General features: G+C 40.2%; 2 protein-coding genes across 4 annotated transcripts; both read right to left on the bottom strand.

Moving 5' to 3' along the window:
• Positions 1 to 45,986: 45,986 nt before the first annotated feature.
• Positions 45,987 to 59,275, bottom strand: LOC105005862 (lactase-phlorizin hydrolase). 2 transcript variants are annotated; one of them, XM_020055046.3, is made up of 18 exons: positions 59,032 to 59,274; positions 58,311 to 58,851; positions 57,628 to 57,698; positions 57,399 to 57,482; positions 56,928 to 57,021; positions 55,471 to 55,555; positions 54,623 to 55,292; positions 53,856 to 54,507; positions 52,179 to 53,732; positions 51,775 to 52,043; positions 51,395 to 51,685; positions 50,926 to 51,124; positions 50,327 to 50,529; positions 50,002 to 50,108; positions 48,177 to 48,308; positions 47,752 to 47,975; positions 47,332 to 47,568; positions 45,987 to 46,377 (listed from the first exon to the last, which is right to left on the bottom strand). In XM_020055046.3, the coding sequence occupies exons 2-18, from the start codon at positions 58,831 to 58,833 to the stop codon at positions 46,166 to 46,168; spliced, it is 5,607 nt and encodes a 1,868-aa protein (XP_019910605.2). In that variant the 5' UTR covers positions 58,834 to 58,851; positions 59,032 to 59,274; the 3' UTR covers positions 45,987 to 46,165. The 2 variants fall into 2 exon arrangements, with proteins under 2 accessions (XP_019910605.2, XP_010862373.4); XM_010864071.5 differs by having other exon boundaries at positions 58,311 to 59,275.
• Positions 59,276 to 62,433: 3,158 nt separating this feature from the next.
• LOC105005863 (gap junction gamma-1 protein) lies at positions 62,434 to 69,441 on the bottom strand. Of its 2 annotated transcripts, none has more exons than XM_020055045.3 (3): positions 69,422 to 69,441; positions 65,020 to 66,186; positions 62,434 to 64,657 (listed from the first exon to the last, which is right to left on the bottom strand). In XM_020055045.3, exons 2-3 carry the CDS (start codon positions 66,155 to 66,157, stop codon positions 64,644 to 64,646), a joined length of 1,152 nt encoding a protein of 383 aa, XP_019910604.1. In that variant the 5' UTR covers positions 66,158 to 66,186; positions 69,422 to 69,441; the 3' UTR covers positions 62,434 to 64,643. The 2 variants fall into 2 exon arrangements, with proteins under 2 accessions (XP_019910604.1, XP_010862376.1); XM_010864074.5 differs by lacking the exon at positions 69,422 to 69,441 and adding an exon at positions 69,265 to 69,413.
• Positions 69,442 to 72,089: the final 2,648 nt, after the last annotated feature.

Genomic DNA, 72,089 nt, shown 5'->3' with positions numbered 1-72,089 from the left:
AAACATGATCTTTGCTAGGTAGATGCCCTTCAATGTATATATCAGCTTGTGACCAGCTTTATAGTGAGAACATTTTGGAACATTCTTAGGACAACTCTGCTTTATTATCCCAATTAATACTGAATGTATTTTCTCCCTTGATTTGTGTGGTTTCTCTATTATTTAACCACTATATTTAACCGCTAAATTCTAACAATATCCAGTTTCCATCAGCCTGGTAATTCCTTTTCATACATCAGGTAATTAATCTGCATTAATTGGTTGGATAAAAATGTGGTTGGTGAAACACATGAATACATGAATACATATGAATATTAAAAGGGCTACAACCAAAAATTTCTCTACAGCAATCCTCCCTTGCCAATTTCACAGAGGAGTTAAGATAATGGCTTGGAGGGCTTCTGTTTTATTATTTGGTTTGTGCCACTTGTGAATCCACTGGCTCTGCATTTGTGCATTTGAAATGGGGATGTATTATGGGCATTTCTTCCCCTCTAGCCTGTCCAAGTCTCAATGGAAAGTGTTACCGCACAAACATCAGATTTTTCTGCACTATCATCCCAGCCACGTAAAAGTTAGCCCTGCCTGGAAATTCTTCGACAACCGACTTCTCCTGCCTGACGGTGCCAAACCAGCCATAAATGAGGTGGGATTAAGATGCAGGATTGTGATAGATTTCTGTTTTAGGTAACAGCTAACCTATTTTGATTGAAAACTGAGGATCCTTCTCACAAACACATTCATTGGGAAAGCCAAGGTTAATGACTGAAGAAGATTCAGTATAACATGTTCACTGAAGTTGTATCTCTCCACCTAAGGAACTGTCAAAGTCAAATTGGAAACAAACCCACAGAACCCAATAGAAACTGTCCCTCTGAGTGCTGTCATGCTCCAAGGTCACATAGTCCTCTCTCCACAGAACAGGTCAATAGCAAACAGCAATAGCCAAAGGATCAGCCAACAGCACCAAATCCCAACCACACCAGATAACAGACAAAAACATAGGACCACTCTCTTCAGTCCTCAGGTAAAAAGTAGTAAAAGGATCCCAAAAAGAGGCAACATCGGGAAATTATTCTTGGGTCACAACCCCAAATGTGTTTTTAATTGAACATTTGAAAGACTTCATTTTCAGAAATTTACTGCCATAAATTCCAGACATACAACAGCAAAAACAAAATCAAGACACAACAACAACAGCAAAAACAAAACCAAATGCAACTGCAACAACAGGCAGGACTAACCCTCTTGGCAGTGTGACAGCCCTCGCCCTGCAGTGTGATCAAAGCAGAACACAACAAATGCTGCTTGTCTGTAAAATGGGGAGTAGCTGTCTCATCTTGACAGTCGGGGCACCAGTATGAGTATTAGAACCACTACAGTGCATACTGAAGGCTAGGAAGCATCAATCTCTCCGTCAAGGCTATGGGCAAGGAAATCTGTCCGTCTTGTTCTCTTGTTGCAGATATGCAAAAATGTATATACTATTAGTATATTTCAACAATTGAAGAAGACTTTTCTCAAGTTACAGTCAAGGATTTTGTAACATGTGAATGGAAATGGTGCATTGCAGGTGTATAAGACATTTTGATTGTTGTGCAATCGTTTCCAAAACAGCTGTCACCTCCCACCGTTGCAGAGAAGACTCATTTGGGTTAAGGGTCAGGTGTATAACATCACAGATAAGCAGAGGTCACGCATGGTTGAAATCAGTGTCAGGTTTTTTACTGCTTCTCACAAGTTGGATGAGTCAACCACAAATAATCATCACCACAGGAAATCATTAGCATTTAATCTGTCATTGCATTCTTATATTTATTAACTGGGAACATCACCCAAAGGTATATCTATGTATGGACATTACATTATTAGCGTTTCAGAAACAACTTCCATCACTAATGCATCAAGTGGCAAAATTAAACATTGCAATAGCTAGCACTGGACGGTTGTGCATGACCCCACTTACATATTATATTTCCATTCAAATTAGTTACATTATTTCTGTGAAATATTTTTTTAACAGATTGACATCTAGACAGCCGTTTGATCTAGTTGGAGGTGGAATTGTATTAGAGCTGTGAAATCCACAAATGGCTAATTCCAAAACATTATCATTAGAAGAGATGGTGGACTGCAATGTGAAGTGGTGAATGTTGTTGCTATAAGCAGTTTTATAAGCGATGCAATATACTGTAGTATTCAGTTGCACTTGTATAATATGTCACCCTTCATAATGTAGCCAACACAGCACCATCTTGTGCTAAAAGGCAGATCAATCATCATTAGGGCCTTCATCTCCCTGTCATTGACAGGTCCTGTCAACCTTGCTTTGTGCAGGTGACGGCTGTTGTTGGGCAGGCATATGTATAGAAGACACGCAGAGTGAATCCCAAATTGCACCCTCTTCCCTCTGTGCCCTGGTTAAAGGAAGTGCACTGTACAGGGAATAGGATACTATTTGGGACCGAGCCCCAGGGAACCGTACAGTAAAGTTTAGGTTTGCTTGAGTTGCTGTTGTCCTTCAAAAATACATGACAGAGCACTTTATAAGGGAATGATGATTAGTGGATGATGCCAGATTGGCACTGGGCAAGATGGATGTGGTACATTGAGGCACCTCTCGTTACCCAGGCAAAGCAGGGCACAATAATGCTGCAGCAGCAAACAATACAACATGAATGAGCAACAACACACAAATACACACATGGTAAGTCAAGTGGTGTCTCTGTCTGCGTAAGGTCAGCTGGATCAAACTTTATGAATGCCACTGATTGCATTCTCTATCTATAATTTTAATACACATTACAAAGTTAACAAATACTCTTAATTTTCTTTTAAATAAACATGCTTGAAAAGAGAATGTGATGTAAGAATAATAGCAGGAGCCAGTGACAAGTTAATGTTGGCCATTCATCTTGTTATAGAGCTAAGCATTCATTTCCCTCCCATTTGTCAGCAGTGGAACAATATGGGGACAGTTAGAGGGGATATAATAGATGACATGTATCAATAGCAGTCTGCTGATCCGCGTGTCTAATTCATCTTGCTGTTCCTTCTGTGTGGACAAATGATCTTTCCTGGTGCCAAAAGCAGGATGGCATGATGCCCTGTTAAAGCTAAATCCAAAGTCAGACTGCCATTTTAAATCCCTGTGTTTGTTTTGTGATGTAGCATATCCAGCACTGAGACAACATGGACTCATTAGGATAGGTCAAACATAATGACATTCAGCAAATACATTTACACATACACACAATTTTACTGTGTGAAATGGGGCTGCTTGTGGTCATCTTTTTAAATGTAAGTTTAAGTTTTAAGTTTAAGTTACAGTTAATATGGGAATTAGAATATATTGGGAATGCCAAAGGATTCGGGCAGTAAATTTTTTTTTGGCTCTGACTTCCCAGAGTGATCAGTATATAGTCTTGATTCTAGGTGTTTTTCTGTCATCGTAAGGACCAAATAAGTGTATATGCAAGTCAACTAGCCATCATGGAGCAGCTAAAATGAGAATAAATTGATCACAAGACCCTGCAAAAACTTTTGCCATGTCAAGATCGTCTGTTTTGTAAATTTAGAAAAACTTACTGGTGCGCAAAACAATGGCAAATTAATATGTAGACCAAGGAAGATATTTACATGGGATTAACAAAAATTATAAATTAAAAAAAAAAATGAATCAGACAGATCAGGAACAGTCCGCAAAAAAGTACACCAGCCGAACTACAGAAGCTAGACTGCAAGGTGCAAAAACACTAGTAAGCTTCAAAAACAGGATGGCTTGAAAAGTACTCAAAAGAGCCTGGAGAGTTCTGGAAAAGATACTGTGGACAGATGAGACAAGGATGTACCAGAGGTATGGCAAGAAGAAAGTGTTTAGAGAACAGGCATACCAACTCCTGTGTAAAATTTACTGTAGTGGAGGGGGTGTCATTGTACATCTTCAAATTGAATGTGCTGAATTACAGAGCCAAAAAGAAAATGTGTCAGTCCAAATAGTTTTTTATTATTCTTATTCTTATTTCTGTCACTTCAGTGACATGGTCCAATATTTGAGTACAACAGACATGCTAGCAATCGTTGTGAAATAGAAATGGATTATACACCTAAATATACTAGCTTTGATCAAATTAAATATTGAGATTATGACTGGCTCAAAGTTCCTAGCCTGTATCAAACTGATTGAAATCAAACATTGTTTTATTTTGGAGGTGTGCAAAAAACCTTTCGGCGTACAAAACTACACCAATGTTGGCCAAAGGAAACAATCTGATTCACAAATTCTAACACAGGACAAAAGTTGTCTGAATGAACCTTCAACAACTGGTTGGTCACATAAATCAGTGTTAAACAAATCCCTTTCTTCTTTTTGTGGCTTTGATTGTCTTTATCTTTGAATTTGTTAAAGTGTTTTCGTGGAGTTAGCATTTGTTCGGTCTGTGATGGACCACCACCAGGTGGTGCCAGACTATACTCCTGCTGGCCAATAGCACAGTTTGCCTGAGACACTGGCCCTCGACTGTCCAAAGATAACGTCCTTTATAACTAAATCATAAGACATGTACGCACAGACACAGGAATGCATTAACACAGACGTTAACAGATAGATATGCTCAGAAAAATCTATACACAGACACACACTGTCTGTGCTGATCCAGCTGATGTAATGATGAGCCCCACTGGTGTACATTTAGGTCTAATTCAAAGAGATTTGAGTAATAACCAAGAGACGGATGGTCGGCGTCAGTGGAGAATTGAGATGTGCCTGATACAATGAGGAGGCTGTACATGACCCTCTCCAATCCCTGCTACAGTATATTGGAAAGGAGATGGATCATTAGACAGAGCTTTAGCTGGTTGCTGGTCGGATTGTCGAATTGAATTTCATTATATTTTCTCTTCGCTTAATTAGATTGTAGTCTCTATGAGACTAATGCCATTGAAATAATGAAGTGATGATGACAGGAAATTCGTTTTGGTTAATGCGCTTGTTTCAGAGATGGTAGGATGTTACCCACATCAAGGCTACATTCCAAATGGCATCTTATATAGCAGAGCTCAGATTAGCACTATAGGGAGGTGTTGTATTGTTTGTGTACTTCCATAGAGATTAGTGCTCTATGCATTGTGTATCAGGGAGAATGTCTCCATTAGCTCTATACTTTCATATCAATTTACCTGACCATGCTAGGCAAATATCAATTGAGAAATATACGTATATGATAATAATAGTGTAACAAATTTTTTTTTAAATTGTTTTATGCCAAAGAGGCACATTCTAGAATGAACAATGGTCAGAAAATAGCAGAAGAGATAGTTGGTTTATTTCACACAATGGCATAAACGACGGTTATGCAAGTTGTACTTTTTTGAAAAACATTCCCTATTCATCAAAACAAACTCAGAGTAGAGAGCCGTTGAGCGTATTTGAAAACTAGTTTCCTAGGAGCCCGTAATACATGTATGATTCACTATGTACAGTAATCATGCATTCATTTACTTTATCTGATTCCATTTCTTGCAGAGCCTACTGAACACCACTTTTGTAATGCAGAGTGTGTTACTATCCAACCTGCCAGACTGAGAATAATAGAGAGAGAAAGAAAGGAGGGAGGGTAAAGGCAATCTAAACCGGCAGTGTTAGAAATTGTTTCATGGACAATGAAGCAGCTTTAAATGATGGAGAGATTTAAGAAGTAACACAATCCTGGCACTGAAAAAACTCTGTGTACAAGTGGAATAAATCTAACCCTGGCTTGGGGCTTACTGGGCATGGTTAGTAAGGGTATGCATTTTTAGGGGGGATTGAATCCATAAAAGTAAATGTCAAAACATATATTCAGTTGCATGGTCATCACATGTACAATCTGGAATGCATAAAGAAGATATTTTAATGTGCACTACCCATAAACAAGTGATATTATAATTGGGGGGGCAACTTACTCACTTCTAATATTGGGGGAACATGTGCATGTAATCCTTTCATATAAAGCTTTATTTAAAAGCTTTATATCAGTATTTCTCTACCCTGCTCTTGGATGACCCCCTGTCCTGTTGATAATGAGCTGATCATTTGAATCAAGTGTGATAGAGCAGGGAAAGATCTAAAACATGCAGGGCAAGGGGGCGCCCTGTTGACTATTTTACTTCTTACTGTCCCATGGACTGCTGCAAAATTATTAATACTGTTATGATGCAAAGGTGAAATAGTCAATTGGAATGTCAATAGTCATTATTGGACACAGGTTTTGTCATTACACAGACTGAAAACAGCCCTACAAACCATTGCATCAAACAATTCATAGGCAATAGACCCACTGGCTGTTGGTGCCATTTCAAACACAGCCATGTTTTTTTGTGCTTTATTTAGTTCAGAAAATCAAATTGAGATATTTTATTTTGCACATTTTCCCTTTATACATAGTACATGTTTTCCAAAATAATATCACACACACCAACACAAAAACATTTCCACAAGTAGGCACACAGCCAAATTTGTCCTCAAGCAAAACCTCCAGCAATGCTTCATACTTGCAAGACACAAGGCATGCAAGCCTAAGCTAATTTTGCAGCTATTTTTTATTCATGATCAAGGTATGTGTGCTCTGATGCACATCTCAACCAAAGCCGTTTCGCTTGTTATCACACAGCTTGCTCAAGCAGGAAGTATTCACAGTTCATGCTCTATGCTCATGGAGGAGAGCGCAATCACCGTTGATCAATCACGGTTGAGCTTGCAGGCAACATACCACAAGGATTGCCTGTGTGACCCATCCACCACACAATGTTCACAACCCTTTTCAGGACATCAGGACACTGTTGGTATTATGGTATGCTGCGTTGCCACAGCTGCACTACGTGGTCGTAACTTAGACCTCTGGGTCACTTAAGGATTTATTTTTATCCGATTTACAGTGTTAAAAGTGATTATGTCTGCTTGAACATTGGGAGCATTAGCACTCGTATATGTTACAGTGACTTTTGTATTCAAACATACTGATTTTGATCATTTGGTTTCCAAATGAGAGATGAGAGAGTGAGAGAGGTTTCCAATTTAACAACAAAAAAAGTTAATACAAAGTCAAGTTCTCAGTTTTGTTAGAAGCCAAACTTGAAGATCTCTACACCACCAGGGGTTGGGGATAAAGAAACAAGGAGGCCTGATGTCTGTACTACGTCATCCTTCCCTGCAGGCTGGGACACCCGACAGTATAACAGGGATGTCTGCAGTCGGTGGAGCTAGTAGAATCCTACTGGATTTCTGATGGATGGATTAGAAAATAAATCATTGTCGTCATGATGATACATTTTCAACCTTGCCATTACAAACACAAAAAAAGGTTTTACATATTCATATGATGTACACGTTTAAATAATCAAAATATATGACAACAGTATGTATTTGCACAGTGTTATGTTTTACTTGTTGTAATGTGATGTTACTGGAGTGGAGGGTGGATGTGCCTTATAACATGTTATAGCACTAACAATTATTAATGGTACGGAATCAAGGCTGAAGGTTTAGCGTCTCGCTCTTTACTCAGACCCAGAACTCCCACCAGGCATAAAAAGTCCATCCATAAGCATCAAGAAATGTCTAATAATAAAAACAACAAAACACAGAGTGCTTATTCAAACACACCACACACGGTTTGATCGGTCACTTTTTCAATGTTGTCCGTTACAGTTTCCTGTCTAAAATTGTAATCAGTAACGTAACTTTTGGGTTACTCAAACCCAGTAATGGCATTTCTTTCAGTTACTTTGGGATTATTTTCGAATTAAGAGACATTAGAAGACAAATAGGAATACAACCATTTCAACAACACCTATTGCTGAATTAGTCAACTTTAGAGTTTACATACCTGGGAGTGTATTGATTTTTCATTTTACCTTGTAAGTTATGTACTGCATCTGTGAAAATTATTCAGACCTCTTGACTTTCTCTCCATTTCGTTGCATTTTGGACTTGGGTAATTAATTTCAAAGAAATAGAAACATTGTAAATAAAAAATTGCCTTGTATCTACACGCAATATCCCGAAATGCCAAATAAATTTGTGCGAATTTATATGAAAATAAAAAACTGTAAATAAGTGTTCAGACCCTTTGTTGTGTCACTTTAAACTGAGCTCAGATGAATCTTGTGTCCTTTTATTGTCTTTGAGATTTCTCTAGAACTTGATGTTATGTGTCTTTGCTGTTCTACCTGTGTGCCTGTGTCTGTGTTAATTGCCTACAGGTGCAGGAGGCTGATAGAACACCAGTTTTCTTGCCTGTTGTCCGGTCTGAGCCAATCAGATGTCATCTGCTTATTCTTAAGAGCTGTCCTTTCATTTCTCTGAAGTGTGTCTTTCTGTTTACTTTGCTCTCTGTGAAGCATTTGCATGTTGTTCACACTGTTTTATGCGTCCACAGAGTTGGTTGCAGCAGAGGAAATGGTGTTATGTGAGATGCCCATAGGTATACATACCTGCACGTAGTATATACCTTTGTACAGTCACACAAGACTAATAGCTTAGGGGCGGTTGTTACACTCCCTTGTATTAGTCAGGTTTTAGATGTGTAGTTAGGTAGGGTGACTAATCTAATTTAGGGAACAGTATTTTGGTTTAAAAGGTAGACTAGGTTGATGGTGCTACTTTTTTTTACAGTGGTAGGTGGCATCACCCAAGTTTTACCCCTGCTGTATGTTTTTATTGTATACAGTGCATTCTTCCTTCTGGATTAAAATCATTGATTGCACTGCAGTTCCAAGGTTGTGATTTTGTGGTTTCTATATATCTTGGGGTGTGGTGTATTTATAGTGTTGGGGTGTTGGTGTTATGTCCTTGCATTCCCTATGCTTATCGGTTGGGGAGCGTAACATATTTGGGGGCTCGTCTGAGATTTAAATTACGTTGATGTGGTGGACTGTGGTGTTGTGTCTTATGGTTGCCTTGGATATGGTAGGGATGCCTGGTTCTGTGTTGCACCAGTTTGTTGAGGCTCTGTCTTTTGACCGGCTCCATGTGTCCTGCAAGGTTGACTTATACGCAATCGCAGATCATTACTGTTTGTCAGTTCCAAAGAATGTGAATAAAGCAACGCTGTAGTCAACTGTTTGGTGAAGGGACAGGTGCTTGTTTTACTGATCCTGTTTCCATTGTGTCTGTTCCGGGTTCTCCTGTAGCGGGTACGCCGCCCACCTCACCCACTTGAAGGGAAAGGATAAGAGGTGACAAGGTTTCACCAGATGTTTAAGGGGGTGTTGTGGAGTTCCCAGTGACCTCAGTCTCCTGAGTTCAGCGTTCAAGCCAATAGCCGACTGAAGGTTCAGCTGGTGTAGCTTCAGTTTGAGTCCCAGGACAGGGAACGTGAGGCGGATCATCGTCTCCATTCGGAGATCAGCAGAATGGAACTAGGGGTTGAGAATAGGTGAGTATACGAAGGTTGGAGCTGGAGGTTCAGTCATCTTCCAGTGGCTCTAGTCTGTTCACCTCCTCTCAGGTGTTTTCTCTCCCAAGTTGTGTGATGTTAATAAACATATAGCCTTGGTTCCCCAGTTCCGGAAGACAGGAGTTGACTTGTATTTCGGAGCATTCAAGCGCTCCTATCTGCGATGGCCAAAAGATGAGTGGCCTCTTCTCCTACAATGCAAATGAACAGGTAAAGCTCAAGAGGTTGTCTGCGCTTTCACTAGAAGACAATTTGTGTTATGATATTGTGAAAACTATTGGGCTTCATGCGTATGAGTTGGTCCCTGAGGCTTACATACAAAAATGTAGGAATAACACTAAGGGTGGGTTCAACCAACATAGATTAACTTTTAAACAGGGTTAAATCAAGGTTTATCTATAAATCTTGTTGCACCAAATGTAAAGGCTCCTAACCGCACAAAGTAGATTTTTCCTGGGAAACAGAAAATGTATTTGATAGATGGTGTGCTGCAAGTCAAGCTACTAATGTGGCCTCGCTACGTGAGTTAGTCTTATTGGAAGATTTTATCTGAGATTTTTGGAAGATTTTTATCTGGTGATCCAAAAGATTAGTGGATAGTCTGTTCACATATTGGGGGACACCGGGGCTGCACAGTTTTATATCTTAGTTGATACAGTACCTGACAAATTCTCTAGTGGTTCAAGTGTATTGGTGCAGGGAATTGAGATGGATTTTGTTCTGTTCCTTTACATAATGTCCATCTGATATCTGACTTATCTTATTTATCTTGGGAAATGATATTGCTGGGGGTAAGGTGTTGCCTAGTTTGGAGGTATTGGATTTCCCCAATGCTCTGTCAGATGTCCTTGGTCAGAGCTTCCCAGAAGCGTTTCCTGCGTGTGTAATTATGCACTCTCAGTCCAAAAAGTGCTTGACTTGTGCGACTCTGTTCTTGCACCAGCATTTGCCAATGATGGCTGGGTACCTCCCGTATGTCCAGATAAGCCGTCTTACATTGCTGAAAGGTTAGCCCAGACAGAAGCAGGTTTAGAAGCCATACCACTGACAGTCATCCGTGAACAACTTAAAATTAATCAGCATGCTGGCCCCAGCCTTGCTAAATGCTTTTCTGTGGTGGTTGTTCCTGAGACGGTTGACCAACATAATGTTAATTTTTGTGACAATGGACTTCTCTTGCGTAAATAGAGTCTGCATCCAGAATGTGATTGGAGTGCTGTTTATCAGATCGTTGTTCCAACTGCCCGAGTGCTTAGGCATTTCTTTTGGCCAGGTGTTGCTGCTTTTTGTCGTACATGTCACATTTGTCAAATTACAGGTAAACCTAAGCAAGTGATTCCACCTTCTCCTCTTTGTACTGTACCTGTAATGGGGGAGCCATTTGAACATGTACTTGTAGATTGTGTAGGACCTTTACCAAGTCCAAAACTGGTAATCAGTTCTTGCTCACAATAATGTGTGTAGCTACTCATTATCTGGATGCTACACCTCTACACAAAATTACTCCCCAGTCTGTTGTGTAATGGTAATTCCATCGATAGGAACTCTTAATGGAAGTAAGTACAGAGACAAAATTCTCTTGGCACAACAGTTTATTTTATATTTGCAAATAGAGATGCATCCTAAGCCTATCATAACATGCCTGTGAGGAATCTCTGAGGAAATACAGAACAGTAAAAGTTCTTATTACAATTGAAAAGGGGTGTGGTAAGATACTGCCCTGCTGTCTTACATCACATACGTTTTACCCAAAGTGCAGGCTGTCCCCCCACCTTATCCTTCCTGCCCTAGGTGTTTACCGTCAAGGGTGTGGGGGAACATCATAAAAAGCAGTCAACCACATTCCTGAAAAACAAAGGACAGATACCCTTTATTGGTTTGGGAAGATTAACAGATGGTCAGAGGTCATAATGATCCACTGCAGACAGAAACAAATATCAGAGTTACACACCAGGTAATAGTAAAGCAGACATTTACACACCAGGTAATAGTAAAGCAGACATTTACACACTAGGTAACAGTAAAGCAGACATTTACACACCAGGTAACAGTAAAGCAGACATTTACACACCAGGTAACAGTAAAGCAGACATTTACACACCAGGTAACAGTAAAGCAGATATTTACACACTAGGTAATAGTAAAGCAGACATTTACACACTAGGTAATAGTAAAGCAGACATTCACACTCTATGTAACAGTAAAGCAGACATTTACACACCAGGTAATAGTAAAGCAGACATTTACACACCAGGTAATAGCAAAGCAGACATTTCTCAAATGTACATTAGTTCAAGAATTTCCATAACAGTAGTGGAAGTTCTGATTACGTTTTTTTCTACCTTGGGTCTTCCTAAAATTCTTCAGATGGATCTAGGCACAAACTTCTTCTTGAAGCTCTTTAAGCAGGTGTTAGCGTCCCTAGCTGTGGAACACGGTTTCTAGTGCGTATCATCCTGAGTCAAAAGACTCAATGCTGGCATCAGACTCTAAAATCAGTGTTGCACAAGTTTTGTTTTGAGTGAGGAAATGTGTGTTACGCTTGCCTTGTTCGCAATCCATGAGACAGTACAAGAGACTCTGGGTTTTAGCCCGGAAGGATTCCCAGTTGTATCAGCCACCTTGTTTAATTCAGCTCATAATACCAATGTTCAGGATGAGGATGGATTGGTCTTGCACAATACTGCTCAGCAGTGTGCAAGACTGTTTATTTCAGAGATGATGCAGTTGTTGCTGTCACAGCTGGAATATTTACACCTGAGCCAACATTGTGACATTAGTGTGGGATTAATTAATGATTATGCCTTGGAGTTCACCTTGCATTCTTGTTCCAAAACCTGACAGTACAGTTAGATGATGTACTGATTACAGAAGGGGGAATGCGGTGACTGTACCAGATTCTTTTCCGTTACCTAGGCTGGACAACTGTATTGACAAGGTTGGCTCGGCCATCTATGTCCGCAAACCTGACCTTCTTAAGGGTTACTGGCGAGTTCCATTGACGGATTATGCTTCTGAAATCTCTGCTTTCATTACACCAGACAGTTTCTTGCAGTATTTAGTTATGCCTCGCAATGCTTTTGCTACATTCCAACGATTAGTAAATATGTTCTGAATTGTGAAGCTTACTTGGATGATGTGGTTGTGTATTCCCGACTGGGAATCTCACATGAACTTTGACCACTGTGTTTGACCATTTAGCCAGGGCTTCATTCACCCTGAATCTGGTTAAATGCAAGTTTGGTGAGGTCACGGTTTCTTACCTTGGGATGGGGGTGGGGCACGATCTGGTCTACGGCCAACTGAGACCCACAACTTTTGGGTTTGAAAAGCATTGAATAAAATGATTTTAAGATAATAAAAAAAGAAACAAATTGCAATGACTCCTAATTATTTAGTGCACTTATTCTTTTAATTTAAAGGTTATCCAGGAAGTAATTATAATTTTTTCATGTAAGTATATGTAATCCCATTATATTTTTTGTAATCCATTACATGTGGGATGAGATGCTCTCACTCCTTCTTCCTGATGTCCTCTGTGATCCAACATATGAGATTGGTAACTACAAACTTATATCAGATAAAAAACACTGTTCTGGTTAAATAAAGATTTCATGAACACAAAAAAATCTGCAATTGCACTGGGGGTTCCGATACTTTCAGGTAGCACTTTAGTATGCAATGTTTATTGTGATTACTTTTCCATTGTTGACTATTCAATTTATGTTATGTTTTGAACCAAGATATCTATCAGTACTGTAAGTTCTAAATGTGTCTTTAATGGGCAATTAGTCCAGCCCAGCACTCCAATTAACCATGAAATCCATATTGCAAGTCAAATTTGTTAAAAGTGTATTTTCATTGGTATTAGTAGTTGTAATTTTATATAAAACTCTTCGTCTCCAACCTATTACCCAACACAAAGAACATTTTCATAAATTCCTCTTTTTCAAACTACCTCTTTCTTTTAGCTAGAGTGCAGCAAGGGGGGGCAACATGTACCACAAATGCACTGTAATTGATTATAAGCCAAACAAGGAACAACCAGATGTTCAACATCCAGTCCACATCATTACCCTAATATCAAACATTAGCATGAAGAATTATAACCTGTCTTTAATTGAAGTGAAGAGCAAAACACAATAAATCACTGCTGATTACTTGTTTTGGGGGACGTGCCAGTAAATGGCAACAACGCTTGTACAACGACGCTGAAAGAAGTGCAGGTACAGTTGTGCACGAAGGTTTGTATACCCTTGGAGAATTGTTAATATATGTACAATTTGTAAAGAAAACATGAGTGAGCAGGCAAAACACATTCACATTCAACTATAGGTCATAACAGAATGGCACAATCATAAAACAAAACATGGCAAAAAAGAAAATAATAAACTGACCCCTGTTCAAACATCTGCATACCCTTAGTTCTAAATACTGTATATTGCCCCCTTTTGCATTAAAAACAGCGTGCAGTGTTTTGGAATAGTTGTCTATGAGGCCCGAATTCTTGCATGTGGTATAGCCTCCTGGGACCCAGGATTTTTTTTTTCTTTCAATTTGGATATTTTTGAGATAAATTAAGTGTTGTGATGGTAAAGAACACATTGCAAAGAATATTTTTTGGAAAAACAATTGTATTCAAATTTTACAACATGTCCACTGTAGTAGACAACAGGACTTCATAGTTTTCATTCGTGAAACATTTAAAAGCTGAGAAAGAACATGGAGAGACCCACAGTAAACATCCAGTAACATACAATACCACACACACTAAACAAAAAGCAAATGTAGATGCTCCATTCTTATGTGTTATCTTAACACAATTTTATCTGAACCACTTGTAATTTCATCATTAGATGTTTAACTGTAGATGGTATTTCATGAAGCATTCTGACTTTTTGGAGACACAGAGGAACATGTTGCACTTTATGCATCTCACAAAGGTTCTGCTTTTGCATCCAGACATCCTGCATGTGGAAGCATTTTGAATGTTGAGCATTTGGACCAAATGGATTGCACCATATTTCCTTATGTTCTCATCTGGGTGGGGCTTCCCTTTCTTTATTTCCAGAGAGTATTCTTCATCACTTGAGTTGGTGTCATCTTGTTGACAAGCCTGTGCCTGGGATACCAGTTCCTCAGCCAAGAGGAGTTTGAACTCCAGGTATTGGGAGGTTTTCTTTGCAGGTTGTTGCAAGGCCTGGCTGTCTTGTCGGCACAGAATCCATGAGTTGGTGATTGCCAAATCAGTGAAGTGAAGCGTAGTACGAACATTCCACTTCTTGGTGCGGCTGGACATTCTGTAGACACTGAACAAGTACTTTAATGAACAATAGGACTTAATAGAGTGACATGTATAGTATGAGAGATATGACTACAGTGGACAAAAATGTATTGCTGTGTCTCAGAATGATAGGGTCATTGTTGTGCTGGAAAGTCCAAGAGCGTCCCATGCGCAGCTTTCATGCAGAAGATTGCAAATTGTCTGCCAGTATGCTGCATTCATGCTGCATTCATTTTGCCATCAATTTTCACAGAATTCCCCATGAATTTAGAGTTCACACACCTCCAAAACATCAATGAGCCACCACATGCTTCACAGTGGGGATGGTATTCTGTTCACTATAGGCCTTGTTGACCCCACTCCAAATATAGCGCTTATGGTTGTCACCATAAAGCTATATTTTGGTCTCGCCACTCCAAATTACAGTGTGCCAGAGGCTGTGAGGTGTGTCAAGGTGTTGTCGGGCAGATTGTAACCAGGCTTTTTTGTGGCAACTCGACCATGCAGCTCATTTTCGTTGAAGTATCGTCGTATTGTGCTCCTTGAGACAACTACACAATCTTTTTCCAGAGCAGCTTGAATTTCTCCTGAGGTTACCTGTGGGTTGGTCTTTGTATCCCGAACAATTCTTCTGGCAGTTTTGGCTGAAATCTTTCTTGGTCAACCGGACCTTGGCTTGGTGTCAAGAGATCCCCGAATTTTCAGGTATTGACAAGTACTGACTAGCATCTGCAAGGCTTTGGCTTTTTATATCCTTTTCCATCTTGATAAAGTTCCATTACCTTGTTACGCAGGTCTTTCGACAGTTCTTTTCTGCTCCCCATAGCTCCGTATCTAGCCTGCTCAGTGCATCCTCATGAGAGCTAACAAACAAATTGACTATTTGTACACATACACTAATTGCAATTTAAAAAGCCACAGGTGTGGGAAATTCACCTTTAATTGCCATTTTCACCTGTGTGTGTCACCTTGTGTGTCTGTAACAAGGCCAAACATTCAAGGTATGTAAACTTTTGATCAGGGCCAATTGGGTGATTTCTGTTATCATTATGATTTAAAAAGGAATCAAACAATTATGATAATAATCCTTAAATAAAAATCATATCCTTAAATAAAAGACAGATGTTTTGTATGATCAGTAAAATTTTCAAAATCAATGCCAAAATGTCAGAATTTCTGCATGGGTATGCAAACCTCTGAGCACAACTGTAAATAAGGAATAAACACAATTGCATTCCTGTTCAAATCCAGGCCTCTGGTGCCATGCCTGTCTGAGGTGGAATGCCTCCCAGTCCATATCTAATCATTAATGGGAAACATCCTTCTGATTGCATTGGATTGGCTTAAAAATGTTTTTATCCTATGAATTTGGCTCAAACATCTGAACAGTTGGAGCTATTAGTTCGAATTACTCTTTTTGTTAAAGGTAGGACTCTCAGGAACAATTATTTGCTTGTATTCCTCTAAAGGCCATAGTTTCTTGGGACCCTCTTGTTGCAATCTCTAGTTATCACGCTGCAATAATTTGTACTGGAGGATTAGGTTTAGTCTAAATTTGATGCTGAAGTATTCTTTTGAATCTGCGGAATGTTCTCTCTACAATGAATCTTCGACATAGTCTGAAATGTGTCTTTTTCTAAATCATGTCAAATACATGTAATTTACCACACTGGGACTCTAGTCAATTTCTAAATGCATGTCAAGGATGATCAAAGGACGCATCTGAGTGCAATTTGAAATGTAAGGGTCTGTATACTTACGCGTATTGAGATATTTCAGTTTTTAATTTTCAATTAATTGGCACACATTTGTAAAAATATGTTTTTGCTTTGTCCTTAGGGGGTATTGTGGCAAACATACATTTTCAATCATTTAAAAATGTAGTTCATAGCACTAACAAATCATTAGGACTACAAGACTTGAAAAATATTAGCTGTCCCTGCATAATGTTCTCCTGGTCTAGTCTCTGCCTGATGAGTCCTGCTGTCATTGGTCACAGCACACCTGGTCATCCATATCCTTATCCACCTGGATGTTAGGATGATCTGGATTCTGTCTAAAGACTCTGGACACAGACCATCACCTGTGCCATAAAAGGACACCGTTATCATATTCACCTGGCAAACCAAGAAGATCACTGGCTACCCCCCACAGTCTGGTTCCTCTCTAGCTTTCTTTCTAGTTTCTGACCCCACTAGGGAGTTTTTCCATGTCACTGTGCATCTATACTTGCTGTTACTTACTCTTTGGGGTTTTATGCTCTGTGTATGTATAAGCTCTTAGTGACAAATGCTGATGTAAAAAGGGCTTTAGAAAATACTTTTGATTCATTTTTTGATTGATCCAACTGAAAGCAATGCATGTCTTCATTTCTACACTCTAAATTATTAATTGTTGATCTTCCCTGATGTTTTCAAAGATTTCCCAATAGTTTCTGTTTAGATCTGTTTAGATTTCAATTTGGTTTATTTGATTGGTCAACTTTCTGTGTGTTACTTAGTTGTTTTAGATCATGGTAATAATGCTACATTCTAAAGGTTCATAGTATAATTGTTTATGATACCCACAATATACCATAAATTAGATAATGGAATTGCTTGATGGACCATGTTATTACTAGTGCTCACATGCTTTCCCCTCTCTTTCCAAGATTCTCGTTTGTGAAGTAGAAAGGCCATTCATTTTCCCCATACACATTTCGCTAACATTGCTGGCTATAGTGCTCACAAACATTGAAAAGGTAGAAAAATGTCTGTGGTGAAACATTCATTCAAAAGATATCGCTTTATAAAAAGGCATGAAATATTGACAATTGTTTTGTAACCTTACATTTCCTCCGTATGATAAAAAATATATGAAAAAATTCTAATCTTTTAAATAAATGGTTCAGCACAAATATTTAAAATTATTTTGTTTTATTTTCCAATTCATTGAGGGAGCAGAGAATGTGAAAACATACATTTGCTAAAACAAATGTGTTTAGAGTTTTCCCAAAAAATTGCAATCTTTTAATCCAAGTGGGCCCTAAAGAAAGTTGATGTCACAAGTTTTGAGAAGGGCTGGCCTACACTATGTCAAAGCCCTACACTCAGACAGACAAGTATTATTTTCAGATCATTCCAGGATTACTTTGTCATCTTTTAAGTATACATCAAACATTGTGATCATAATGTTGAGGCATAATGGGATGGCAGGGAAGCCTGGTGATCAGAAGCGTTTAGACAGTAAACAGAAGGTCACTGTTTCTAATCCTCAAGCTGACATGGTGAAAAATCGAAACACTTCTGTGCCTGAACAAAGCAGTTAACCCTATCTGCTTCCAGGTCTTTGCAAGCAAATGAGGTTAACTGTGTTTTTAGTCCCATTTACCTTGGAAAACAATGTTAAAATAATACAATAACAATAATTTGACACTGCATTCACATGAGTTTTAATACATTTGGAAATGTTAACCAGTCATTTGTATGGATATTTGGCTTGTTTGCATGTCCTCAGTGCTGTAGTTATGATAATCCTCAACATCTCATCTTTCAGAAATAAATTCAGTCCTCTTATTTGTCAGTATTTCCCTCATTTTGGACTACAAATTTGCAAATGATGCCCAATTAGTAGGAGTGATGGGGGCACTTTGTTGTTGCATGCAATATTCAAGTTCAGTATTGCTGTCCGTCAAAACCAATACAGCGCAAGAGCCCAAGCTCTGATGTCATGTATAGCCCACCCTGCATTCCAATTAAGACGCTTGACAAGAAGTAATCTCCAAACACTGACACTGTCTCTGGCTCCAATAGCCAGCTGTGCAGTCATTTGTTTGGTATTTCTGTTTCTCTGTGTTTCTCATGTATAATGTTATTTGCTCAGAATTCCTCGAGTGACAGGTGTTACTGTGGACAGGCTCAAAATCTTCAAGTTACTGGGCTTGCACATCCCTGAAGCCCTAAAATGGTCCTACCACACTGACACTGTGGCAAAGAAGGTGCAATAGTGCCTCTTTAATCTCAGGCAGCTGAAACAATGTGGCATGTCCCTGAGGACTACCAAGACAGCATGACTGAAAAAAGCAACAGCCCACAGGCCATTACACTATTAAACCAACTGCCTATATTCCTTGCATTGTAGAGTCCTTTGCTCACTCAAAAACAAACACCCTACCACACACGCTCTTGTCACTAATACATTCTCACTCAAAGTACACAGACACATACGGTACACATTCACTCACTCACGCACACTTTCGCTTCATGCTGCTTTGCCATGTACATACTGTAAAATACTCAATTTTGTTTTAAATGTCTTACTTGATTTTTATTATCTTGAACTGCATTTATTGTACTTTTTAAGCTTCTCCTTAGAGTAATATTATTTAACTGATGTAACTTAATAAACATAATTTAACTTGCACTTTAAACATCACACGCTAGCTTGCCTAGTTTGAACATATTTCATATCCAGTCTTTAAGTCTGTAATTTGGAATTTTGAAGTGTTTTCAAGTAAATGGGAAGTATAAGTATACCGTAGTGCTGTCAAACAATTAAAAAAATGTATTGGGATTAATCGCATAACCGTTAGTAGTTCATCGCGATTATTTTAATTTAATTTACATTTTTATTTTTAAATGTGTTCAGATTTGGCCCTAAATAAACCATCGCTTTCCTGAGGGATGGTTCGCTACTACCCAATTCTTGTGTTTTTATTAAATTATTCTTCAATTAATTTAATTGCGGACCAAATGCATACAGTAGTAAACTTTGAATAATAGTCAAGGCATATGGTAGGCAATTTGCTAGGTGGATGTGTACTAACACCCTATTAGACAGGATTCTCACTGGTGAGTAAACACAATTCACAACATGAAAGCTTCCTTTATAGCTTAGTGCAATTGAAGAAATCGGGACAGTTCCAGTAGTCAATTGCACAAAAATCAAGCGCTCCAGACAGTCAAATATTTAATATGGACAGGTTTGGGGCTGAAAAAATAAATATGTTAAGGGTGACAAATAAATACATGCATTAAACATATTTAAATCGACTCCAATCGAATTCTAAAACACTGCTGTAAATTATTGAGAATACTCAATAATCATAGCACATAGCAGAGGAATCATAGCACATAAACTAAGAACATGTAACAATTACAAATGTACTTTATCTAAACTTAGAGATCATACTCTTATTTTAATTGACACCACATTCATGTAAAAGCAACAAATTATTGAGAATGTAGGTGCTCTCCCTCTTCCTACCTGTCCCTTTCCCTCCAACTCTCCCATTTTTCTCCTTCTCACCCTCTAAATCCTCTTCCACATCTGCAATCTCCACGCACTCTGCAAGCACAGCACATATTTGCTACCACACAACTTCTGTAAGTTGCCTGACAGACAAACCAGATAGTTAGCTAGCTACAGCAAGCGTTGTTTCTACACGATCAACATTGGTACAAACAAGAACAAACATCTAACTAGTTTGCTGATTACATAAAAACTTAACACAGCCACTCTTTTCATGACAAAATTGAGCAAGCAACCATTTGAGGTCCACAGCAAATGTGATCATAACAAAGTAACCATAAAGCACCAAAATCAAGACATGAGTGAAAGTATGTGGTACATCTTTCAGCAGATTTAGAACATGATGATGAATTGACAGCGTCCTCAAAAAAGCATTAATGGTTAGTTAACGACAGCTTGTCAGTTCTCAAGCAAAGCACACAGTTCGGACCACACAACTTTTCTAGATAGTTAGAGAGAAGAACCGGAAAGAAAGCTGGCAAGTTAGCTATAGTAAGCAACTGGAGCATGAAATCAGAAGAAACACAAGAAAACATCCAAATAGTTAGACGACAATACCGCTAATCACTTCAGTCCTTTCCATTATGAGACTGAGCAAGCCATCATTCGAGCTCCACAGCTGATGTGGTCAACTACCAAGAGATCACGGCAGGGATGCCATTGCCAGCTAAATGATATTACCAGCGTTTGACATCATCAAACATGGACAACATCAAACATAAATCTGCTGTTTATTTATGTTACCTCAATATTATTAACATTTCCAAATCTGTAACACCAAACAACATAAAAACAGTCTCTTCAAACATTAAAAGTCATGGTTGCTTTGACACTGTCATTTTGAGTAATGAAATTATTAAAACGTCAAAAAGCTAAATGACAGCATTCTAGTTTCTTGTTAATGACATCATCCGTGTGAATATAGTAACAGGTTTTATCACTTTTAACTAATTGGCAGCCTTTCTTTGAAACACTCTGAATAGGTTTAGGAGATCAACTACAAGCACAAAAAGAGGGACAGTAAGATCACATAAAGAAATGGATGTCCTTCCCCTTTAAAAGTAATTTGTTAAAGTAGTTTGGTGAAGTACCTTCCTCAACACCAGCATCTTGGCAGGGGCCTTCTGTTTTTTACAATGTGTTTCTCTCTGACAATAAACAGATAGCACAAAGCAACCCACACAGAGACTAAACAAACCACCCAATTGAAGCTGACTGGTGCTACACTACGCTGTGTCGAGTTGGTGTAAAGTTCACATGGCGCTAGCTTCTCTCTCCACAGGCTGCTGTGCGTCCTTGTCTTTCAAGGGTAGAGAAGAGTACTACTACTGCTCCTTTTCACTAGTCCTTTCGCTCTATCCTTTTTATCTTCTCTCTCCCAAATGAATTTTCATGTAAAGGTGAGGAGTAGGCAACTATGGCACCTGTTCCTTTCCTGTTCTTCTCTCATCATCCCTAATTTCTCTTTAGGCTCCCTACTGCGTTTGTTCGGTGTTTGTTAGTCTACCAAGAAAAGGATCATGTTCCATTTGTTTGTGTTTGAAGTTGTTGACAACTCACTGCTATTTATGATCACGGCAGGGGTTGTTCATCCGTTGGTTCTGTTCTGTGTTGTTGTTTTTGTTGTTTTTGGCTACAACATGTTGCATAGAGCATGATGATAATTAATTGCTTGGTTTTGTCTTAGCAAAGAGGAATTCTCTCCAGATCCTGCTGTAGCAACATGAAAACAATAAATGGCCAGATTGTGAAATACAGACGTTAAAGAAAGACCCACTCACTCAACATAATATAATTTTTGCATGAGGTCAGTATAAACATCATTGGTCATAACAGTATTATGAAGACATGAAGAAATTGCCCAAATTTTTTCTATGTTGTATGCTACTATGAGCCATGGTGGATGATGTCAAAATAATATATAGTAAAATGCTAAAGCAACCCTGCCCCCTGGTGGTAACTCTGACACTTTCTCACTTTAAAATCATTACCCCTGTGACATTGGTAATTACTTAAACACCCTTTATTAGTGTTGACTCATCCTTTTTAAAGCAAAATGTAAGAACCTGTTTATGAGAAGATGTGTGTGCATTTGCATGTTGCAAACCGTGTCATGTGCTGCTTTGACATTGTCTCTGTCAGACAGAACCTTCCTTATAAGGCCTAATAATTGTCAGGTGGGGTGACGTTGTCTCCATGGAAACATGTGTTCCTAGCTGAAAAGTTTCTAAGGAGCCATGCTGTAGGCATTCTAGATTTCAAGCACATTAAAATACAATAGTTGTTCATTGTTAGGCTCTTAGTCAACTAATATTCTCTCTATCACTTTTGTTGCAATTACTGTTACCATAGGAAGGTGTTGTATGTCCCTTACCCAAGCCTAATTACTGCATTTCTAATAATGCATTCTGATACATTTACTACCCTTTCATTCCCTTGTGTAATTTATCCTTGGTGTGTAATTTGGTGTCAGTGTTGGCAACAAGGCTATAACCTGCTAATGTTTGTTGGTGCTGTCTGTTCATGGTTCTTAGCCATGTAACTATGTGGGTTGCATACTAGAACCAGTGAGATGGTGAAAACAGTCATTAATTAACCCCACCCCCCCCTCCGCCCCCGCCCACACTCACACACACACACCTCTGGAGCTCCAGTGGATGCTGTATTAGTGATATATGGCACCCACTTCCAAAGACAATATCCATGATCAAGGGAAAAATCCCACAGGGAATGGATTCAAGGTGACATGGTAGAGAGTGACAGGAAGACTGTCATCATAGTAGAATAAATATTCTGTTCAGTAAATTTATTTCCACAGGAATTTCTAGCAAAAGTAATTATGTCGCTATGGCCAACCCTCGCACAACCTATCTTCAAACATTGTGTAAACATAATTTGTCAGACTGGATGACATAGGGGTGTGTTATTAGGGCATAGCAAGCAAGCAGCCCTGGTGCAGAAGATGTGTACCACAGAAATGTTGATGGCTGGAGGGCTACTTGGACAAAGAATAAAACCACACTTTGTCACTGTGAATCAAGTCCTCTTCTCCAACACCAAAGCTGAGTACCCTACAGTCCTTTCTGAATGCTTACTACTGCTGGGCTTTCTTTGGGAAAAGGAAAGAGATAAAACTAAAATGTCACTATTACTTCACTAACTGAATGTTTTATTCCATACTGTCTGTCATGAATACTGCTTTCACAGATGACAACACTGGTCTCCTTATTTCCCTTCCTGTCTCTCTATTTTCTATTTAAACTTTTTTCCATGTCTCCCAGCTGACATCATCTCAGTTTGGATATTATGCGATGGCAGACTATATTTCATTATACAAGACATAATACAGCTAGCAGATATTGATGGCGGTTCTCTAACATAATTCCTAAACAACATGAACTATTACGGCACCGTAACTTCTCTGAAACATCTCCAGAATGTAGGCTGCACTTTAACTCATGGTGGTCAATGAGACACGCTACACCATAAGCTTAAGGGTCACATCTGTAAAGCAGGAAGGCAAGGAATGGACTGTGGGAGATTATGGGCATGAAAAGCTTAACACAACGCATGGAAGTGCTAACTGAAGACCGAAGAAAGGACAATATCTAGGACATGCGAGTCCCATTACTGATGGGCCTCAAACATCCTGTCCATACATCCTGTCCATAACTCCTGTCCATACCTCCTGTCCATACATCCTGTCCATACCTCCTGTCCATACCTTCTGTCCATACATCCTGTACATACCTCCTGTCCATACATCCTGTCCATACATCCTGTACATACATCCTGTCCATACATCCTGTACATACCTCCTGTCCATACCTCCTGTCCATACATCCTGTACATACATCCTGTCCATACATCCTGTCCATATATCTTGCTAGGAACTGTGCATGTGACTGTCATGGGACACAGGAATAGACCCATGGACACTATACAAGACCATATGGGAGGTTGGAACATAGGATGCAAGTATATGATCGGAGGATTATGGACTGTTTAGTGGTCTAAGGACCAGTGGTTGGCTATATGATCATTGACTGCTTCATATGTGTTCTGGCATAAAAGTCTGTGTTAAACTTTTTATTATTTCGAGAACATGTAAGACTTAAGAAGATCAACATCTTCGACCTGTTCAAATAAAGTCTTTCTCCCCTGACTTTCCGGTTTTATTATATTTTTCATGGATCAAAAGTGGGCCGAATCTAGCTTCTTTATCATCATGTGTTTTGAGGAAACAATACAGAGATCCTGAAATAATCTAAAAATTAAATAACAATTTTAATAATGCTGAAATTGTGTTGAATATTTGGTAAAATATACTCTGCAGACATTGAAAGATTTGTCATTGAATGTTAAGCGCCTAGAGTTCAAATACATTTCTGCCATAATATATGAACTTTTCCATTGCTGAAGTGAAGAATATATGAATCCTTGCTTACCATAAATTGACAAAATTGTTGATTCTAGTTGACGGTTTCACACAGCTGGTTGACATCAAAGTTATCTGTTTCATCTCTGCTTCTAGCAAAGCAAAGCAGTTTTCCATGCAACATTACTGAGTCAATCTGTAAAATACAGAAGTAAAATATTGCATAGTTAAGTCGGCTGCATTATTAACTTCTGCATCCAAATGTGTTGGATACTGAGATTTCTGTTTAGAGGAGATTCCACCCTTCACAGAAAGGAAACTCCCAGACCAAAGCACTAATGGACAATTCTTCCTCCAGGGTGATAATTCCTCAAGATCCAGACAAGACATTAATCAACTGCCTTTCCCCAATCAGCTGCCTTTCCACAACTCTTGGGGCATCTTTAACCTAGGCCTACTCCTAATGGTGTGGTGTTTGCACTCCAGATCCATGTTTTCAGATAAACTGTTATGTAATAAATTATGCTGTACTGGCTAGATATGTTTATGTCTATGTCTGTGCCAGATCTTGTCATCCCAGCCCCAGCATCTATGTCTACAAGACAGAGTGTGAAGACACTACAGGAATATAAAACTGTGTATAGACGATGAAGATTAGAGCCCTGATTGAGTCTAACTGGCTGAAAACATGAAAGAAAAAGGTCACTCTGTGTGTTCTTTTCACAAAATTCAGTTTACGAAGCAATTAAGACTCTTCTATTGAAACACTACAGAAGAAAATACATTTTGGCATGCTTACATACAGGCAAAAGCTGACAGTCTGTTATGTATGGAAATAGAAAGTGGGGAAATCAATGATGTTAGTTTCCAGCCTAATTTCAATAAACAAGGATCAGATGTTTTCTGAAGGAATTGTTGTTATTAAGCATGTACAGTCAGGGAAAATGTCCAGAGATTGATAATGAGAATGATAATGAGAATGGTGAGGAATCAGCACAGAACTACACAGGAGGATCGTGTCAATGATCTCAAGGCAGCTAGGACCTCAAGAACACTATCCTGTATGACCCCAAGAACACCATCCCCACCATCAAACATGGAGGTGGAAACATTATGCTTTGGGGATGTTTTTCTGCTAAGGGGACAGGATAACTTCACCACATCAAAGGGATGTTTTTCAAAAAAATTTTGTTGTTATTCTGTCTCTCACTGTTCAAATAAACCTACCATTAAAATTATAAACCGATCATTTCTTTGTCAGTGGGCAAATGTACAAAATCAGCAGGGGATCAAATTATGTTTCCCCTCACTGTAGAAATGAGACGGACAAAGAAGAGGATACTATGATTTTCAGGACTCAAGCTACGTAGATGCTCCAAATTTGGTTCAGAGTGTATTTCAAAATCCTTTTTGTGTGACCTTTTGTGTTCTTACACCAGTCTTGTCTTCCACAGGGGATTTTTAGATCCACTTAATATAAGGTCTTTGTTACATTTAGGGTTAGACCACTTCGCTGTAATGATAACTGTGTAAATAAATACAGTGGGGAGAACAAGTACTTGATACACTGCAGATTTTGCAGGTTTTCCTACTTACAAAGCTTGTAGAAGTCTGTAATTTTTATCATAGGTATTCTTCAACTGTGAGAGACAGACTCTAAAACAAAAATCCAGAAAATCACATTGTATGATTTTTAAATAATTAATTAGCATTTTATTGCATGACATAAGTATTTGATCAACCAGTAAGAATTCTGGCTCTCACAGACCTGATAGTTTTTCTTTAAGAAGCCCTCCTGTTCTCCACTCATTACTTGTATTAACTGCACCTGTTTGAACTTGTTACCTGTATAAAAGACACCTGTCCACACACTCAATCAAACAGACACCAACCTCTCCACAATGGCCAAGACCAGAGAGCTGTGTAAGGACATCAGGGATACAATTGTAGACCTGCACAAGGCTGGGATGGGCTACAGGACAATAGGCAAGCAGCTAGGTGAGAAGGCAACAACTGCTGGTGCAATTATTAGAAAATGGAAGAAGTTCAAGATGACGGTCAATCTAACTCGGTCTGGGGCTCCATTCAAGATCTCACCTCGTGGGGCATCAGTGATCATGAGGAAGGTGAGGGATCAGCCCAGAACTACACGGCAGGACCTGGTCAATGACTACATCGTCATGGATTAAAATCCTGCATCGCACGCAAGGTCCCCCTGCTCAAGCCAGCGCATGTCCAGGCCCATCTGAAGTTTGCCAATGACCTTCTGGGTGATCCAGAGGAGGAATGGGATAAGATCATGTGGTCTGATGAGACAAAAATAGAGCTTTTTGGTCTAAACTCCACTCGCTGTGTTTTGAGGAAGAAGAAGGATGAGTACAACCCCAAGAACACCATCCCAACCGTGAAGCATGGAGGTGGAAACATCATTCTTTGGGGATGCTTTTCTGCAAAGGGGACAGGAAGACTGCACCGTATTGAGGGGAGGATGGATGGGGCCATGTATCGCAAGATCTTGGCCAACAACCTCCTTCCCTCAGTAAGAGCATTGAAGATGGGTCGTGGCAGCATGACAACAACCCAAAACACACAGCCAGGGCAACTAAGAAGTGGCTCCATAAGAAGCATCTCAAGGTCCTGGAGTGGCCTAGCCAGTTTTCAGACCTGAACCCAATAGAAAATCTTTGGAGGGAGCTGAAAGTCCGTATTGCCTAGCGACAGCCCCGAAACCTGAAGGATCTGGAGAAGGTCTGTATAGAGGAGTGGGCCAAAATCCCTGCTGCAGTGTGTGCAAACCTGGTCAAGAACTACAGGAAACGTATGATCTCTGTAATTGCAAACAAAGGTTTCTGTACCAAATATTAAGTTCTGCTTTTCTGATGTATCAAATACTTAAAATAAAATGCAAATTAATTACTTAAAAATCAGACATTGTGGTTTTCTGGATATTTTTTTTAGATTCCGTCACTCACAGTTGAGGAGTACCTATGATAAAAATGACAGACTTCTACATGCTTTGTAAGGGGGAAAACCTGCAAAATCGGCAGTGTATCAAATACTTATTCTCCCCACTGTATAAGACAGGGTGACTTTGATCAATATTGGCTAAATACAGACTACTTTTTGTACAGGTAAAGTTTAGCCAGAGGCGGTCACTACCATTGGACTAGGTGGCCCCAGAAGACCTAGGGCCTTGTGAAAACTCAAACTGAAATAAAATGTGAAAAATATAATAGTACATTGTTTTTTATATTTATTCTGGATTGTCTTAAGATCTGATCATGTTACTCAAAATGATACTGAACTTAAATCATACCGTCTAAAACTTTATTCATGTTTGAGACCGTACTCCCCTCTCTTACACAAATGGTCTTACTCAAATGGTCTGTCTCATATTGTTTCTCTAGGCAGCAGCAGCCCAAAAGATATTAGATAGTTTATACATTCAGCCTGAGCCTACTACTCTACACAGGAGATGGAAAGCAACATTTGTACACTCGTATGTGAGTGGGGCAGAAAAAAGAAGGAGGAAAATAGCGTGTCCACAACAGTTGTAGCCTAGCGGCTGTGGCTACTATTTGTGAATAGGTTATTGGCTACGGCTATTTCTGAATGTGATGGTTTGACCGTCACATGAGAAAGCGCTTTCCCTGACCTGGACCATCACGAACGGATTAAGGTTGAGGAGACATTGATTCAATTCCATCATGTTGTTCTTCTAAGATCACACATTTCAATTATAATGACGCTAGTGTTGATTATGATGGTGATAGCGACAGTGCTACTGATCTCAAATTAGCAATGTTGACGTTTACCCTCTCCTGGCACTATAAGAAACCTCTGACAGTGTGGTGGCACAAAATATAACATCTGATCCCGGTATTTGTGGCCCTTCCAGCTGACAGATAAGGAAAGGTACAGTATAGTGAGAAGAGGAAGTTATGTGAATGCACTTGATTGTATTTGAAGTGCTTTGTGCTTCGCTGTAATCATAGCTTATTAGGCAGTATGTACCCTTCAGATAATTATTTTTAAACAAATTGATTTACTCTACTGAAAGGGGCAGCAATGCAAGTGTCTTTGGCAGTGGCAGTTCCATTCAACGAAAAAGAAAGAAGGTATTTCAAAAAAGCTGCCGGTGTGGCTTTGATAAGGACCATAAGGTAAAAAAAAATTATGATGTTGGGGCCTCAACCAGTCTCTGCCTTGGGCCCCCAAATCACAAAAACTGCCACTGATTGAAGCAAATATGTTGACCTTCCTTTGACGGTGTTTATCAAAACGCAGAGCAGCGGTAAGCCTGAACAAAACAAATTTTGTCACTTGGTTTTATGGAGATTATCAAACGTCAACCAGTTCAGGCTATATGAAGTACAGAGAAAGAGTGGATAAGCACAAATCACCTTTTATTAAAGATCAACTAATGAGTTCATGTTCAGGTTGGAGATGGGACCAGGACAGTGGAAGAAGACAGGGCCAGGGAGAGCCAGGATACTGAATGTGATCTGGTGAGAAACTACTCCTTAGATGAGGTAAACAGGACATATTGTATTTTTCTTTTAATGTTCCTGGTTCACAGGGTGAAGTGATTTCAGCTACTTTCCTGTGTGGCTTAGCAATTAGCACTGTTTACTACTCTGACAGAGTGAAGCCATCCAGTCCTCTCGGAGCAGCCACACAGTGTTCCATGTCTCAGTTAGTATTCCAGCAATTACACCATAATTATGGCAAGCTTAATCATGATGGAAGCTAGGTAGCGTTGTGGGGCTGTTGCTGGTGGATAAGTGCGTCGGGCTTTGGGGAGTGGTGGGATGGTTTGGGTCAAGGTCCAGGGCTGTTCTTTCCCAGTACATCCCAGAGTGCGTCCATGGTTAATTAGCAGCAAAATGAGTCAAGTTTGACTAAAATGGTCTTAGTGATATCAGCAAAATGAATGGGGTATGGTTATGTAGGAAGAGAATGGTGTGAATGTGGTTGCAGGAATGTGGTGGGCCATATCATGTGTGTAGTTAGCCACTCATTATAATTTGTAGGCATCTTTTGGTGCCTACAATTGCAAGGCATTTGATTGGGTTGACGTGTTGTGAAGCATCACTGATTTATACTGACATTCCACCCCTTTTAAACACATTTGTTCAGTGCGGGGCAGATCATTATTTATTGGGGTCGGGGGCCAGTCAAACTTTAAAATGCACTTCCATCCTCAACATAAGAAATATTTCCGCTTGACTCTGCCACCCCCTCTAAATAAAAATTATGGCCACATAAAACTGAAAACAATTGTATTCATCAAGTGCTTTGTTAGTAGACAATGTATGCACTATGGTAATGAAATCCACTTCATTTGGTTTAGCACAGTGGTTCATTTAGCACAGTGGTTTTCAAACCATTTTTCAAGAACTTTACAACCCAAATGACCAAACAAAAAGAGCGATCTGAAAATGGACATTATTCCTAGTATTATTTGTGTTGGTATAAATAAGCACTGTACCAAATCTTCATCAGAGTGCACTGAGGAGGCATTATTCCTTAAACCAACATTCGAAATACTAGAATGGATGGCTGCGTTGCACAATGTTCTTTAAAGATGTTTGTAGGAATGTCAAGGAGAGAGAAGATGTCATTCCTATTTACCTTGTTGGAAAGGCATGGTTGTGCACAGCGCATATTATTCCAATCTCTCTAATATATGAAGTACTAAAAACGAAAACGGAACTGAAGGATGGATTCAATTAAATGCAATTGCAAAAACAATTTTTACTAATTACAATGTTCTGTGGCCCTGTGCGCTCCCTAGAGATACAATTTTTGACTAGCTCCCCTGACTAATACATATCCATCTGTCCCCAAGTTTCTAGGCCTAGCGTGGCATGGCTTGGTCTAAGTGGTTAGGTCTCCGGTGACCCAGAAGAGATATTCTCCTATCTGTTGTGTGCTATGCTGGTAATACTACATACTGACAAAAATTTGATAAACTGCAAGATAGCCCAGCTTCCAGACATAGACTAGGCACACTGGATTCTGGGTCTAGCTGCATATTTAACCACCCATGGTAATTAGGCCAAGTGAAATCCAACACAGAAAAGGCCAGAAATGTCATACTTAGATAGATTAACTGCGCAAGTGTAAGATGCTTACAAGATAACGTGGAAAGAGAAGGAAAGTAATTGCTTTACATTACCATTAGGATGTACCATTTCTATGCATACTTGTTTGCAATTTTTCCTCTGCATGCATGCTATATGAATATGATTTATGGCCTTTGTGTGCGGCTTTGGAGGTAGGGATTCTCATGACATCAGTAAGATTTTAGTATGATTTACGAAACACAACACATGTAGCTTTCAAATGATGTCACTAGTTCCATATACATATTTCAGATATGTTTTGTGTTGGGGGGCAGTGTCGTCATTAGGCTTGGGTGTCCGGGTCTATAGCCCCGGATCTTTTGTGAATAGCCCCGGATCTCAAATTGACCAAACCATTTTTAAAATAAAAAATAGCCCCTGATCTATTCATCTATGATTCCGATCGTGCATCATGACAATGTAGACGCGTAGGCGTCTAACGTGTGGATCGCCATTTTCCGTGTGTACATTCAAACCCTGTACTTTCTGTTCTGGGCGGGGCAGGGGGTGGGCTAAGCCCTGAATGTGCTGTGATCCAGGCGACGCCTCTGGTTGGGGGTAACTCTCTTAACAAATGTAACTTTTAACAAATGCAATACATAGATGTGATTCTATAACTCCTAGGAAAAGGAAAGATCTGCAGTACACTTCAACCCCAGGCCTAGGAGCACTATGCTCCTCCAGGCCTCTCTCCCGGAGGCTGGCGCATCACATCAGCCACCCTTCTATTATGTCATGGTTTGGGCTGCAGGGTAGCTATGGCTTCCCTAATTGGCCTCTCCACCTCTTTTCCTCTCATCTCTGCAGACATAGATTGCATTGCCCGGTCACTCCCCTCTCCTTAACCCAACCCCCTTCCTCTTCTGTACAGCCACCCCGCGCGCACTTTCTTGTCGTGTCGGGAAGACACTGTAGGTGGCCTTAGACAAGACGAGGGAAGATAAGGGTGTGGGCTGCTGCCTGGCCATCCTAGAGTGATGCACTGACACACACACACACACCATCTCCGAGGTCAGAGAGGCTAATTGGTTTGTGCGCGTCTGTGACGGATCGTTAGTTGTCGCCACGGTAACATTGAAGCAATTCGTCTCTCTGTGACCAAAGGAAAGTGAGACTGGCGCTGTAAGAAATCATAATGTTTCAGGCAATTTATATAATTTGGTTGAAGATAAATTTATCATCAATTTTCCAGTTGATGATAAATGTATATATTTATTCTGATTAAGGTCGGAAAAGGGTCACTGCTATGCAAACAGTCAGAGATTTTTTTTTTATGAAATCACACGGTATAGCCAATAAAGCATTTACAGAAAGTTACAGAAGGAATAGACAGGAAAAGGTGTTGTTCTCCTTGCCGGGTACATCAAAGAAACACAAAGATGGATCCAAGGTCAAATTAATTAAAGTGATAAACAACAAATGTGTCTTCTTGCTGGCTCCAGTGCTTAGTCACAGACTAATCTAGAGTGTTGTCAGTGTCAGTTCCATGGTAACTGTTGCATCTGAATTAGTAAGCGTTCGCAACCGAGCGTGGGATTGGTGTATGTTCGTCTGTGTGTTTCGTGTGCTTGGTCGTGTTTGCGCGTGACGCGTCAGGTTTTGTATTTGCTGCTCATTACAGCACAATTAGTGTAAGATGATTGAACAGAGGGGCACACACGACAGCAACAGCCATCATCATCTACAGTCTCCTGCTCATTCACCTCAGCCACTGGGGAGCTGCAGCTAAATGAAGGACACTATTATGGGAAATCAGGTACCATTTGGGAAACAAATCTAGTCTCTAGGAGAGAGACATAGTGGAACCAAACACCTTGATGGAGACAGTAAGACTGCACCTGACAGTGTGGCTGAGTGCCCCTTAAAAAGGTGGTGTCGGGAAAGGACATGGAGAGAGAGGAGTTGTTGTGTTAACACTGTAACATGCTATATTTGTCAGCTAACAGAAACAAGGTTACGGTTGACGGGGTGGGAACAAAAGTAGTGCTGATGTAGAATCCCTTGCATCCACAGTATGTCCACTAGGAAAGGTTGCAGATCAACATGCGTCTATAGTCACAGACAGAATGAAATGAATCAATCGTGAACTTGCACAATTACATGTCAAGTGTGCAGAGAAATCACTGAGATGCTATGAGATAATTTAGAGAGAGAGAGAGAGAGTACCAGTCACCTGGCAATGACCTAGAGATACTAAATCCACTACTACTTCAGAGATGTAATAAACTCCAGTCTGTCTGGGCTGCAACCAAAGCAGCACCCTATTCCCTACATACTGCTATAAAGGGAAAAGGTTGCCATTTGGGACATAGTCCTGATGTTCAGACAGACCTTGGACAGGCCGAGGGGAACTCATTGAAGGTATTCATTCAAATCAGAGAGGTGAACCAGCGCAAAACGTTTTCAACTTCTTGATTAAAGCAATTTTTCAGGGACATCGTTCTGCTTACAAATGCATTCATTAACATCATCCACTTGAATACTGGCCTTTGTTTCTACCCAGACTGCTATATTCACCTACCTGCCTGGCTGGCATGTATATTATACGTGATTATTCACCTTTCTCCTTTCTTGTACAGTACAGATATGAATGTGATTTTTTTCTTCTTCTAGAGTAGATATGAATGTTATTACCAGAACAGAGAAGGCATCAATCCAAGAACAGTTGGAGTGAAAAATCAAAAAGTAGCTTTATCACCCACAATCGGTAGCTTCAGAAGTGTGATTATCAGTGTGGTATACTACTTACTGGATCACGCAGGTGTTGCTGTGGCAACATTTGAAAGAATGGCAATGAAATGTAAAAATAAAGATACTGTGTGGACACTAAATAATGAATACTGGAAATATATTCCACTAAACTACAGTATAGGATTAGTACTAAATCGAAACTTTGTAATTGGCATTTCAAGCTTGACCTTGACACCTCGTTGACGTCACTCCTATTTCTGGGTAGTCTCCTTTACCTCAGAAAGCAGTCCAGGATGCGACACATGGTCCTCCTCTGTATCGTTTTAAAGACTTGTACACCTTTCATTTCTTAGTTTGGAATTATTGGTCAAATGCAAGCAATAGTAAAATGTGTTTTTCTTTTTCTTTGTCAGGACACTAGAAAAGGGTATAATCATTTTCCATATTCTTTTAAAGAATAAAAGTGCAACAACTAAGGGATAAGCAGATAGAAACTTTATGCTCAGTATGCATTTTGAATAGTCCTCTCCCATGAGACTCTGGTCATCCCCAGCTTGGTCCCACAGAAGGTCATCTGAAGGAAGCACACACCCGCTGCCAGGTGACCTACCAGCCTAAACACAACAGTCAGCCAGGAATATGTGGATACAGACACAAAGCCAAACAGATGTTTGTTCCCACAGATCACACGAGGCAGAGGTTACACTGGCTCCAGCAAGTAGTCTGTCATAAAACTACTTCCATTGCCTATAAAGTAAATTTACACATGATGTAAAATTGTTTTCCCTCAGTGCACTAGCCACCTTCCAAAGTGCTCCATTCCCAGCATTCCTAGTAAAATAATTCACTATTAAAAAGAGAATGATCCTTTCATTTCAAATACTACTTGACACTAACTGTTCTCTAAGTCTGTTGCATATGGGAGACCACTTTTCTATATTGTATTTTTAAGCACCGTTATTAAATCAAATGTTATTTGACAAATGCTTTTTAAACAACTGGTGTAGAATACCACAGCAAACTCGTACCAGAGCAAACAAGAGTGATAATGTTCTATGTTAGGAGACCCTGTTAAGCCCATGGTGCTGTTGGTTGTCATTTGGAACGGGATTGGTTGTCACAGTATTTGTCATTTTTTTTTAAGTGACAGTTTTTGCATGCGTGTGTTTGCTTAAATTAACTATATTTTGGGGAGCAAAGATTCACCCAAAGCTAGAAAAACAAGGATTATTTAAAAAACACACACTGTCCCAGTGACAAAAAATGAACATTTTAGGTTTAAGGGCAAAGTTTTAATTAAAGGTTTTGATTAAAACTGATTTAGGTTTAGAGTCAAATCTAAAATCTATGGAGGGAGACATTCAGTAGGAAGGTAGAATCCTTACAGTCAGAGGTGTGAGTGCCCCACTATGAGGCCCAGTGTTGCTGAGTTGGTCTGAGGTGTAGCTGGTGCACACTGCAAACCATATCACAAAAAAGCACAGATGTGTCACCCTGACAGCGCATGTTAGTGGCATCACTTTCATCTATGCCTGTGCTACCTCAATGTCACTGTGGTGGGTTACTGACTGTTAAAATCTTCAATATTCACATGCCAGATAAAAAAATTGTGAAACCTGAGTTGACTGATGAATCTTCCTTTTCTTAGCTATACTTTATTATTCAGTGTCTTCCAGGGTTTTAAGAGCTAATATCTCCCAGTCTGGTGTGAACTCTGGCCTCCCTCATCGCAACGGTTTCCAGGGGAGAGATGGAGAAATCCTCCTCCACACATCTGATTTAAATCTGTTATTCAGTAAGACTCTGTAAAATGTTGTCAAAGAAGGAAATATAGGCAGAAAACACTGACCTTTAACCTGGCCAAGAGCAGAGGTTCTCAAACCTCTCCACCAGGGCCCTGAGGTATTTTAAAATGTTGTTGTAGCTCTGAATTAGCTCATCTTATTCACCTATTAAAGCTGTTGATGATTAGGTAATGTTGTGATTAGCTGAATTGGGTGTTTTAGCTTTGGAATATGTAAAATACATAGAACAGCTGTGGTCACAGAAGAACCATATGAAAACACTAGCTATGGTCTTGTAATGATTAGTTTGTAGATCATGGCAATTGTAATGCCATAATTGTAGGTAAGATCTGGAGCAGCATGTAGTTAATTGTGAAGAAATTAAGTCGCTCTGGAGAAGAGTGTCTGCTAAATATTCTTTTTTTAATGTTTAGCAATCTGCCGCTTCCTCTGGAACACTTAGCAAAGACAGAAAACTGTAAAGAAGCTGGACTGCCTTTGTTCTAAGACTAAGCCTCTAGAACACAGGTGTCAAACCGATTCCATGGAGGGCCAAGTGTATGCTGGTTTTTGTTTGTTCCTTTAAATAGGTGCACAGTTCAGACCTAAACAACCAGGTGAGGGTGGATCCTAACTAGTTAGTGACCTTTCCGGTCAAATGAGCACAAGGTAATCAGTGGGTTCCATGGAACCGGTGGGAGACTTGTGCTCTAGAACCACTGTAATCAGGCATTACCTGATAACATGTGTACCTAAATGCAGCCTTACTGGCCTCTAAAATATAAGCATGAGAATTAAAATTGCATTTGAAAATGAGAAAAAGAAAAAGTCACATTAGTATAACACTGATTCAAGCAATGAGGCAAAATGTTCTCATGTACTGCTCTGTTAGTGATCTAATGTTAGACTTAAATCTAACAATACACACATAAATGAGGTCAAAATGGGATCCTCATACAAGAAACATTCCCAAAACAGTATCACATTAGAAAGTGTGGTTGGTGTTGTGCTACTGCTTGGGTTTATCATGCTTTCATGGTTTACACAGTCTGGCATTAGGCAACTGTTAGAAGTGCATTGTTGATTCAAAACCAAGAGATGATAGGTACCCGAAACTCTACCTGTAAATCCAAACAATACTTTAATTTAAATATATTTCTGCAAACAATGTTTTCAATAATTAATTTGACTCCGTCAGACAAACATGACCATCTGAATTGTTACAAATACGTTAAGATTGTTTACTGAGAGTTAGTCAACACAATGAAAATGATTAGACTGATCACTTATTCTACCTTAGTTTTTGTGTCAGAACTACTGTATTCCTTGTTCAGCTTAGTCCCAGTGATGTGGAGCAGTGTATGTGAATTGCAGTGAATTAAATTGATTCGAGTTGAGATATTTTAAACCAGGTTTAATTCAGAGATCATGTAAGAGATTGAAATGTATCCAAGACACCTGACAGTCTAAACCTCAGCCCAGAAACGCTTGTAGTCTCCATACTGTAGGTATCCTAACAAAGGTTCCATCATTTGACTCACTTCACTGAAAATACTTCATCCTAACCAGTACAAGGGTGTAAAACAAGAGATCCAGAACTGGGGTCTGCAGGACAGCTGGGGGTCCTGGGCAAAATAAAAATTGCAATATCTTAAATATTTTTAATATTAACAACAGTGATCTAATTTGGTCCATATGATTTGTAGTTTATAGGATGTAGCATGCAATGTTATGAAATATGGAGAGTCACATGGATGATTGTATAACCCCCAATCAGGGGTGTTGTTAGGTCTGGGCATCCGGGTCTTTTTGGAAACTTTTGTCGGTCTGATGAGTTTGCATAACCATGTGCAAAACATGCGCAGAGATGTCTGCTTGCTTTGCAAGCTGACATTAACACAGCTGGGATGCTGTTTAAGGACTCACTGATGGATGGCATTGATGTAGTACTTTTGAGTAATTGTTCTTTTTTATTTATTGTGATTCTAATTTTTGGTTCGGTCCAAAAGACATGTTCCTTTTTTACAGTCAAGAAGACCATGGACTGTGCTGTTCATATTGCTGACAGAAAAATAATATTATGTAAAGAAAACTACACCATATACTTGTCTGCTTGTTTCATTTTCCCTGCTGTCCACCTTGAGTTTTGTGTGCATTCAACCTCAACCATTCAAAGAATCAAATTGTAAATCATTTTGAATTCCTTATCAAGAATACCACAGAGCATTTCAGGAGTTGAACTCTCAAAGCTCAGTGATTTGCACTGAAGCATTTGTAAGTATAAAAAAAAAAGTTTAAAACAAACGTTACATAGGTATTACTTCAAAGTATTTTTATTTGGTTATTTTACACCACTTTGGGTGTCATGAGTGCTTCTGTTACTTGCCTTCGACAGGCGGTCAGGCTTGAAAGGGTGACTTGAAGTCACAGAAGTACAGGCACATCTGCTCTCTTCTTAGTGTTCACAGTGCTAGCGAATGCAGCGCATCTGTGTGCCCCAGATAGGGCTACCATAATTTTTTTGCAGATTAGATTAAACAACATGACATAGTAGTTGCTGTATTATATAAGTACTAAGAATCTTGGAGGGGCCTTTTTCACTGACATCAGGAGGATCCAGGTCTGGGTGATGGTATAGGCTTTGTAGACCATGGCCTTAAATCCTGGAGGATCAACAGAGCAAAATGAGGAAACAGGACACCCAAAGGTTATAAGCAGATCAGGGGGGAATTCAAACAATTAATCAATGTCTCATAATATGATGGCAGAATCCATATGGGGATGAAAAAGCAAGCATGAACTGTTTGATTTTCAACAAGATTGGCCTAGTTTAGTCAAAAGCCCTCTGAAGTGAAGGTGCATACAAACAGAAGTTATTACATATATTTGTTAATGAGCCCAGTTTTATTGAGGCCCTTAACCCCCTACCCTATCAGTTCAATGTTTGAACAGATGGGATTTGAATAGATACAGTGGCTTTCAAAAGTATTCCCCCATTTTATTGTGGTACAACATGAAATCAAAATGGGTGCAACATCGTTGTATAGAGACAGGCTACAGGTACAGTGATTCTTAAACAAAATGGTTCTTTAATCCAAAGATATGATATGAATCAGAGGCATTACATGAAACGACAGACAAAAAACACTAGGAACTTAAAAGGGAATAAACTAAGGACAGGTGAAGGCTAAACTAGACAGGTGAATCCAATCAAATAACATAAAAACAGAACCAAAAGACAGTGACACACTGTGATATTACTTGACGTCTGGTCTGGCGTGCAAGTCGAATTTCACGAAATGCAACTTGTCTAAACAATTTCCATACATTACATTTTTAAGATATCCAAAAAAAAAATCACCTCCATACATTTCTATTAAAAAATGGTGGGCTAGCTGAAAGAGTATATTGATTAGCAAAAAGTACCATTGCTTTCCAGTGCTATTACATTTTGAACTTGAGGGGATTTACTTCTCCGACCACTAGAAATGTTAGCTACTATTTACAGAAAACAACTGGCTTCAGATGAGCGAGTTACGTTCAAAGCATCAAACGCAACCGAACATGCTGCCAAATGAACACGATTCTATGCATTTTCAACACAGTTTGTAGGGAGTTTGTTCACAATGTGTACAAGTCTGTATTTTAAAGAGTTCAGTGGTCAGGACAGGTTGGTATTTCATTAACAAGATGTGATTAGTACTACTAGATCATGATAGTCGCACCCACTTTACATTGGACTGTATGTAAACCTTCATCCAGAATCTGAGTGGTACACGTGCTATATCTTTCGACTCCTCCTTGTTGGGATGCTCTGGCGATGTTAAAACTCCACTGAATACCTTTTTCAAGTAAAACATCTTGAATCTTTCCATCCAAATCAAAGGGCTTCTCTCAATTCTCTCTGAACCAACAAAATGTCTTCCATTGTCAGAACGCAAGTGCTTCACTTGTCCTCTTCTGCCATCAAATCTTCTCAAAGCATTTATATAGGAATCTGTATTGAGGGAGTAGGCTCTCTCAGTGTGAAGTAATCTACCCAACATGCAAGGAAATACCACTTTACTTCCTTTTTTGGTCTCAACTGTACTAAAGTAGTCCACTCCAACATATGTAAAACGCACCATATCAGCTATAAGCCTTTCCAGGGGCAAATCTGTCATTCTTTGTTCTCCAATCTTTCCTCTTATCTGCATACAATACATTCAGAAATGATTTTCCTTGCAGCAGAATTGGCTATAAGTATCCAATATAATGGTTCCTTCCACCTTAGGATGAGTGTAGATACATTCAAGTCCTTGGAGAGAATGACAAGATGTTTAATGCTTTCAGGAATGGCCACCCCACAGGTTTTCCTCCTACTCTCATTACACCATTTTGGAGCACTGGAGAAAGCATGCAAAGACAGCTGTTTCTTTTCACCTGTAACCTTTCTTTAGAGCTACCAGTTCATCTGGAAACATTCTGCTCTTACAAAAACATACTTCACTGAACAAAATTATAAACGCAACACTATGGTTTTTGCCCCCATTTATCATGAGCTGAATTCAAAGATCTTAGACATTCTTTATGTACACAAAAGGCCTATTTCTCCCAAATATTGTTCACAAATCTGGTCTATAGGATTGAGGTCAGGGCTTTGTGATGACCACTCCAATACCTTGACTTTGTTGTCCTTAAACTTTGGAAGTATGCTTTCAGTCATTATCCATTTGGATAACCCATTTGCGACCAAGCTTAAGGACCCCCACCGCATGATGCTGCCACCCCCACTGCCACCTAACAAAGAGTTCAACGTTTCCTCAGACCAGAGGACATTTCTCCAAAAAGTACATTCTTTGTCCCTATGTGCAGTTGCAAACCGTAGTCAGGCTTTTTTATGGCAGTTTTGGAGCAGTGGCTTTTTCCTTGCTGACCAGTCTTTCAGGTTATGTTAATATAGGACTTGTTTTACTATGAATATACAGCTCTGGAAAAAATTCATAGACCTCTGCACCTTTTTTCAACTTAAAAAAGTTGAAAAGGAAAGTTTTGAGTGAGGAACAGAAGAGTTCAACTTGCAGTAGTCACTTAATTTTAACCCTTCTGTTCCTCCCTCAAAACCTTCCTTTTCGACTTTTTGGAAAGGAAAGAAAAAGGTGCAGTGGTCTCTTAATTATTTTGTACCTGTTTTCACCAGAATCTTCACAAGGTCCTTTGCTGTTCTGGGATTGATTTGCACTTTTCATACCACAGTACATTCAACTCTAGGAGAAAGAACGCATCTCCTTCCTGAGCGGTCTGATGGCTTTGTGGTCCCATGGTGTATTTACTATTGTTTGTACAGATAAACATGGTACCTTCAGGCATTTGGAAATTGCTCACAAGGATGAACCAGACATGTGGAGGTCTACAAATTCTTCTCTGATTTCTTTTGATTTTCCCATGATATCAAGCAAAGGGCCACTGAGGTTGAAGGTAGGCCTTGGAATACATCAACAGGTACACCTCCAATTACTCCAAGTATTTACATAATTATGTCAATTAGAATTTTCTGTGCAGTAACTGAACTCCAAAAGTAGAATAGCAACAGGCTTTAATTATGCAACCAATGCCTTAGTTGGGACAGGGTTGTTGCCTCATGCAGGACTCATGTAGATTCATACGAATGAAACTGACATACACACACGCTCCATGCAAGAGGTGGAGCTTAAATTGAGCACGGTACCCATGGCAGCCAATCACAGGGGCCCACAAGAAGTTTATCTTATGGTTGAAAATTTTTTAACAAGCAGAATTAAATTATATTATGATTAATTTGCTAGATACTATTTAGTTGAATTGATAAACATTTTTAATTAGTTTGTAATTCCATAATGCATTTGAATGATTGACCAATATGTGACCGTGGGGGTGTAACCCAATGTTGCCAGATGTGGAGATTTGGATATAGGGTTGTATAGAAGAAATAGTGTTTGCACTGTTTTCCTGTGGAGTTTGTGGGTGATTGGGCAGTATATTGCCAGTGAATTTGGCAACCCTGGGTGTAACGTCGGACCTTGTCAGCTCATTTTCTAAGGATTTGAACTGTGGAGCACAGCTAACAGAAGTAACAAAACATAAAAATGGAACGCAGATATATCTGCCACTCAGATGGAAGAAGAGCAATACATTATAAAAATATAATATAATGATGTGTGCCCTTGAGAAAAATCTTTATTAAAGTTGTTGAGCAGCAGAACAATTAGAAGATGGATAGATCTGACATTACAATGACAGGAGCAGCATCGCAGCTTCAAGTGAAGGGGTAATGCAGTTATGATCCAGGTCCAACAGCAGCTGACAGCGAAGTTGTGTAATTGCAGGTCGTTTTATATCAAGCTTATATCAAGTTTGTTCATCATGGTACATGACACTTTTTTTTTTTTTATCTTTTAGTCAGGAAATCAGGTTGCAATATTAAGATCTTAGTGGCTAGGTTTCACAACCATGGGCGAGAAAGCTAAGCTACGCCCCTTCTCCATGCACAAAACATGAGCAGCTGTCCGAGAATATAGACCATTCAGAAAGCTCAGTGTTCAAAACAAGGTGGTATTCAAAGGTCAGAAGGTGGTTGTTTCCATGTCCCTGCATACTGAGATTCTGGTGCAAGTGGAAATAATATTGGGGGTAAGAACTCAGTTTGACAGTTATGAGCTACAAACATTTGAGGCAGATTTTAAGCCTTGCCACAACATCCAAAGTCTAATGGGAATACGGTCAGCCGTGATTTAAAAATACAAACAAGAAAGCACTTCAAAGAGGGCAAGGATACCTGGCAAGCAATTCAGTGGCATAATACCCCTACAGAATGCATTGATGTTACCACAGCACAGCGCTTCACTGGACAGCGCTTGAAAGCAGCCCTGCCACTGACCCCAGAACACCTTGTCTTCAGGCTTGCTGGAGAAACTTCATCTATGACAAGTCAGCAAAGAATTTACCAGTGCTAACAGTAGGTGAGGCTGTGTGAATGAAGCCGCTCCCAGGGGACGCGCCAGGCTTCTGGAGCAACCCACCTTGGCTCCTATGCGGAGAAATTTGTGCTACACTCTTTCTGGTTCGAAGTGAATCGTTCCCTGTAATATCGTAAAAGGGTAAATCTCAGGGTTTATGAGCCAGCACCTGTGTAGAACCTCAACCATCGCAAGAGGTGCATTACAACGGGCATAAGCCAAATTGGACACATGGGACATAACACACTGAAGGAAGAGATGGGATCTCATGGATGTACACTCCAATGCTAAGCACTCTTTCAGACATCCTGGTAATATACCTAGCATACTAAAGATTTATATTTTGTCATGTGCACAAGCCATATACTCCAGTCGCCGAACGTAGCAAAGTAAATGCGAGAAACTGTTAATCTACACAACAAACTCATGTCTTTGAGGTCTATAAAGGCATGCCTATGAAAAAACACTGCTATTTCCAGTAACACAATCATAAATGTGTATCCCTCAAGCATTGTTTACTTTCTGCTTCACCCTAGTCTCAGAACCGATTTCTGTATTTGAGCACTGGTAGTCCTGTGTAGCCACGTACATCTCCAAAATTCCACACAGCCTGGTTCTCAAAGCTAATACAATGTTGACACAACTTTCTAGTCATACAACCGCTTAATCCGTATTTCAGTATGTGCAGCCACGCAGCCTGTGTGCACAAGCAGATTACATGCCTACACCATTTCGTTAGTAAGGGGAACAACATTGTATGTATCACGGCTAAAATAATGAACTAATCTGGCTACTTAAAAGCACAACTAATGTATGAGGTCCCCTGAATACATTTTTATCTTTAGAATTGTATGTGTAAATGTTCAGAATGCTGTTTGGGGTAAATCTGACCACTGCAGGATATGGATTGGCAGGACAGACAGCATAATAAAACTCAGAAATGGAACTTTGACCAAAACAACTTTGTGGATGATGTATCAACACTAACAGTGGAAAATGAGATCTAACATTCTTAAAATGTAGGATTCCATTGATGAACAAAGATAGGTGGCTGAGATAAATGACAAAGCACTGATTGTTGTTGATTTATTCTTTGTCTAAAAATAATTTGTACATGACTTAAGTGTTCATGCTGTGTAGTATTCTAAGACCTGTGTTGTTAGGGAATTGACAGTGCTTATCCCAATGTTATAAAAAGAGAGATCTAGATGTAAGATGGTACGTTGGTGCCATCTGGTGGTAAACACTAAGTTCCACAACACCACGGTTCTTGACCTACTGAATTGTATGGTGAAATGCCAAAGACGACTGACTTGTTGCATCAGAATCTGATGATTTCATCATCAAAAACAGTGATTCCCTTTGACCCTCTTCTGCAACTGGTCCTGAGACATTAGTGTGTGCAAGTTCACCTACGTGTTGCGCCCATAGACTGTAAAAATAATGGACGACGCCCTTTCGCTCTTTTCCATTGGTGAAAAATGAAGCCACCAGTGTCCTGATACGGCGCTGACATCTTGGACTTGCGTCTGCGCAGATAGTGATCTTGGGACCAGTTCTGCGCAGTAGTTATGCGCAGTAGCGAGAAGGAAGTAAAGCCGTAAAGCCGCGAAATCAACGGCCCCACCCCTGTGCCCCACCCTCACTCTCCCTCGCAGAATGCGCATACCGTAATCAATCGCAAGTCCAAGTACAGTACAACCTTTGCTTGTTAAACCTAGACGATATGTTATAGCCTAACTTACATCATGTTTAACCTTAATTTAGAATAGGCCTAATACAAAAATAATTGGTAACTTCTAGCTAACGATCACCTGCTAGCTATTAACATGGCTATTAACGAGGCTTGTTGTCTTTTAGCTAACGTTAGCTAGCCCATTACATTTATTTACTAATTAAATAGCTTATAAATTTAACTTCAAATTCAAAGATCGATTGGAAATGCCAGATCGGTTAGCACAATGTACTTTAGAACAACCCATTATGTCCGTGTGAAATTATATCAATTATAGAAATTTAGAGATTAAATGTAAAGTTCCAATCTCCTCAGTCCTCCGAAGATTCAGTGGCTCCTCGGCTCAGATAGCTGTCAATCACAGCTGTGAATCACGACGTCACACCACCGTTTTTAGAGCATTAAATAACTAACTAAAAACAAACTTATTTTAAAAACAAACTCTTGAATTTACATTAGCGTGATACAAACTACAGTAAATGACAGAAACCAGCTTCGGAAAAAAGATATTTGAAGGGTAATTTAATTGTTTAGTTGGTCTCGCGTCCCATTGAATAACATGGGGAGGGTGGGGTTTATGACCTATACTGGGACCACTCACCAGGGGGCGATCGAGACGGGCTTGTGCGGCACGCTTGGTTGCGCCGCAAGTGTGCATGAAGATTTCTATCAAATAGTTGTAAAATGGTAAGCAGCGAGCCTTGATCTGGTGGTCCTCCATCCATACCTTGATTGACCTGGCTGTGTGGCAAGGAGCATTGTCCTGCTTCTTAGAGTTGGGGGACATTGTCAGACCAGAAGGAAGCAGGTGTTCTTCCAGGATAACCTTGTACTTGGCTTGATTAATGCGTCCTTCACAAAGACAAATCTCCCAGATTCCAGCCTTGCTGAAGCATCCCCAGATCACCACAGATCCTCCACCAAGTTTCTCAGTGGGCCCGAGACACTGGCTTGTAGGCCTCTCCAGGTCTCTGTCTAACCATTAGACGACAGGTGTTGGGCAAAGCTGAAAATTTGACTAATCAGAAATGACCTTACTCCATTCCTCTACGATCAAATACTTATGGTCTTTTGCAAACTTCAGCCTGACTCTTCTTTGCTTCTCATTGATGAAGGGCTTTTTTCTAGCTTTGCATGACTTCAGCCCGGCCCTTAGGAGCCTGTTTCAAACCGTCCTCGCCGTGCACTTCACCACAGCTGCTGTATGCCATTCTTTTTGTAGGTCACTTGATGTCATCCTTTGGTTTTTGAGTGACATTCAAATGAGATGACGGTCATCTCGGTCAGTGGACAGTTGTTTTTCGGCCTCTGCATGTTTGTAGCTTTGTTGTCCCCAATGTCTGTTGCTTGACCTTGTTCTTATAAACCGCCGTCTTTGAAACTTTCAGGATGGAAGCAACCTGAAGCTCACTGTATCCCTCTGCCAGTAAAGCCAGAATTGAACCCTTCTTTTCCTCACTCAAAGCTTTTCTTTTCAACTATTTTGTCATGCTGAATAGTATTTTTTTTTAATTCAAATTATCTTTGAGGTACTACTTGCACTGTTTTTGCCATCCAGCTGGTCCTATTGCAAGAGGATAGCGATGACCACAGCAGTGGTTTTTATATAGATTCCGGCGGTCCATTTATTCGGTCCACGAGACGCACGTCATTATAGCTGACAGCCACGCGTCTCCCATGCATTCGATTTCCGTTATATTCCCCCACATGATCAACCATTTTCAACACCCCTTGATGAAAACATTTCCGCGGCCATGTTTCACCTAACTATGGTTAGATTAGGGAATGTAAACCACAGCTTTAAACTTTTGGAAAGTAAGTCCTTACTGGCATAAGATGCCAGAATAGCTAGTGATATAAACATTAAGACGATGAATACCTTTGTAAATTCTCAAACAATTCTCAAAATTATTAACAAGATAATTCTCTTGTATTGTCTATGTTATTTTCTACTTAACCTTCAGTGGCTATGATTGTCAGAGGGTCCTGACAGAAGGGCCTCACAAAATATATCTAGGCAATGGGAATTACAGCACTACTACATTGCAATAGTTCATATTACAGTTAACAAACCATTGTGCTGGGATCGCAAGAAAGGTTTCTTAGCTCCAACAGTGAGGGGTTTTTTCTATGCATCTTGCAAGATACAGTATATGACCTAGAAGGAAAGAGCCTGACATATTAAAACCATGTTCTAACCATGCTCTAACCAAAAGATCAGCTGATCAGGTGCAACAACGGCCTTTGTTGGACAACTGAGGACAAACACCAGACTGAAAATGCCACTCAAGTCAGGTCTTTATTTTTCAACATAAGTGATGGTGCTGTTTGGTGCAGACAATCTTGTGACTAGTCAGAGAAATTATCAACAATGCATTGTTATATACCACAACATACTCATATTTGAAGTAGAGTATTAAAGATCACATGTTAAATATTGGGTGGAGACAGCCTTACAGATGTGTTCAGAATGTTTCTGTCTTCAGAGTTTCAGCAGAGGGTCTGTTTGACTTCCAGAGCAGATACGTCACAGTGATGACTGTGAGGGCACCAGCGATGGAGAGAGCAAAGACGCTGTAGAGGGCTATCTCAGCATCTTCCGATGACAGCTCCATATCCAGGAAGCTCATGCTTTGAATGGGTAAGATAGCGGAGGTAGTGGTGGGTGCGTTCGTTCCTAGGGGAAAATAATAAACTAATGGTCATTAACATGTTCAAATGTATCACTTCAGCTGGAAAATAAATCGTTTAAAAGGAGGGGTCACATATATATATATATACATAGTTTTCATACACTGTAAACGATCTATGGTTTGACAGTGATCCACACTTTCATTTAACACTTTAGCGACTGTGGCATAAACCCCATCCAAGTAATGGTGCCAATATAACATTTATTATAAAATATTAGAATTTTATTCGGGAATCACGTTTAACTTTATAATTAGTTTGAAAGTATCAAACTAATTATAAAGCTCAACAAAGTCATTGCCTTTATACTGCGTTACAATACATTTTAGATACTTCATAACAAAATTAACATGTTAATATTGCTACTATCATAAAAAGGTCATTGACTGCTTGCACAGTAAAAGAGAACAATGTGCAAATGTGTAATTTGGGCGAACCCTCCCTTTAAATACTTTCCAGTTGTTGTCACTTGAAGACTGAACATGCATTTGTGGAGACAGCATCACTACAGGTTCATCCCATAAAAATAAATGCACATATTTGAGGGAAAATGTATGCGTAATTCAAATATCACACATAGAAGTGGCAGTTTCACCTAATAATGATGCCAGCTTTAAACTGGTGTATGCATTTATAAGTCTCACAAAAATGGGAATAGCAAGGCAAATTCTTTGGATGTAGTTTCAAAGGTTTTCTGACCACAGGAACAAAACATTATGTTTGCAACAACTGTGAAGTTCATCAGGGGCAAACTCCCCATTAACATTAATAGATTATACATCTCTTTTCCTCATTTTTTATTAATTTTGTTTGAACTTAGAAAATTCCCGTGTGATATAATCTGTGTGCGTGCGTGCGTGTGTATGTAAAACAGTTTTTTCCAATAAGAAAATACTGTGTGGAAGTGTTGCATCCACTAGAACAAGCAGTTTCCACATACCTTCAGGTTCAGGATTCAAACAGTCGTGAGGCCCCATGGCAGGGTCTGGGAATCCATTACATCTGATGATGGTGGCATAGCGAGCAGCAGAGTTCTTGGCTTTCCGTGGAAGGTTGGGGTCAGTGCGGTTGACATAGAACAGGCCAAATCTCTCTGAAAAGCCAGTCGCCCACTCTAGATTGTCCATAAGAGACCAAGCTGTGTAGCCTCGAATATCTACTCCATCAAGCAGATATGCTGGAAAGAAACAAAAAATTTATTACACTGACCCAGAAAATTTGTTTGGTAAAATGTCTAATTTTATTAGGTTGTAGTTATGGTGCCAAAATGCCAACCATGGTGTTTACTTCATGCATGTGTGAAAACATTTCAAATGATCAGTTTAAGATCACCGTATTGTTAGCGTGGCCTGGTAGCTACCTTTCAGGACCTGGTTGATGTAACTTTCAAAATAGTGGATCCTGTGAACATCGTTGAGATCCACTGGCCCTCTCTCCGAAATACCGTTTTCCGTGATGATTATGGGTGGGTTGCCGTACTCGTCCTTAATAAAGTTCAAAATCTTTCTGAATCCAAATGGCGACACCTTCAGCCAACTGGAGCCAGAGTCTAGCCAGGTTCGATCAGCTATCGTCCCAGCACCCCTTATTCACACAGTAACATTTCAGAATAAGGGTGTTTGACTTTACATTAATATCGATTCGGAAACAGGACATTAATATGTAAGAATGACCTACAGCTGAACTTTAATATATTGAGAAACTAACATACTGATTCAATTCCTTTCTAGTTGACATTGAATCATATGTTTTTCCTTGTTTAGGATTTTATGACTGATGCCTCACCTGTCGGCATCATAGTGCTGTAGGTTCCCATAAGCAACAGGGAAGGCCAGTACAGTGGTGTAGTGGTTAAACCCAAAGAAATCATAAGTGCCCTTGATCCTCTGGATCTCTGCAGGGGTAAACTCAGGAAGCCTTTAAAAAGGTTCATAGTCATGGATGAAAAGGCCATTTGAGTTTTATAGGAATTAATTAAATACATTTTTTATCCCCTGCTGATTTTGTACATTTGCCCACTGACAAAGAAATTATCAGTCTACAATTTTAATGGTAGGTTTATTTGAACAGTGAGAGAGAGAATAACAACAACAAAATCCAGAAAACGCATGTCAAATAATGTTATAAATTGATTAGAATTTTAATAAGTATTCGACCCCTTGGCAAAACATAGTACTTGGTGGCAAAACACTTGTTGGCAGTTACAGAGGTCAGACGTTTCTTGTAGTTGGCCACTAGGTTTGCACACATCTCAGGAGGGATTTGTCCCACTCCTCTTTGCAGATCTTCTCTGTTAGTTCAAGGGCATGTTAGGATGTACCGGGACGCATTCAAACATGAGGATTTTTTTTTGTTTACAAAAAAACATGTTTTTGGTCTGTTTTATCTTCTGACTAATCTACTGTGTTATACTTTCCTGCATGAATTTATAATTCTCCTTTCAAAAGGTAGCAAACATGTTTCTACTATATTCAGGTCATGAGCTACTAGCATTTAGATTTGGGTACATCATTTTAGGCGGAAATTGACTTTTTGCCACTTAACTATTAAGGTCTCGAGGCTGACGTTTGGCAACTGGAACCTTCAGCTCCCTCCACCGGGATTAAGGTCTGGAGACTGGCCAGGCCACTCCAGGACATGAATGTGCTTCTTCTTGAGCCACTCCGTGTTTTGGGTCATTGTCATGCTGGAATACCCATCCACAACCCATTTTCAATGCCCTGGCTGAGGGAAGGAGGTTCTCATCCAAGATTTGACAGTACATGGCCCCGTCCATCTTCCATTTGACGCGATTAAGTTGTCCTGTCCCCTTAGCAGAAAAACATTCCCAAAGTAAAATATTTCCATCTCCATGTTTGATGGGGTTCTTGGGGTCATAGGTAGCATTCCTCCTCAAAACACAGCAAGTTGAGTTGATGCCAAAGAGCTCGATGCCTTGAGATCATTGACAAGATCCTTTCGTGTAGTCCTGGGCTGATTCCTCACCTTTCTCATGATCATTGCAACTCCACAAGGTGAGATCTTGCATGGAGCCCCAGACCGAGGGAAACTGACAGTTCTTTTGTGTTTCTTCCATTTGCGAATAATGTCACCAACTGTTGTCACCTTCTCACCAAGCTGCTTTGCGATGTCTTATAGCCCATTCCAGCCTTGTGTAGGTCTACAATCTTAACTCTGACATCCTTGGACAGCTCTTTGGTCTTGGCCATGGTGGATAGTTTGGAATCTGATTGATTAATTGCTTCTGTGGACAGGTGTCTTTTATACAGGTAACAAGCTGAGATTAGGAGCACTCCCTTTAAGACTGTGCTCCTAATCTCAGCTCATTACCTGTATAAAAAACACATGCGAGTCAGAAATCTTTCCGATTGAGAGGGGATCAAAACTCATTTCACTCATTAAAATGCAAATCAATTTAGATATATATATATATATATATATATATATATATATATATATATATATATATATATATTTTGTTATTCTGTCTCTCAGATTATTGGGGATCAAATAATTTTTTCCCTCACTGTATGCATTTAGATTTATGGTTTGTATGTGAATTCTTCAGTACTTTCAAAAAATATATCGTTAGTTGTAAATCAATACTTACCGGGATTTAGATAGGCCTGCTGCCAGACTCCTCTCTCGAATAATTGTCTTCATTGTGTCACTGTAGTCTCCATTGAATATAGGGTGGGCAAACCAGCCAATGTAGAACTGTAAGAGGAGAAAACAATGCATTCACTTTAATCTAACTATGTAGTATTCTATTGGTTTGGACCTTTATTAATATTTTTTGTACACTTGGCAAACACTATGGGAAATGGGGTAGATGCTATATAGAAACTCCAGTTGATTAGCATTTACAGAGAACAATCCACTCTAGTTTTATGGATGTTGTAAAATGTTACTATCTGATGCAATTTGGCCTTTACCTGAAGAACACGTCGGGCTGCTTCTATGTCCTCCTGCTTGTAAGGGTTCCGTGGCTCTGACCAGTCGGAGTTGATGGTGATGGAAATATTGCCACGCTGCTTGGCGCGATAGTTATCATTGTACAGATGCCAGGCCTCGGCATGGGCTTTAATGAGGTTATGGCCCACGATGTAGGGAAGAGTGCCAGGCCTGAAGCTGATACCTGGTAATAGAAGTGTTGTGGTTTTAACAGTCTCTTGAAGGCACTTCTGAAGGAATCTCTTTCTACAGTTATTTCTTCGTGTCTAGACAATTTTAAAAAAACATTTAAAATATATATTTAAAGGTATTTAGAAGATGTTTATAATATCAAGGAGCGGAAATATTTTTGGATCAATAGATTGAAGATATTTTTAAAGTATAATTTGGTTCTGCACAGAACAATTTTGAATAGTGATACAATATCATCTGCTTTCACAGATCCATCAGTGATAAAGAAGTATAATTTAACTTCCTGAAAAGCTAGCTCCCCTTCCAGCTGTTAGTACACACATACAGTCAACTTATGTACCAGAAATGCGGAATATTAAATAGTTTTTTCTGGCAAAAACTATTTTACCTGGAGCAGCGGCTCCATAGCCATGACCAATATTGGCTACATTGTAAGGCTCGTTGATGGTGATCCACAATTTTACTTTGTCTCCAAGGCGATTAAATATAAAATCAGCATATTCTCTGAATCTATCAACAATATTGTCATTCTCCCAGCCACCTACATCCTGCAGAGCCTGAGGGAGGTCCCAATGGTAGAGGGTAATCTGGAGAGAGGAACAAAGGGCAATATTCATTAAGAGAGCAGAGGATTATTAAGGTGGAGATGTCATTTCAGGGGTTTATAAGTGTTTTCATGTGTCATTAACTCCCTTTGATGTAATAGGGGTATTTGACATAATAGCCCAATCATAAGCATTCCATTGTAAAATGTTATCCACACTGACATCTAGTGCATTTCTCTTTAAATAGCTAGAAGGGACTACCACCCATTTGATAAAATACCGATCAATGAAAGTGCTGGCCCAAATACTCACATGGGGCTGGATATTAGCAGCAAGCAGTGCGTCAATCAGTCTGTGGTAATAGTTGAGGCCAGCCTCGTTGATGTTTTTAGTGGTGCCATCGGGAAGCACCCTGGACCAGGATATGGAGAAGCGGTAGTGTGTCACCTTCAGCCTCTTCAGCATAGCCACATCCTCATCAACCTTATTATAACTATCACAGGCAATATCTCCTGTGTCGTCATTGGACACTCTAAGAGGAGTGTGGGCAAACTTATCCCATATACTGAGGCCCTTCCCATCTGCTCTCCAGCCCCCTTCAATCTGGAAAAGGGATACAAAATAACAAGGTGAACATTATGGCACGTACATTGGTGCTTGTGCTCTCCGAATAGTTTTCAAAGAGCTGTTACCTGGTAAGATGCTGTCGCTGCGCTCCAAATGAAGTCTTTGCAGAAGGTTCCATAAATGGGTGAGCCATCCTCCGACTGAGGAAAACCATTATCCCTCATGATTTGATAGTAGTAGTGTGCTGAACGTTTGGGCGTCCTGGGTCGGCTTGGGTCAGTAAAGTCCACATGGTGGAGACCAAATCCCACCGTGTACCCATTGAGCCATTCAAAGGAGTCCATTAGAGATGAGGCACTGTAACCCCTCACCTTTACACCATCCAGGTTATGGGCTAAGCAGACATGAGAGAACATCTACTTTTGGACGATCACATTGTCTGCAGTAAATGTTGGAAATTCCCAATAAAGCAAGTGGTTTTTGCATGCACCTTGGTGTTTTGTTCATATAATGTGTCATTAAATCTTACCTTTCAGAGCCTCATCAATGTATGTTTTGTAGTAGAATATTCTGTCATTGTCATCCACAGTGGTCTTTGAAGCTGTAGCTACTCCATTCTCTGTGACATAAATCTCAGGATCACCATACTCCTCCTTGATCCAGTTCAGAAGCCTCCGTAAGCCCCATGCTACAGCCCTCTGACCTTTGATGGCGGTTGTGGGGTTCTCACGGTCTTCCTCTTCACCCACATCCTGATCATATTCGTAGGACTGAGGAGTAAGCCTATCAGTCACGTGACGTACCACCTTAGTGGTATAAGCGTTAATACAGAAGACATCAGCAGTACCTCTGATATAATCCCTTTCAACATTGGTGAATGAGGGGAGCCTAGATGCCAGCAGGCCTTGTAGCTCACTCTTGTTGCCCACCTGCCACTTCATGGCGTCAGGATAATCACCGGTTTTGAAGATGGGGTGAGCGAACCAGCCAAGCTGAAACTGTAAAGCACGGTCTGCAGCCACAATTTCGCGGGGGTTCTGAAGATCTTTGGGCTCCGTCCAGTCTGCGTTGAGGGCGATGGAGACCAGACCACCCTGGGATTTGCGGTACTTCTCGTCATATGTGTGATAAACCTTGGCATGAGCTTTTAGAAGGTTGTGAGCGACTCTGTAAGGTGCATCCCCAGGCTTCCTGATGTTTGGTGGGATCTGCCCTAGACCATATCCTGACCATGCAAGTGTATAGGGTTGGTTAAAAGTTAACCAAAACTTCACTCTGTCCCCAAAGCTTGTGAAGCAAAAATCGCTAAAGTCATTGAAGATGTCAATCATCTGGATGTTGTCCCAGCCACCAAGGTCCTGTAGGGCCTGGGGGAGGTCCCAGTGGTGCAGCGTCACCATGGGGGTGATGTTATAAGCCAACAGGCCATTGATAAGCCTGTGGTAGTAGTCAACACCCTTATGGTTTAGGGAAGCTCTGTGACCATCTGGAAAGATCCTGGACCAGGATAGGGAGAACCGGTAGGTCTTAATTCTCATAGCCCTAAGCATGTAGAGATCTTCTTCAAGACGGTTGTAACTGTCACAGGCTATGGCACCGTTGGCATTTCCGGGAATACTGCCAGGTTTCTGCGTGAAGGTGTCCCATACACTTGCCCCCTTCCCATCCACATTCCAGGCACCTTCTATTTGATAGGCAGAGGATGTCACACCCCAATGGAAACCTTTTGGAAAGGTGCCATAGTGGTAGAGTTTCCTTTCAAAATTGGACTGATTGGAGAACTTCTCCCAGACAACCTTGGATCTGGAAGGAACCTCGGATGGGGGCAAAGTGGGTTGTCGTAAAATAGTTTCAAACTTCAGCTCTAGTGGTGAATTTCTGTCTTGTGTGTTGGCAAATCCATTTCTCCTAATAACATCTGAGTAAAAATATGCAGACTGCTTTGGGGTTCTGGGCCTGTCAGGAAGATCAAAGTTGACATAGTGCAAACCAAACCTTTGGTTGTAGCCCTGTGGCCCTTCAAAACCGTCCATCAGTGACTGCACAGTAAACCGCTGCAGGTTCACTCCATCCAGATGGATTGCTGTTAAAATACAACCAAATTGATCCTTTTCAGTAGTCATAAATAGTCATTCTTGCAAACAGTCTCAAAAGACTTGTCTAGAAGGCTTAGTGACCCCCGATCTAGCAAGTTCCAGATACTTACCTTTCAGTGCTTCGTTGATGTAAGCCCTCAAGTACCCTATGCGCTCTGTGTCATTGATAGTGTCCCCAGTGTACCCTGTGGGAACCCCATTCCCAGTTACGTAGACGGGCACTTTAGTGACATTCAGATACTCTGCAGACACAAAGTTGAGCAGCCTACGGAGACCCCATGGTGCAGAGTGGATCCAGTCAGACGTTGTAGTCGGCCAGACAGGGTCCACGTAAGCTGTGAAGTCTCCTACCCCTTCTGGTCCTGGAACGCAGCCCCCATTACTGGCATTGACCAGACGAGTGGTGAAGTGGTTCAGTCCCAAGAAATCTGCCGTTCCATGAATACGCTGACTCTCTGCTGCAGTAAAGACAGGAAGTATGGCAGGCACAGAGGGAAAACAGTTTCGTACTTTCTGCTCGATCTGAGACTTAAGCATGGCCGGGTACTGCCCATTCACGAAAATGGGATGGGCGAACCATCCCAGCATGAACTGCAGGTAGCGCTCTGCAGCTGCTACATCTTCAGGCTTGGATGAGGAGCTTGGAGGCTCAGCCCAATGAGAGTCCAGGGCGATGCCCACTTTACCTCCTTGGTCCTTCCGATACTTGTCATTATAAACATGCCAGGCTTCAGCATGGGACTTAAGCATGTTGTGAGTCACCTTTTGTGGGGTGGGAGCAAAGGATAACATTATTATTTTTTTATTATTAAGTGGCCTAAAGTGGTCCAGCGGTCCAAGCTGCACAAGCGAAGGAAAGGGATACCATTTCTCTTACCTGGTAGGAGGCCACCACATAGTCCTTTCTTCCAGGGGGATGCTGACCTGTACCATACCCAGCATGGCTCACCACCCATGGGCTACTGAAGGTGTTCCAAGTCCTCACCCTATCTCCAAACCTAGAAAAGCAAAAGTCTGCATACTCTGTAAAGGCGTTTACCATAGAAACATTGGTCCAGCCTCCATAGTCCTGGAGTGCCTGGGGAAGATCCCAGTGGTGCAGGGTCACAGCTGGTTCAATACCAGTCTCTATTAGAGCGTCGATCAGGTGGTCATAGTAAAGTGCTCCCTCCTCGGAGTAGCTTCCCCGGTGGCCGGAGGGGAAAATGCGGGCCCAGGAGATGGAAAACTGATAGGTATTGACAAGGAGACCTCTCAGGAGGTAGACGTCATAGTCCACTTTGTGGTAGCTGTCACAAGCCAGGTCTGCAGTCTGATTTTCAAAGGCTTGGTGCTCATGGCCATACCGGTCCCAAATGGTCTCACCCTTTCCATGCTCAGACCAGCCACCCTCAATCTTGAAGGACTCACTGGATGCGGCCCACTGGAAGCCATCCGGAAAAGACTCATTCAGGAAGATGTCACGGTCCAAAGAGGACTGAGTTCCAAACTTATCCCACAAACTCTGGTAGTTTACTGATGGTACATCTGCAAAGTGGTCTGCAAAACTAAGTAAGCGATAGAGGTAAAGCACAATGTTCAGCATACACGATTGAACATACAAAAGATATACATACACTAAAAGCAAAATACAGTTAATTCAAATTATTTTTATATCTGCTAATATGAGTTTTTTTTGCCTGTTGCTACATTTCCAAATGCATGTAACCAAACAAGTACTTTTACCGTTTTGGAGTGTCCACCAAATCCAGCTCCCCAAACATGTCAGCCATGTCACATCCCAGAATATACACATCCCCTTTTATTAGAACTGTAATGATTTCAGATGACACACAAAGGATGGTTCTTACATCACTGTATATGATATATTACAATTAAGCAGTATGGGTATAATCCCATGGAAATATGCTAAGATCACATTCTTATTTACAGAAACAACCTGGGAGCAATTAGGGTTAAGTCTTTTATGAATCATTATTTTGTTATATTTTATCACCTATCAGCTCAGTGATTACACCCAGTGACCTTTTTGTTTACTGGCCCAACACTCACCACTAGACTACCCCTGCCATACTTCCATCAAAAGATTGATGTATGGCCATTCACACAAGTGCACCTTCACAGCCCATTCTTAAATCATTTTAAATCAGGTTATTCAGCTAATCTGGACAAAAGCTTTTGCTTTCTCTGTTGCAAATTTGGAAGTAAAAATGATAGAGGTGTAATTTTTCAAAAAGAGGGTTTACAAATTGGAAATATGCACCAGATAAGGATAGGAATTTAGTTTTAAGGCAAATAGTGTATGTTTAGGAATGAGAATCACTAAGGAGAATCACAAAGAAAAAAGTTTGAACGTGAATATATAAATACAAGAAAGATATTTCCTAATAGGGGTGGTAGCAGGTAGAAATATTGAAAAGGTTCTAACATTTATTAAAACATTGTCCAAATTGTCAAATATACAAAGCATTTAAGATCGGTGTTAATAGTAATAATGTCCTAAAAGAGGGGGTGGAGGTGGGTAAAAAATATGTATTTGTAATAAACAGTTCAAATATCCTTTCATTCTTTTAATGATTTGAAAATATAAAATGTCCTTTTAGGATAGATCACAGTGTGAAATTAGGTATAATTGAATAGGGAGAACCAGTAGGTTTTTGGGGAAAGCTGCTAATAGCCCTACATTATACATCACAATACTATGGGTAGAAATATTCTTGTGCTTATCTTTCTCCAGAACAATTTCTCTGATTTTTACCAAACAAATTGAATACTGGATCGTATTAGATAATTGTAATGAAAGATACACACTTTGCAGTGTACTCTGTACCATGATTACATAAAGTCAATATATCATAATGCTTTTACAATCAAATTGGTTCATGTTTTATATTGGTTTAATCTTTATGGAGATAACATCAATAAAATTGTCTTTATTTTTCACTGCAACTACTACCAATCACTGTCTTGATTTTGAGTGGGTTTGATTTGCCATTCTTACAATGTATATTTATTGTAGACAATGTGACACTGTACATGAGAACAGGTGATATTTGTAAAGAAACAACTGAAATTGTGCTAAGGCGGAATGGTATAACCATACAAAATAACAGTGCTTATTAGTATGACGGTCTTCAAAGCATGGGTGTGTGTTTACATTTATGCTGCTTCATGTGATTTACCTTGTAGGAGGTTACCGAGTGGCTGAAATGGACTGAAGGAACAGCCCTTGATATTCATCTTGTAAATCACAACAGGAATGTGCCCACTGGCACTCTGAAAATTGGAAAGGATCCATTTATTGCTTGCATTTAATGAAACTTAGGATTATTTCAGCAGAACAACATAGTGGTCATTTAGCAAAAGCTTTGCCTGGAGTGATTTACAGGTATTGCATTCATCTTAAGATAGATAGGTGGGACCACCACACAACCCAGTAGTAGTAAGTGCATCAATGAAGTAGTTGTTTGTAAAGTCGGTGCTTTATACAAAACCCTAAATAAATTGAAGTCAGTAAATAAAACACTTGTTTACCAAAATAAGGGCAATATAATTAGAACATTATTTCAACAGTTTTTTTTATTGTTTATTGAGTGTTACCTTGAAATAATACTCTAATTACATTCACCAAGACACATTAATGAGTAGGTTACCTGTAATCTTTTCAGCTCCTCTGACAGTTCTGTTGTAGAGGTACAGTGGTATTCAATGTGCACTGAGAGGAAATCTAAGGCCTCCTGAATGAGAAATACACATTCACTATTACAGCAATAATACGGTGCCTTGAAAACATTTTAACACTCTGCAGTGTTTTTATTGCTTTTGATCCCGACATTGACACTTATACAACTCAATGTTTCCACAAAGGTCTGGTATCCATACCTTAACAGTAGACTCACTTTCGTAAAGGATGGGGACATCGCTGGCGCTTACCCCAACTGAAACACGACCGCCTTGAAGAAAGCATAGAATGGAGTGGTCGGTGATATATAAGTGTCTAGTTTATGTTCACATTTTAAAAGAAATTAGTAAAAGTTAAATCTGAACACTACACGTTTCTCTTTCACATATCCTAAGCTTTGCTATAAGGTTCAAAACACTAGGCTGCAAATGGCCAAATAATCTCTTCTGATAAGGAAAACATTATGCATGCAATCTTGAATATGATACTTTATATCAACATTCAAGGAGACATATTTGAGGCACAGTCACTGACCTCTGTTTAAGTTTTATTTTGTGATTTCCTTTTCTTCAAATCAAACTACAAAAACCTTTTGAAAACAAGCAAATCAACACCTTGTTGCATGAAGTTCATTGCAATAATGCTCTTACTGTAAATCTAAAGACTACAGGTTCATTACAGAGATACTTAAGTCTTCACCCAAACAATGTGTTTTTTTCTTAACCAGAAAGTAAGCTGGCTTTTGAAGTCACATTATGTCAGTTCACTGACCCCTCCAGTACATGTGCAACAGAGGCAGCAGCTAAGACTACTGTACCAGCCTAGGCCACCAACAGTTTGTTAAATTCCCTGTGAATAATGTTTAAAAAAGTTGAGGTTTTACCTTGACCATGAAAAAGTTGATGGTAGAGGTGGTACACACTGGTATGGGCATGAACGGCATGTTTTAGCTGAAGCCGGCCCACATCCCTAATCTCTTCAAGGTGGCTTAGTGTAACCCAGGAGTGTGCCAGTTCCCCGTATGCCATGAAAACAAATTCAGCATATTTCTTAAATATATTTGGCAGCTTTGGGTTTTCCCAGCCACCATATCTGGACTGAAGGGCATCTGGTAAAGAAGTAGAGCGATGCAAGATCACAAGCGGTTTAAGCCCTTCTTCAACTAACAGCTCCAAGAGGGTTCGGTAGCAGGACACTGCTGGCTGATGAGGCTGGCTGGGTTCACCTGTGGGCAACAGTTGAGCCCAGGAAAGGGGCACCTTGAAGTGAGTTACTCCCCTACTCAGAAGGTACTGAAAGTAGTCCCTGGAAATCACAGGAATGGGATTTGTGCAGTCAAAGGCATCCGTTGGTTTGGTGCTCAAGTCCATCTTCAAAGTGTTGGTCAGAGGGCCTGCTAGTAGCATGAAGTCTTGTGGGTCTTCCTTCTGACACAAACAGCCATAGAGACAGAACAAGTACAAAGCAAGTACCTGCATCAGGTTCTTCATTTTGGAGCTTGAGGGTAAACTGCACAGCACATGGACAGTGAGCTTCTTATAATAACACTGTTTAACAGCTTGAACTCTAGAACATCATTTATGCAATAGTGCTAGATAACATACGTGTTATATTGCAGTTGTGGTGATAATGGTCCATAAACACTAGACATTGGACTTAATGAAAGGGAGTCTGATAATTTTTTTACTGTTGCTTGGGTTTAATTGCTAAACATTTTGTATCACTTTTTTTCTAATGTCTATTTCATCTGAACTGTTTGATAAGGTTTCCAAATTCTTTTCAGGCCCCCATAAACATTTCTAATGTTTGGTTAAACCCTGAACTGGCACACTTGATTTAATTAGTCAACTAATCATTTTTTTGACTAATTAAAAACAGGTGTGTCCGTTCAGGGTTATAACTAAAATGTAAAACATCTAAGGAGACCCAAGGAGAGATTTGGCAAAGCCTGCTACTAAAAAGTCCAGATCCTTCTTTTATAACTGATAAATACTTGCACGGGGAAGGAGGGGGGGGCTTAACTTTCTCTCCCATTGGTGCGAACCATAGCTGCGGACGCCCCCACCCAACCCTTCGCCGCTAAATTCTTAATATTGCTACCTGATTTCCCAACTGAAAGATACAGGCAGATCAATTTAATATTTAATAGCCTACTCCCCAAAAATGCATACGTTTCATGTACCGTGATGAACAGACGCTTGTTATTAGACTACAACAATACCTACCTACAGTTACAAAACTTCGCGGCTAGCTGCTGTTGGACCTGGATCATATAACTGTATACCTAGGGTGACCCAATTTCAAAAACCCAAACCGGGGCCCTAGTGTTCGTGCACGCGCACATGTAAGCACGCGTGTTGGTCATCGTGCGTGTTTGTGGTTGTTGGAGCAGCGGAGCTGGCCCAGTTTGTTTCTTTCACTGTCGTGTTTTTTCCGCTCCTTGAGCTTTAATTAGAATTGTTGTTAAGCTATGTTGCTTTGTTTGTTTGGCTCCGACTCGCATGTGGAAAAATTCTAATTCTTATTTTGATGAAAACCGGGATTTGGTAGTGAATGTCGAAAACCGGGACATTTTAGTGTTTTACAGGTATTTGTCGGGACCCGGGACACCTTGCTAGAAACCGGGACAATCCCGGGCAAACCGGAACGTCTGGTCACCCTATGTATATCCCATTCGCTTGAATGGGATATACATTGCCGCGCACCCTCTTAAACTCCGCCTCTGACTGGCACCCACCTAATTCTGATCCTGATGTATGCAGGGCTGGGTAGGTTATTTGTAAATGTGTTCCGGATTACACTTTTGGATTGCTTTCATATTAGGAGACATTAGAAGACAGGTATGAATATAATCAATTGAACAACTATCGCAGTATCAAAAAAATACAAAGCAAAATGAGAAATATGTGCTAATTTATATGAAAATGAAAAACTGTACATAAGAATTCAGACCCTTTGCCGTGACAGTCCAAACTGAGCTCAGGTGAATCCTGTATCCTTTTTTGTCCTTGGAATTTTTCAAAAACTCCAGAGTCCACCAAAAGGCAAAGTAAATGTTAATTTATGAAAGATTTTATTCACATCATTGTATAAAATACCAAGATATCTGTAGCTTTTCAAGCGTAAATTTGCAGTTACCTAATGTTCAGCCCACCACCACCAACACTGTAAAAAGATTGCAGATATACCAGAGATCTACATGTGCAAAAGTAAACCCGGGCACACAAACACATTTACCATGAGCAGAACCTGCAATTTATTGGAGCCAACAGCAATTTTCAAGATGCAATACTCATCAGTATACTGGGATTAAAGTCAACAATGGGTTGAAATGAAGGAACTGCCCAGGCCACTCAAGGAAACTGAAATGATTAATCAGTTGAGGCAATGTTAATCCGCTCGTTCTTTGAGCAGAAGCTTTTAGTGATTTGGCAGAAGCTCTTTTAGCAACTTTTTTGTGTTGTTTTAATTCACTTTTAGTTTACCATGTAAGCCAATTGATACACATTTGTCATTTGCATTGATGACCTAGCCAAAGGCAATACAGTGCAAGTCAACATAAATTTACAGAGTACTCAAAATGACCTACATTGCACAACAACAAAAAAATGAAGGAAACACATAGTCATCACAGTATAACACCAAGTCAATTAACCTTCAGGGATGTCTAACTGTCCAGAAGCATAAGTGAGGGTGAATCAGTGTCACCTGTTTTGGTGCAAATGAAAACGACAACAGGTGTACAGGAGAGGCAACAGTAAGACAACCCCCAAAAAGGGTATGGTTTTGCAGGTGGTGGCCACAGACAATTGCTCTCTTCTTATCCTTCCTTATTTTGCATTTTACTAGTGTCCTTGTCACTACTGGTAGCATGAGGTGGTACCTCCAGCCCATTCAATTTGCACAAGTAGTTCAGCTCCTCCTGGATCGCACTTCCATATACGTTCTGTCGCAAGATTTGCTGTGTCTTCGAGTACAGTCTCATGAGACGGGCTGTTACACAAGGAGAGCTGGACAGGGTCATAGAAGGGCATCAACCCAGCAGCAGAACCGGTATCTCCTTCTTTGTGTGAGGATGAAGAGGAGGAGCACTGCCAGAGCCCTACAAAATGATCTCCAGCGGGCTCCTGGTGTGCATGTTTCTGACCAAACTGTCAGAAACAGACTCCATGAGGGTGGCATGAGGGCCCGACGTCCTCTAGTGGGACCTGTGCACACAGCCCAGCACCGTGCTGCTCGACTGGCATTTGCTGGAGAATACCAGAATTAGCAGGTCCACCATTGGCGCCCCGTTTTCTTCACAGGTGAGAACGGGTTCCCACTGAGCATGTGACAGATGTGAAAGTCTGGAGATGCCATTGTGAGCATTATGCTGCCTGCAACATCATCCAACATGACTGGTTTGGCGGTGGGTCAGTGACAGTCTGGGGAGGGTCACACAGACCTCATGTGCTAGCCAACAGTACCCTGACTGCTGTTAGGTACCAGGATGAAATCCTCAGATTCCTCTTGGTGCAGGACAATACCCAGCCTCATGTGGCCAGTGTGTAGGCAGTTCCTGGATGATGAAGGCATTGAATCCATTGACTGGCCATCACGTTCCCCAGACCTGAATCCAATTGAGAACCTCTGGGACGTTATGTATCGTGCATCTGACGCCACTAATTAGCGCCAAAACTATCCAGGAGCTCACTGATGCCCTAATCCAGGTCTGGGAGGAGATCCCCCAGGATGCTATCTGCCGCCTCATCAGGAGCATGCCCAGACATTGTTGGGAGTGCATACAGGCACATGGGGGCCATACCCACTATTGAGTTACACTGAGTTGCTGTGATCAAATTCACACAAGTTGAAACAGTCTGTAATCTCAATTGTTTACTTAGATTTTTGGTGAACTTGAATCCAGCCCTCAATCGTTTGGTGATTTTGGTTTCCATTGACCATCGTACATTTTTGATCTTTAATATATTACGTCCATCGACACCTGATGTGTGATTTAAGTGTTCCCTTATTTTTTTGAGCAGTGTATATAGTTACATGAATTTGCACTGACAGAAGTGTTTTTTGTTTACACTTACTTGGCCATATGGATATTTCAGCAAAATAAAACTAGCCAATTATTGATCAATGGTACTAGCACAATTATTGCCTCTCCACAACAATAAGATACTGGAATGGCTTACCTGGCACTGTCAATCATGCTCAAGTATGTTGCATAAAAAATCTTGCCCCTTACATCCAAACAGTAACCGAATGCCTCAATGCCCGCTTCATAGATAATGAAGCGGGCATCACATAACATAGATAATGAAAGGACACCGAATTTATTTGAAAAAGTGTATTTATGAAACTGAACAGAAAAATACAATTCATACAAAAGTACAATAAAAAAAGGTATACAAAAATTGTTTGAGATGACACGAGCACTGCTGTTATGATGAGTGCACTGATGGAATCATAAGGGCACTTTGAAGGCATTGGGTCACATCAACTTCCAAAACAGAAACATTTACATTACATGTCCAACCGTTACTGTCTGCATTATTAACGTTTGAAGGCTTTTGAATTAAACATTGCATCAGTACCTAAATGATCACTGAACAGAGCACTGACTTTGAATTGCATAGACAAATCAAGAGCCACAAACACCCAGTTCCACATTTCTGGGGAAATCCCACTGAAGAAAATTACTTAGAACAGAGTTGTATGGAATATCTGAAAATGCCATTCAACAAATGTAATGCTGTAATATTATTATAAATTCCCCCAAAAAAGGTATACTGAAACGTCAGAGGTAAAACAATTATATATTCAATTAACCACATTTGAATAATTTTTTTAAATATAATTTCAGCATGTGCTCATCCTACTCATTGTTTTGTTACAACCTGCACACTTTCCAAGATGTATGACATTATTAATCCAATTTCAACACATCATACAAATTTGGTATGTTTAAGAATCCTCCACGCATCTTTAGTGTTTCTATTTCTGAGGTTTAACATGTTACACATTGCCATACTGAACATGACCCAGAGTTTACCTGCTGTATAAACTAGTTCAAATGGTGTTCATCTTCAATGTGTAAGAAACTTTTAATGAGTCCTTCAGTAAATGCAGACAACAGAAAAAACAACAAAGAAATCCTTAGATGCACTGTCAGACACATGTTTTTTTTTTACAGTTTGGCCATTATAAAGGCTTATTCTTGCACTTTTAAGTGTCAGATATTCTCCAAACACCTTCCATAAAACATACAAAGTAGAAAAAAATCGTATCAAAAGCATGTTTCAAATCTTCCAGGCGAGATTACAATGTAAATGATTTCAAGCATTATCCAGGTTTTTGATCCTTTGGACAAAAGGTCCCAAAATAGGCTTCCAGTTCCCATATTGGCAACAATCAGATTTAGGCAAGGGGTTGTCATGATCCAAGTAGGCACCCTGTCCGCAAACTATGCATTTTTGTGCTACAACTCAAATTAAACTTGTTTCTGGTGGTTGACCAAAAAAGATGAACATGTGTTAATTATAAGCTATTGCACATTGAAGAGTTTTTCACCCAGTAATCAGTCCTTACACACCCAACTCTAATTCCACCATTTAGTACCATTTCCTACGCTCTATACCAGAGCGCCCCTGTCCATAACCACACCAGTTCACAGCTCCACAGACAGACTCACCCCTATTCCTCACAAAAAACACCAACGTTGACATGGTTTTGCAATCCACTTGACCTGGCCTTACCTTTTTTGGAATGGCTAAAATGTAAACTCCAGTTTAAGGTTGAAGGCAAACTTGATATATGCTCCAGTATAGAGGACAAACGAGAATGGAAAAAAAATCTACAGTATTCCCGAAAATGTAAAAAGAAAAAAAATATATATATAAAAATGGAAAATACTTCACAAAACAGCACAGCTGCCCTGAGAAACTGATAGGAATGTTCTGAAAACAGTTTGAGGACACTTTGGATCTTCAGACATGCTCAAGTATAGTTGGAAGGAATGCTGCTCATTAGGTTTGGCATGGTTTCCTTAGATGTTCAGTGGCCTTCACTGGAAGGCAGATGGATTAATTCGATGATTCTCTCACACACACACACACACACACATACAGACACAGACCACCTGTCCCCAAACAATCCCCCTGTTGTTCCCCCTCTGTTCCAGATGCAATAATCTATCCCGAGAGGGTTTGTTGGGCCAGTGAGGAAGTTAAGCTCGTAAACCTAAAAGCAAAGGGAGGAACGTCAGGTTTAATTATACAACAGTTTTATTCTATTCACAACACTGTTTCCACATATTAAAACCGCATTTCCCACTTGGTCCTTGAGTACCACCAATAGTAGATATTTTTATTGTAGCCCAGACATGCACACTTGAATCAGCTAATTATCAGGCTCTAGATAAGTGACATTGGGTATGTATGTTTTGGAATACGACTTAAAGGCATGCTGTTGGGAATAACGGCACTATAACATGAAACATACTGTTCAAAAAACTACTGCTAAAGTATTAGCTACTATCTAGAAAAATGGCAGGAAAGAAAAGTTGTACTTCTTGTGGTACATTGGCAAGTCTGGCTACTTACTTTTCTCACCGCTGCTTTGCTTCTCCTGGGCGAAGTTGAGGCGGTTCTGCTCCACTGCGGTCCCGTTGGACTCAGGGCTGCTGCTCCGCGACGGGCTGCTGTTATCCTCGTTCTGGTAGGCCAGGTCCAGGTGCTGCTGGGCTAGCTTCAGGTGCCTCCTCAGGCGCTCCATGTCTCGTAGCGACGCCTCGTCGCCGAACGCCTCGGGACCCGAGCCGCCCAGGTTGTAGTCCACTCGCGCACCCTTGGGGTCCTTCTTCAGCACCGTGCTGTAGCCCGGGGGAGCCGTGGGCACCTGGCGTCCAGAGAGAATGGGCCGTGGGGCGGCCAGCAGGCGGGCTGGCGTTCGGGGCCTAGGTTGGCAGAAACAGTCCCGGATGCCGCTATAGCCCAGGTGGAGGATCTCCAGAGTGGTGAAGAGGAGACAGAGGGCGCTCACGGCGTACATGATGAGCAGGAAGATGGTCTTCTCGGTGGGACGCGACACGAAGCAGTCCACCGTGTGCGGGCAGGGCGAGCGTGTGCACACGTACGACGAGGCCACCTCCAGGCCGTAGAGGACGTACTGGCCAAACAGAAAGGAGACCTCGAATGCGGCGCGCGAAATCAGCTGGAAGACGTACACCTTCATGAGGCCGTCGCGCTTGATCCGCCGACGCCCGTCGTGCTTCTTGGACTGCTTCTCATCCTTCTTCTTTTCCTTCTCTGGCTCGATCTCCTCGGAGATCATGGGGTCCTCCTCGCCGTTGTCCTCCGCCTCCTCGTAGCTGCGGTTGGTCCCCAGGCTCACCATGGGCATCCTCCTCCCGGGGGGCCTGTACTCGTCGTCATCCATGCGGGCGATCTTGTGCATGGCAAAGCCCAGGTACATGATGGTGGGAGTGGTGATCATGATGACCTGGAAGACCCAGAAGCGAATGTGCGAGAGCGGTGCGAAGGCGTCGTAGCACACGTTCTCGCAACCGGGCTGCTGCGTGTTGCACACAAACTTACTCTGTTCATCGTAGTAGATGGACTCGCCTCCCACCGCGGTCAGCACGATGCGGAAGACAATCAGCAGCGTTAGCCAGATCTTGCCCACAAAGGTGGAGTGGTTAGAGATCTCATCCAGGAGACGCGTCAGAAAACTCCAGCTCATGATGCGTCCAGAGTGGGGGACTCTAAGATCTAAACGGGTGGAATAAAGAAGTGAAATTAGCAAATCAGACAAGGTATACAAAAGACAGAGAAAACATACGATTGATGGGGTTGAATGAGTGGTAAGAGAAAGCACCAAAGATCGGTGTGCCGTCTGTAAAGCACAATTTATTTTAAAAAGAGATAAATAGAAATATTTAAAATATTGTTCATTATCTTTTTGCTGATTTTAAAAGGTTGTTTTATAAGATTTAAGGGAAGAACAAAAAACTCATGTTTATTCTACGAGTCGGACAGTACCTATGTACTGTAACCAAAATATCTGGATTTCTCAAGAATTGTCTGGTGTCTCAACTGCCAGAAGCTTGCAGCTCAATTCTGAACCATGATGAAAGAGGATTCCTCCGAAAGCGAGGGCTTGCAACAACAATTCCTATTGACATTCCAACTTTAATGCAATAATTTCCAGAGAAAGTTAAAGACAAATCAAATACAAGCAAATAGTTAGAGAGAATTGTTAGGGAGAATTGAGAGTAGTCTGTGATAAATTCCCTTGTGAACATTTGTAGTGGAGAGGAGAGATGCTTGTAATCTAATCTCTGAAGGCCAATAACATAGCCTATACAGGGGTTTTCTGTTTACTATCACCTGGACCTTCAAAAACATACAATATAAACGAGAGATCTATGCTGAACAAAAAACTATAAGACTGGGTGATGTAGCTAGGATCAAGTATATTACTCTCCAGGCCTCATCTAGCTATATCTTGCTAGTTAGGTAATCAATGGATAACCAAATGTACATCATAACACTATAATAAAATATAATACATGTGCCGTAGCAACCGCATCTCACTGCTGTATTGCCTCATGAAGACCCCATCACATTATCGTAAAAGTAGGTGTTATCCCAGTCTGTCCAACATTTCTAATTTGGCCTTCCTATCATCATGACCCCTAATCATCCCCAGGTTCCATCTGTCTCATTCATTCCCTACAACGAAAACATTTAATCGTGAAGCACATCAGATTAAACCTCTAAGTGGTTATTTATCTGAATATGTTTTTTCTTCTTTTTGTCTCTCTCGATGCTACTGAACATTTTGTTACCACGAATGTCCACCAGGTGGCATTAATAACAATGTGTCTCACAAAGGCTGCACTCATGATTTCGGTTGGTATGGATAATGTCATTCCTGTCGGCCTTTCCCTCTTGATGGCACATACTTGCTCAAGGATCTCATGCAAGAAGGCCTATTTATTTCACTAGGCGCCAACTGGAATGTTTTATCTCAGAAAAAAAGCCTTTTATAAAACAGCTGTAAGATAGATGTACCAGGTTAAACGTAAAGCTTGGTCTAGCTCGTCTGAGGAAAATCCTCTATACCAGAGGTTCCGAACCTTTTGTTTCACCAGAGGCCGCCGGAGCAGAAAGAAAATATTTTTGTGGCCCGGCACCGGTGTACGAAAAAGTGAATGTACTGGTATTTTAGACCACACTAAATCTGGCCAACGAATCGAATTCATAATAGACGGGCGTCACTTCAGACAACGCTGAAATAGATTTCAAACTACTATTCTCGGGTCCATGCATGAGCAATTCTTGATAGTTGCAGACTAAATAAACGACGGATTATTGCCTACAGTGGTTTAGTGGTCTAAACTTGTTTGAATCCAAGTGGCTGCTCTTTTAGCAACTCTCACCAGTCTTCTTCCATCGGTATTTATAATACAGTATAAAAAGGCTTTTAAAAAATATAGATCCAAATAATATACTATAACAGCGATCTCAGTGAATTGGTTGCTACCTCCCTTTTATAAGTAGCTCGCAAAACAATGGCACATGTACGTTCTGTAGTGGTCAAATCGCCAAGACCGCAGCCTCCGTCCGACCCATCTAATCAACACAACATAGACATCAGCTATAACCCGTATAACCATTAGATTTAAAAAGCGTAATCTATTTGGCAGTTCATTTCCAGCATGGTACCATGTCTGTGTGTTTCGCTTGTCTACTTCTGTCCGGCTTACAAAACTCTAAGTCCCCCCAGTCAAATCTGAATTTCAACTATAAAAACGAAAGCATTTTTAAGTCTCAAGTTTCTAAGATGTGACTTCTGAACTAGTTTCAAAACAGGAGAGAAACCACTCCAGAATGGCTTGAGGCCAATCGCTATATAAAATCAGCATGAATTCAATTGTAGTCAATGGCGATAATTGACGATGGACCAACCATATTGAGACCACCGCAATGACCCAAACAAAAATCTAATTTAAATCATTTTAAATCCCTGTAGTGCAACATTTTAAAAAGGCAGCGTATTAATCAAGAAGGTCCAATAACCACAACATATTTAAAATATTGTTTAAACTCCGTTTGTTTAGCGTTTTGGATACGACATAAAACATGCTACTTGTCGCACGTTTGTGTAGAATGGCTTACGTGTTTATGGCGATTCCTCTAACTACTGTATTCCTTATTGATTTTACATAAATCCAAACTGGGTTTTTAAAGGGGTTCACATGGTAACCAAACAACCGGATGAACGATGAATTACCCTGAAAAGAAAACCACAAGACAATCTCATCAGGCTAGTTCCATCGGACTACGCAACCATAAAAAATAAGTGCTAAATAACTCATACATTTGCACAATTGCCAATTTCAAGTATTTTGCCTTCAATAAATCGGTAGTTCTAATGTTCCATGTACACGTTTCCAAAAAGTTGGTCAAGGATCCATTATACAGCAGCAGAAAGTGGGATCAGGCAAGGTGATGAAGTCCACGCGCCCTCGTGCTGCATTAAATCGCGTTCATCCCCGCGAACAACGAAGGATCACAATCGAAAAATATATATTATTTACTGAATGCTATCTAACCATCGCTTAACTACAGTATTATTTCGTTAACTAGATAGGCTAGCTGATTTGTTTTTATCTAATAGAGACCGTAGTTCTTTATGGGGAAACAATCGCTTTAAGCAGACAGCAAACAAAAGCTAACGTTATCTAAGGCATCGCCTTAGATAACGTTATTCAGAAGTAAAAAGTAGACGTTCATGGGCTACTCGATATTGTTGCAGGATAATCGTGCTGTTATTTACCCTACCTTGAAGCCTACACCGTTTCTTGATTCTTCGTATTCAGCATATAGGTTATGTTAAAAGGCTAAATTTTCTGTGCACTTTTCCCTATTTCTCTACACAACAGACCAAAGCGTCACTCTTCACTTCTCTATTCGATTGGATAGAGTATGTTACATTTACCCCTATTCTTTCTTGTTGGGGTTCCAGAAAAAAAACGCAGGCGGGACAAAGAACCTCCCCAAACGCCTCCTCCCCTCCGCGCTCCTGCACACCACCCTCTTTTCAGGACTTCCCATTCTGAGAGGATATAGCCTATCTACGTCACCACTTCATTCCTAATGCAATACTTCTAGAACTGGAATTATATTTATAATACATGACGTGCCTTTTCCAAGTTCTAGGCAAATGCCTGAAAGTAAAGCAATGCATTTGAACCATTTATAACAAAAACAAATATCACAATAATCTATATAATGTTACATTTGTAAACACATCATAATCAAATGTATGCTTCCCTAGGTATCACATATAATTGAAAATAAAATAAAGAGACATGCTGCAACAGCTAGTAATACTATTATTCATTCCATATTATAACAGCTAGGGTTTCCTTGAATTCTGGGAATGTGGGCATTTAAAACGAACTAAAACAGTCTATGGCTGAAATAAGGCATTGCACCTATTTTTTATCACAGTAACAATTTCATACATAAATACGAATAGATACGAATAAATCGTATCTAAAATGTTGAATTTGCAAATTTGAATTATGTAAGTTTAGTTAGAAATTCTGCAACAGCTGCCTACTCAAGCTATGATACACTGCTTATGATTAATGCTGAGATTTGCCTGTATTTGGGGTTTTTGGGCATTCAAACCTTTCTACAATCCTCATTGTTTTTAAAAGTAAAAAAAGAACCCCCCATTTATGTGACATAGGTTGATCCCCTCTTCCTTTTGGAGCAGCAATCGGAAGTTGTTGTTATCTATGACATTTCCTTCTTCACACTTTTTCTTTGGCAAGATCTTCCTCCTGAAAATTAGGACAATTTTTTTTAATAACCAATGAAATTATTCCATCAATCTGAAAAATCTATATTTATTTTCAGTCCCTGGGCAAGACAGTCAACCCTGTTTGCTTTCAGGACGTTGCTGAAAATAATGTGTTCTTAAGTTCATTATGTAACAGTAACAAAAAGTTATGAACCTGCTGGGCAGAGTATTGTGCCAAACTGGTCTGTATGTGTTGTTTTCAATCAATTCCTTTCAAATAGACTTCATGATTGTGGGTGACAGTGTTGTTATGTCTGGTCAAGACAGCTTTTCATTTCAAAGCCCCCCCATACTTGTATTACTTTTTTATATGTGCTGCCAACAGGACAGAGATGGAATTTCTTGCCCATCCCCCTTCTTGGGGAGATTAAGCAGCAAGCATGCTTTCCTTCATGGACTTCCTTACCTAGACTTGCAAACCCCCTTTTCACCACAGTGGCAGTAACTCTGGACAGCAGGAACCCAGTACTGATTAAAACAGGCTGACTGTGGTGTTCTGTTAAGGTTTCCTTGTGCCCCAGAGTGTAGCTTCCTTTGTGTGTTTTTTTTTTGGCAACGTTTCTTCAGTTTGGAGTGTCAATTGTGCTGCAAATGTTGGCACAATATTACTGATGTATATCAACAGGTTATATTGATTTGACCAACAGTTGCTTGTTCCATATGTGCCACTTTGCACAGCCTGTCTGAACTTTAGTCATTTAGCAGACACCTCTTACAGTAATGAATGCATCCATTTTCATAATGGTCCCATGTGGCAATCAAATCCACATTTGATTGCCACATGGGCTAGTGGTTGAATCATTGTCTTGTGAAATCTGTCTTTCTCAATGCCACATACACTCTGCTTAAATTTGTGAAACAATACTGACCTATGCCTGAAATACTTGCGCATGTTTTGCATGTTTCCCCATTAGCTGTAGACAGCTCTTTTGTTAGTGTAATAGGATGGAATGAGGAGTGAGTGGCAGAGAAAATAATACATTTGTGTGACAGTTCTACATGACTCTTCGGAGTGCAGTTATTTTCCCAGAAAAGCTTCACTCAGTTACATTTGCTTGTAGTTTTTTGCATTCATGGGATACAACTTGTTTGTCCCCTACAATGAAATCAGCGGAGACCGTGGATCAGCCACTGTACTGTAGGTCTTTCAAGCAGACACTATATCTCAGACAGCACTGACACAATTTTGACTTAACTTGGTGAATGAGACATTCACAATCATATATATCTAGCATTAACAAAGTGACACTGATGGGCCCAGGTGCACAGTTCATCATTCGTGGAGGAGGTGTTTACTATTGCCTTGAGAAAGAAAGTGTTTGTTATCTATAATGGTATGTTTTATTTTGTACTTTTTGGTTAGCTGTTTGTGTATCAGAACTTTTTATTGTGGCATGGCGAAAATAGGAAATCCTTCAACATGCATTTAGGTGTGTAAGTGTATGTATATACTAGGGGTTAGAACGGTCAAATTGTCAACATTTAATGTCATTTTTGAAAGTAAAAAAAAAAAAATTGTACTACAAATTGACTCACTTGGTGGCAGTAATAACGGGTTATTTCTTATAGACTAAACAAATCTGTCTAACAGCCAAATACAGGAAATTATCATGGCTAGCGAAAGCAGACCTGTGCATCCCGAAAATATCTTTACCGGCGGAAAGAGTTTTCTAAAACTGCGGGCCTGACATTGCCTAATGATTCATTACATTTTTGTTAAGATCTTGCATCTATGAACGCGCTAGCTATATATATGATTCCTTCCAAGGATATTATTATATTATATTATTTTATT

Source organism: Esox lucius, chromosome 16 (assembly GCF_011004845.1).
Source record: "Esox lucius isolate fEsoLuc1 chromosome 16, fEsoLuc1.pri, whole genome shotgun sequence".
Classification (NCBI taxonomy): domain Eukaryota; kingdom Metazoa; phylum Chordata; class Actinopteri; order Esociformes; family Esocidae; genus Esox; species Esox lucius.
The sequence above is the reverse complement of the archived record's forward strand: the minus strand, read 5'-3'. Positions and strand labels throughout refer to the sequence as shown.

Excerpts from the sequence above, each read along its gene's own strand:
- LOC105005862 (XM_010864071.5), bottom strand. The coding sequence starts at position 58,917 with ATGAAGAACCTGATGCAGGTACTTGCTTTGTACTTGTTCTGTCTCTAT. Across the intron at positions 52,044-52,178 it reads CATTGATGAGGCTCTGAAAG|CCCATAACCTGGATGGTGTA; the intron begins GTAAGATTTAAT and ends ATGTCTGCTTAG. Across the intron at positions 48,309-50,001 it reads GCAGGCCTATCTAAATCCCG|GCTTCCTGAGTTTACCCCTG; the intron begins GTAAGTATTGAT and ends ACCTTTTTAAAG.
- LOC105005863 (XM_020055045.3), bottom strand. The coding sequence starts at position 66,157 with ATGAGCTGGAGTTTTCTGACGCGTCTCCTGGATGAGATCTCTAACCAC.